Source organism: Lacerta agilis, chromosome 2 (assembly GCF_009819535.1).
Source record: "Lacerta agilis isolate rLacAgi1 chromosome 2, rLacAgi1.pri, whole genome shotgun sequence".
NCBI lineage: Eukaryota > Metazoa > Chordata > Lepidosauria > Squamata > Lacertidae > Lacerta > Lacerta agilis.
This window is the reverse complement of record NC_046313.1, coordinates 22,509,318-22,581,406: the sequence shown is the minus strand read 5'-3', so window position 1 is coordinate 22,581,406 and position 72,089 is coordinate 22,509,318. Positions and strand designations below refer to the sequence as shown.

The window sequence follows — 72,089 nt, the reverse complement described above, 5'->3', positions numbered from 1 at the left end:
TGAGTCTGACAAGCGCCGCCGTTGTGAATGACAAGCACCGCCACTAGTGTGGCGCGTCTTTGGTAAATGAGTGCACTAAGTCGAAAGTCCTTTAGTGAAACAGTAGGTATACATTTTGGTAATACCTAGGTATATATGTATTTTGTTTTTCTAGCTTGAACAAAATTATTATTTCATAATAGGTAGATAGTTAAGAGCTTAGGTGGCTTCAGCAGCGGGCGCCTGGTCCCCCCCCCCAGAATTTAGCACCCGGGTGCCCCCTTGCACCCTTGGGTAAAGACAGCCCTGTACCTATTTATCTACTTGCACTGGGATGCTTTCAAACTGCGAGGTTGGTGGAAGCTTTCACTAGGGACCAAGCCTTGAGTGTGGCAAGCCCTGCCCTGTGCAACTCCCCACCATATTGTTTTGACAGACCTATGCACTATGGATTTTCTCTTTTTCAACCAATCACTATTTATGGATGGTTTTATTGAATCCTTTGGGCTGATTTCATTCCTATATGTTGTACACCGCCGTGATATATTTTGTATGAAAGTGTGGATTATAAATACGTAAGCAAATAAATAAGCACCGTTTGTAGATGCTGGCAAATGAGAAATGGAGTGTTAGCAGTGGAACAGGATTTGGAAGGTCATAAATAAGCCTCTTCATTTGCCAGACATGCCCAAACAATGGGCCTTAAACTCTGTCAACCCTACAGCTGTCTTAATTAATCCCCTCCCATTAATGGAAATTGGATTAGAAAAAGAAAACAGCAAGAAAGGGAAAGAGAAACTGCCTTGGCATCGGAATCAGTGGTAGCCAGGTCAGTAAAAGGGCACAGGAGCCAGGGCAGTAAAAAGATGACAACCATAAGTGAAAGATGGCATCTACCTTCCAATAAAAGTCTTTGCTGAGATGGTTTGGAGGGACAGTGTGTCCTAATGGGTGTTAAATGCATTATCTTCAAAGACTGGGAAGCAAGGAGACTCTGTGAGCACTTATTCATCCAGACCTACTGAAAGTCAGTGGGTATAATACTTTTTATAGAAGGAAATGATTGATTTTGTTTCGTGTGTACCAAGGGAAACCAAGCGAATGGTTAATAAAAGTTGCTGGAGTGGTGGGAACGTACCCTTCCCCCTCTCCTGAGCTGACATAAGTGAGCTGACAATTCCTGGAAGGAATAGGGTTAAGAGCCAGCAATTTACACATGGCGCAGTGTGTGAATGTGCTTTCATCCTCTTCCTTAAAACCCCCAGATGCTAGTTCTACTACTCAAAGAGGTTTCGCGAAAATGAAGATGTAGAGTGGAGGTGAACACAACCGTAATTGTCTTTTCCTGGTTTGCAAGCTTTTCATTTATTTATTTATTTGTGTGCACTTTGTTTGAATTTGAATCACAGCAGAGTTCTCTGCCTATGGCAAACCCGCACGCTGATTGTTGAGGTTCTCAAAAGTTTGCTGAACAAAGCCACTTTCTCACAAAGAACCAGGAACTCGAACGATAAGCTTGTGTGGAGTATGAGGAACCTGTTGCAACAGGAGCTGATGCTCTCCTGCCAGGAAGGAACTTTACCTGTTTGATAATAAGGTCTTAGACGCTGGCTTAAATAGCACACAAGCTTAAAAGCAATAAGGTCTTGCCTGGTATTTAAGAAAGCGGTTCCCTCTCTTCGCATTCCTAACCAAAATATTCTGCAGAGCATCTCATATAATCAGTGGTGGAGCAAGCCGATCAGGCGCCTGGGACAGAACACACCGCATGGCCTCTGAGGTTTCTGCCTGTCTTCTCCCCACAGCTGTCAAGTTTCGGATTTGAAAATAAGGGATCAGCAGTCTCACCTATCCCGGGGACAGTCACATGTCAGTGGTGGGCGGAGCCAGAAGCAAAAGTGGGCGGAGCAGCAATGTAAACTCCAAGCGCGCTCGGACTCGGAGCAGAGCAAAGAGGAGGGCAGCCAGCAAAGAGGAGGGCAGCCATGTGCTCCGCGCAATGGAGCCCCATCGTCTTCTTGTCTGATCCCATCAAAACAGGACAGGAAGCAGCAGCTGCTCAAAGGCAGCCAGGCTCCGCCCGCCAGCTAACCCTATTGACCGGCTGAGGGGCTTGGCAGCAATGGATAGGGGCTGATGCAGGGGGAGGAATACACCCCCCTGTAAGCACGGGAAACGGCTCCCACTTGCTTTGAGGGCTGAGGCTTTTCTCTCCAAGTAGGCGAGGTCTTCCCACCCAGTCCCTGGCCAGCAGGGGAGGAGCTGCTTCCATTAAAAACGGGAAATTTAAGGGAAATAAAAAATAAGGGAGAGCAGCGGGAAACTGCTTGAAATAAGGGAGAATCCCGGGGGAAACGGGATACTTGACAGCACTGCTTCTCCCACTCAGCCGCCCTACAGCTGAGGGAGAGGTGGTGGGCAGACCATTTGGGGCCGCGCAGAGCCTGCGGGCACCCAAGCCATTGCGTCAACCCCCTCAAGTGGTGACATCCAGGGTGGCCCACCCCCACCGCACCCCACCTTCCTCCACCTCTGCATATAATCCCTGATGTATTCCCAAAAGTATAGGGTTTTTTTGTTTGTTTATTTGTTACTCAGCACACGCAAGAGTAATGCAAAACTTTTCTTGGCTGGTATACAAACTGCAGGGAGCCATAGCCAACCTTGGGTCCCTGCTGTGTACACAGTGGTCAAAATGCAACAAGATAAAGCACTGCAAGTAACAGACTACTCTAGTTGTTTTAGCTAACCTTTTAATCCATGAATAATAATAATAATAATAATAATAATAATAATAATAATAATAATAATAATAATAATATTTATACCCCGCCCTTCCCAGCCAAAAACCGGGCTCAGGGCGGCTAACACTAATTAAAATCACAGCAAAAACATAAAAACAATCAATTTAAAATACTGATTAAAATACAAATTTAAAATTCAAAATTAAAACTGCAGACCTACCTAGTCTATTTACAAGCAAATTAATAATAATCATATATCATATATACCCTGCCCATCTGGCTGGGCCTCCCAATAAAACGTCAAATATCAATAAAGCACAATAAAACGTCAAACATTAAAAACTTCCCTAAACAGGGCTGCTTTCAGATGTCTTGTAAAAGTCAGAGAGTTGTTTATCCAGTTGGCCATTGCACGGCAGTTCTGCATTTCAGAGAGTGATGGCACAAGGTCATAGAATCAAAGAATCATAGAACTGTCTGCAGGGATCCATGTGTCATCTATTCCAACCCCCAGCAATGCAGGAATATGCAGGTGGCCCATAGGTGGATCAAACCTGTGACCTTCATGTTATTGACACCACACTCTTGGAGAAAAAGGTGGGGTATAAACGTGACAGATAAATAAATTGCTATACCTGTACTGTACTGCAGCAGGGTCTAAGAAGCTCATGCTGAGAGTCCTATCATCCCCTAGAAGTTACAAGATTAACAAGATGAATGGATTTCCCTTATCTCTTGGGTTGGCATCACATTCCAGAGTATATTTGGCATACAAGTTCAGACCTCACTTCTGTGGATGTATTAACTATGGGGGACAAGTTGTGTTTCTCATGCTGATTCAGTAGCGGACTAACTCCTGCATACTATGGAATCCATTTTAGAGATTAACTTTTCCCATGTTACTGATCATCCTTCCTCCTGCTGCAGCCAGCAGGCATGAGCCAGACATTATTTTTATAATCACCTTTAATAGTTTAAAAGTTAGCTTTGATTGTCTTGCTTTAATTAGGGTAATGCCCAAATCCTATTAGCAACTTATGGGTTACAAAGGTTGAATGGGCAAAGGATAATGTCATATTCTTACCAAGTTTTCAAACAGGGAAAAGGATCAAGAACATTTTTTTTTATTCACTATTTTTCCTGTACTTAAGGGTCAAGAACATTCTTAGCAGAATGGTTTGCTGTGAAAGATACAAAGCATATCTCAACCTGCAGGCTCTGCAGCTATACTCATAAGCATGAAGTGGTGAGTTTTATTTTCGGATGCTACTATATGAAGGTAGCAGATTCAGAATCAAGAAGTAAAAAACAGGAAGAAATTGATTTTTAAAAGAACACTTCTTATTCATTCACTTTTCACTGAAAATAGCCTTCTAGAGTCTGTTTTTCCTTGCCCAATTGATTTTTGGAACCTGAAACATTTCCATTTTAAAGACTGCAAAATGCTAACATATTCATCTAGAAAGGTGAAGGCAATGCAGCAGAATTGCAACAACTTTTTGATCAGTTTGCCATTCACCTTTCACATAAGTGGCCATTTTAGATTGGCATAATGGTTCATTAGGAGTTCGTTTTCCAGATGAATGGAAATGTAAAACGTGCTATCTAAAATTCAAATGGTTTTCAGCTGATGAGTTCTCTGCAATTCTCCTCCTAAGCATCCTAGGGAGCAAATTCTGAATATGGCACAAAGCCTTGGGTCACGCCAGATTTAGAGCGTTGCGAACAGTTCCCACACACAGGGCACCAAGCCAAGTGGGGTGCGTAACAGTAATAGTAATAGTAATGATAAAAGGGACGCAGGTGGTGCTGTGGTATAAACCCCCGTGTCTCTTGGGCTTGCTGATCAGAAGGTCTGCGAATCCACGCACTGGGGTGAGCTCCCATTGCTCTGTCCCAGCTTCTGCCAACATAGCAGTTCGAAAGTACGGTATACCAGCGTGAGTAAATAAATAAGTATCGCTGTGGTGGGAAGGGAAACAGCGTTTCTGTGCTCTCTGGCTTCCGTCACAGTGTCCCATTGTACCAGAAGCTGTTTAGTCATGCTGGCCACATGAACAGAAAGCTGTCTGTGGACAAATGCCGGCTCCCTTGGACCTGAAAAACGAGATGAGTGCCACACCGCATAGTCACCTTTGACTGGACTTAACCATCCAGGGGTCCATTACCTTTTATTTGTACAGGTACCTACTTAGAAGATCCATTTAAAAAGCAACTGTACCAAAATGAATTAAAATAAATATTAAAGGAACGTGCCAAATTTAGTCCTTGCTTTGGTTGCCGTATTACCCAAGTTCACCCCTGCTGTTTGCATTTTCTTGTTAGATTAATTTCTTAACTGTCCCATCTCTGTGAATACAAATTTTATTTCTACATGGATAAAACTAAAAGTAATGAAACTTAAGTCTTAATGTTTAACTTTAGAAATGATATATTCAAATGGGGTTGTTTCTACCTTACTTTGTGAGTAGGGATCATATATTATTCTTATTCAAAATTTGTTAGATTCTGACTTTAGGTTTATATGCTGGAGGACATTTAAACCCAACTACAATGTGCTCCCTGGTGGGTACTTTTCTATTATTTATAGCTAAACACAGAGCATATAATGTATGGATTTTCAGCAAATGGGTCTGGTTACAATAGATTGTTGAGTCTTCTTCCAGCTCTTCTAACCAACTCAGGATAGTCATTTACACATCATCAAAACAGAGGGCAAAAGAGGACACAGGTTTGCCTAAAATCTGCATGGGCTGATTTATATGTCTAGGTGCAAATTTAGAACTGATTGCTATAATTTCAATAGAAATACATCTCAACAAAGCAGAGAAGAGTGTGATCAGGTGACCTGTGTGCCTTGCTCAGTCTGTTGCCCAGGTGTTTACCAGTTGATGAGCAACTTCAAGGCCTTCCCTGATCTCCCTTCTTAGGGTTCTTTATCTTTATCTTTAAACTGGGCTTGGAGTGCAGAACCCTTTGAATAGCAATCACATTTAGATCAAAGACTATCCTCTGCCTGGCAGATGATTATCGTCTGCAATATAGGACACAGGGCCACCCTACATCTCAGTATTCCTTGAAGAATCCCATTTCCTCCTCATAGACCACAAATAGGGCTCCTGCTCTGTCATTCCTGCTTCTGACTTCCCCACAGAAATCTCCTCTCTGCTGGCGATCCAGATTGATTAATGGAAGGACATCTCATGACGTGAGCTGCAGCATCCTGTACATGCTGGAGTTTCAGTACACTTTTCAGGGGAGTCATCCAGTCTGGATGTTGGGACTGGGAATACTTTCTAGGAAAAGATGGCACTTTTCACAGTGCCACCAGAATGTCCAGGAACAAAACCAATTCTAGGAGCACTGACATGGTTCAAAACTGGTCCAAAACAGACTGTGTACACTTAATCCCACATTAGCTTTCCTGTTGACCCAAAGCACCTCTGCTGTTCAATGTTTTAGCCCGTATCTAATCCTCCACCGATTGCAGACACTGGTTCAGAATCTTTACTGCCTCCCTGGATTCAGATTAAAAGAAGTAAGGCACTCACATATTGGTGACAACTCAGGCCAGTTTTCCAGGTGACCACTCTGTGTGTCTTTATGTCAATGTTAAATACCCTATCGGGGATAAAATTGACCTTGAGAGGCCCCATGGGCTACTGGTAAAGAGGCTAAAAAAATAATCCCTCAGCACCACGGCTGGGATGTGCTCCCCCAGACAGACTTCTTTCAGTGTGGATTATTCAGTTCAGAAGAGACCATGAGACCCTTTTTGGAGTATGTCTCAGAGGACCAGCTTGGACTGTGAGGAAATTCCATGCGTCAGAAGACCAAGGTGGAAGAGGGCATTCTACTGACTTTGGTTTTTCCTCATATTCTATTTCATCTTGTCTTGTAAAATAGTGGTGATTTAACACCTGGTAAGTAGGAGTTGAGTGTATGGACACCCTCTATTCCCATGATTGTGATTTCAGCGGTCTTGAGGAAGCTTAACTCTGTGTTTTGTCTGTGGGCAATGCACAGACATGTGTGCATATGACCGTATAGTTCACAGCTGTGTATCAAGCATGCTCAGAACCATTATTATTTTTCCATGGCTTGTGGCTTGAATACGCAATAGGAGCTCAGCGTGCATGCTATTGAGCTGGAAATCATTGTAAACAACCTCATTTGGCTTTGTTAAAAGGTTTGATTAAAAGTACTGAAACACCATTCCTCTTTTATCGCAGTGTGCAAGTATTGAGTAGACTGGCAGCATTTAGTTTCTTGTAATGGATACTCCCTTGGTGTCACTATGTTGTGCCACAAATAGATTGTTGCTGTCTTTGAGATGTTCCTTGTAGAGTGCAACCGGTATTAACTTGCTTATACATTGAGCCTGGCCAAACAAACAACCCCTGACAACCTTCTGCTTCTATATATGTATAATAGGAATGGAAATGATATGCCGTCAGTCAGGGAATTCAAGACTTGGTATTCATGGCATCACCTACTTAGCTAAGTTTAATGTGCTGTGTGTTGACAGCGAGCAATTGAAGCAAACTGATTATCAGATTTTTCATCAAGTTCTATTTCTCAGGTTGAAGAACACGGCACAATTGGTTACTGGCTCAATAGCAAGGGACTGAATTTATGCAATAAACGCTTCCTACATACAGTTTGTATACAAAGCCAGTGACCACTTGCCGTATACAGCCATGATTAATATTAATTAATCTATAAATAATATAACTACTATTCATAGTGACTACCTTTAATACAAGCCATTTGCACCAGTACCGGTAGTTTGATATATAGCAGCAATACTGAACCCACAGCCCTCCAGATGTCATTGGACTCCAGTTCCCATCAGTCTTCAGGGCTAATTCTCAGGGATCATGGGAGTTGTAGTCTAACAACATGTGGAGGGCCACAGGCTCTACGCCCTGGCTACAGAGAGTGTATTAAACTACTGTGGGAATCAATGGGTTTGTATAGATCAGATGCCAAAATTATCTCCTAGTCCATTTCCTTGACTGCAGCTCCTCAGATACCAAGGAACCAAACGGGCTCCAATGCGCTTGAGAGGGTACTCAGCGGCGATGGAGTCGATGGTCCGATGAGTCCCACCATTCCATAGTGAAAAGGAGGCCTCAACAGGACCGTCTGTTTTATCCACTGGAAAATCCATTTCCTTCCAAGGGGATGAAGCCTGCCAAATTCCAGAAAGAGAAGTGCAGCAGCAGTTCTATTGCAAGGGCAGATTTCACACTTGGGGGGCGGGGAATGGAAACCACATTTTCTTCCCCCAGTTTCCCCACCCACAGAGGTCAGTTTCAAAACGGGGGGCATGGCAGACGTGTCCCTGGTTAAGAAACCTGCCAGAGTGCAAACAAATAGGTCCAGAGGCTGTCATGCTAGGTTCTTTTTTACCTTTGTTGCAAAAAAACAACAACAACAACTACCACGAAATGTCATTTCCCCCCTCCTGAAAGGATCCTCCATGAAGGGGAGAGGGGAAGGGAGGGGGAAAGAAGTGGACCACCACAACAGTCAAAGTTTGCGACTCATCTTCTGTTCTCACAGCCAAACTCAGAGGACCCACAAGATGAATAACTTTACTTCACCATCCCTCCCCCAAATCACGGTGATGGGAGTGTCCTCGGAAAACAATGTAATTGTGATTAAAAACTAGGCCCATCCATCAAAACGAAAGACCCTCATTTCTCCACCACACCTCCCTGCTCTCCCCTGGCTCCTCTCATGAGCTCTGAGAGTTTCCTCAGGTAACTTGGATATGTTTCTCAGAAAAGAAAAGAAAATGTCCTTGTTTCGGGCGGAGGTTGGAAGAACTGATGCCACAGAGTTACTTGGAAAGTAGGAGAGTCCCCAATCTGCCTCGACACACCTTGTTCGTAGCGAGACCTGAGTCTGTCTTGAATCACCCTGATTCGCCTCATAGTTCAGCGCGCATAGAGAGCACAACCTTACTATATGTCCCTTTGAGGTCAGCCCATAAGGGTTAAGTGTGCTTAAACCTCTTGGTTTCCATGAGATTCCGCACGCTTAAGTCCTGCACTGGACAATGCAATGACACATTTGAAGAACTCCCTGGAGGAGGAGAAGGCTTCGAACGTGCGTTTGGGTGACAGGCCAGTCTGCACCTTTGTTCTATCTTCAGTATGTACAGTACTCGGATAATGAGGCCATTGGGACCCTAAGGAGCAAAAACTTTCCCTGGGGTGTGAAGCAAGAATCAGAGTGAGCCATTTTTTCCACTAGTAAGTGCTTCCCAGCAATGTTTCTCTGAATGCCTCATCCCGAAGCATAAATCAAACACGCTGAACCATTCTGTGCGTGTTGAATCCCATTTTTTTTTTTAATGTCCACAAGGTGGCGGACTGATATCCCACCATTAAGTGGCTGCAAGAGAGCCCAGGTTAGGAGAACGGGCCTTTTGCATGTTTGTTTCTGTCCCTGCTCTTTAGACATGGTGGGGCACAACGGTATGAAAAAGAAGAATTGGGATTCATGTAAAAGTATTTACCTTTAAGAAAAATCAAGCAGAGCAACAAAACCAACCAACCACAACCTCCATGGAACTGTATAAAACTCAGAGGTCCCCTGCTTCTTTGCCTAGAAAAGTGAAGCTAACACTAGGAAAAAAATTAAGTATGACAAGTCAGATTGGCTTGTTCCTTGCTTCATCTTCCTTATGAGGATTTAGGGCTTTCAAGAATCCCAGAATTCCATTGCACAAGAGTTTTGAGCAAACTTGAATGTCAGCAACGGTTAGATGCAAAGCAAGGAACAGGTTGACGATTCTGACTCTTCAGGTTTCAAAGCGTGGATCTAAACATTATTGCGTCGAATGTTAGGGATGTATGAAGCTCCCACTCCTTCCTCCTCAAAAGTATCTGTGCTCCTCAAGCATTCTGTTCAAAGGCTCCAAAGCCCTTGAGGACAGAACTGGCTTGCTGTGTGGAGCAGAGTCACAACATTATCTTCCCAGCAGTGGCGGACTGCAGCTTACTGGGACAGAGAAAGGAAGACTGGGGCTGTGCAGAATAGGGTTGCCATACGTCTGGGAAAACCCGGACATATCCTCTGGGGGGGGGGGCAACATGCCCATCTGGGCAGATGTTTACATTTTAAAGGAAATGTCCGGGTTTTTCGGGCTCGGGCTCGAACTGGGGAAAGATGCGCGCAGGCACAGTGGTGGCAGCCCCGCTCACCTGTGCACCTCTTTTGCCAGCTTGGGCTTGGGATGTCCTCTTTTTTGCTCTTCAAGATATGGCAACCCAGGAGCACTGGCAGAGCCAATCCAGTGTTCCTGCCAGTAAGCCCATTCAGCTTTAGAGAATGGCTACACACCGTTGTCCCCCACACCTTCCGTTGTGTCCTAGATGGAAGCTTCCTGTCTGCCCTTGGTTCAATGTAGGTTTTACCACTTGCCAATATCGTTTGGAAGCTATGTAGGATCCCAATGCCCATTCAGATCCTGATTGGCATTGGACTCTTGGTCTCCCCACACCCACCGACATCACACTGACCTTGGCAGAGTGGTCAGGGCTCCAGGGCTTTTCACCCCCTTTTTTGGTAGATAGCTGAAAATGGGAATGAACACAATGAGGTATCTTCTGGGAAATGAAGGGGTACTTCCTCAATGCCATGGAGCTCTAGGGTGGGACTGACAAACTCTCTCCTTGTCTGGAGAATATGAGACAGGCAGAATTCCCTTAGAACAGTTAATGTGCTGGTGAGAAAGGTCCTTGTTACTTTCCACATCATTTAGATTCTATTATTGCCCATTCACATTTAAAAGCATCCATCAAAAGAGACAGATTTTTCTTTCTCTCTCTCTCTCTTTCTCCCTGTCGCTGCCACTAGTTACTTGTAGAAATAGCTTGAACAGACTCTGGCACAGCATCCTTTAAACCAGGGGTGGCCAACTCCCAAGAGACTGCGATCTACTCACAGAGTTAAAAACTGGCAATGATCTACCCCCTTTTTGGGGGTTCAGGTCAAAGTTGCTGAGCTTTTTTTTTTTTTAGGAAGGAGGAAGGCCCATTTTGGGGAGGGGGGTTCGGGGTCAAAGTTTTTGAGTTTTTTTTCAGGGAGGAGGTAAAAGGTTGAGCTTTTTTTTAGGGGAGCCACAGTTGTTCATCTTCTTTGGGAGGAGCCAATGATCTACCTATGATCTACCGCCAGTGTCCAGTGATGTACCGGTAGATCAAGATCTACCTGTTAGACATGCCTGCTTTAAAACAACAACAACAACAACTTTTTTTGCCTATTTGTTATGTATTGTAAAGATGTGATGTTAATTTGAAGTCAGTCATAAACATACTACCTTACCCTTGTATTTCTAAACAAAATAGAAAATTCTTTCCAGTAGCACCTTAGAGACCAACTGAGTTTGTTCTTGGTATGAGCTTTCGTGTGCATGCACACTTCTTCACACATGCACACGAAAGCTCATACCAAGAACAAACTCAGTTGGTCTCTAAGGTGCTACTGGAAAGAATTTTCTATTTTGTTTCGACTATGGCAGACCAGCACGGCTACCCACCTGTAACCTTGTATTTCTGTATATCTCATTTTTTTGTAAGATTCTTTTAGTTCTTTTCATAGGGGGGGATGGGATATGCATTTTAAAAATAAATAAAAACTGAGAGCTATCATCTCACGCTTCTGCTTTTGAGAAGACAGTTTTCTGTTTTGTCTTTCACCCATAATATGGTAACTAGTGAATGTAGTAAGCAGTTAACTATCCATCTTTTCTCTGAAGGTTTACATATTAACGTACCCCGTAAGTTTCAATGGAACAGAAGGATATTGTACCATAGCCTGCAAAGCACAAATGAGTTTACCCACACACCTTCATACCCCAGCTAGCACAATGGAACCCTTCAGTTAAATTAAAAATAATCCCACACTTCTGCAAAGTGCACCAATACTCATTTTCATCCTTCTTCCCACAGTTCAACAGAGACTTCTTTTAGGTGGGAGGATGACCAGCATCATCACAGATTTGCAAGTATTTTATTCCATAAACCTCTAGCAAGCAGCACCCATGTGCCCCAAGGATTATAGTTTATGGCAGCTATAGTTCCATTCCATTCCATTTTTAAAAACCCAACTCTGTGTATATTTGAACTAGCAACTTTCCAAATGTGTTTGCGCCTGCTTTGCAGCCTGTGCCCAAGAGTTTCTTTCTTGCTGCTACTACCTGGTTGTATTGTGGAAGTAAATTGTTTTGCAGCTGTGGGGTTTATAAGCCAGAATTGCAAGGTATAGTTGCAAAACTGTAGGGGGCCAAAAGTATGACAGTGCTTCAAATATGCCTGGGAAATAACAGAGCATAAGAACTGGAATTCAGAATGAAAATCCACAGGCATTGTTTTCTCCCTGCAGTGTGCACTCTCTGAACCTATGTGGGATCCATGCTATGGTGAAGAGCCCTGAAGTGAAAACATATTTTGGAAATGTACAGGAACTGTACATGGTATGCTCATGCAGTCTGGCAAGATTCTTCGGGGAAACTGTGGGACTTTCTCTCCACTCCGTATAAGAGTCAATGCTTAAGAGTCAATGCCATTTGACCTCTTGTGAATTGTAGAATTGTAGATTTGGAAGTGACTCAAAGGGTCATCTAGTCCAACCCCACAATTTTTTTAAGGGGTGCTTCAAAATTGAGGGAGAATTGGTCTTAACAGCAGAAATCCTGACCAGTGTTTCAGGACTTATCGAGTAGGGGCAATACTTTGAATTCATTCTTCTGATTTCAGTGTGGTACGTGATACTGGAATCCATCAAGATATGAAGCAAATTTCTTCCAAGGATTTAAGCTCACATGGGAAAAGGGGGTGCAACATGTTCAGAGCTTCCTGGAGGACATCCAATGGTTTAACGATTTCTGGGCTGGTCTTGGGTGGATGCCGTGTGGACCCAGCAATTTTTCAGTTTTTGTTTTAGGTCTAGGATTTCATCTCTCATCACTGCTATCTACCTCAGTTCCTGAGACTCCAATCCTGCAAAAGTTAGTTCAGGTACCACTTGCCCTATATAGTCTACTGTAAAAACAGATGCAAAGAATTAATTTAACTTCTCTGCAATCTCCTTGTGCTCCTTTAGCACACATTTCACTCCCTTGTCATCCAAAGGTTCAGCTGCTTCTTTAGATGGTCTCCTGCCTCCAATGTATTTAAAGAACTTCCTGTTGCTGGTCTTAATGTTTTTAGCAATGTGCTTCTCAAATTAGTTTTCTAGCATCCCTTACTGTCTGCGTTTACTTTTTTTTGTTTTGGGAGTATTATTATTTTTTGTACCCAGGATGTAGAGATTCGGCAAGAAAGTAGAGGCTGTTGGGACCAGAAGGCAATAAGGTTAGTTAATATTCCCAAGTTAGTCACACCCTTAAGCCACTGCTCTAGATCTGTCCCCTAGACTCCTGGCTGCCATAATAATATTTTATTATTATACTGTACTGACTTTACACAAGGCTTGCATGAAAAGAGGTCTTGGGTTTAATTCTGGCATGTCCTGTTAAAAGGAACTTGTAGCGTTGATGGAAAAGATCTCTGTCCGAAGTCTTGGAGAGCTTCCTTCAGAGCAAACAATGACCCCACAGCCTGTTTCAGTGCAAGACATCTCTACATATATTCCTCTGTATGTGGTTCTCGTTATAAAGCAGGTATGTGTCAAGGTTCAGGGAATCCTATCCCTCTCCCGGTGGCAGCCAGAAAAGCAGATAAACACCAAGAGTCCTTACAACATAATTTATTCAGTACTCACGGAAAGAGAAAATGGAATGTAGACCCTATTCAATAATGTTGTTGCTCTGAGTAAAGCCCAACCCCCTCTCAGGGGCAGAGGAAGGGGGTGCAGTGGGGGCATGTCGCCCCAGGTGTCAACACTGAGGGGGGTGACAAAATGCCGGGTGGCACTCACCGCGGGGCCTGCAGTGTGCCCGAGCCACGCGTATCCTGGGAGAGACGCGGTGGCTTGGACGTCCGCAGGCTTCGTGCTGCCCAAATGGTCCACCCACTGCCCCCCCAGCTGTAGGATGGCTGAGTGGGAGGAGGCAGGCAGACTCCAGAGGCCCTGCAGTGTTGCCCTGACCCTAAGGGTGGCTCTGCCTGGCCCTGGGCATGCTGCCCCCGGCGCCTGAGCGGCTTCCTCCGCCACTCCCCCTCTGTCTCTTTTATCCTACATTATCCCTGCGCTGGCTGATCTGGGCTTTCTGCCTCCGAGTTTTCTGTTCTACTAGTCTTGTCAGCTGTCCCTCCCCCGGTGATTCTTCTTCCTCCAGTTCTTCTCCCAGCTTTCCCCCTCTGCAGTCTCTGAAATATGTCCTTCTGCAAACCACTGTTCCATATTGATACTGTCCTCCTGTTCTTGGGGAGGTTCAGGAGGGGGGGCGGCCCCCACCTTGCCTCCTCAGTCCAGCCCCATACAGTATGACATGGTCCATGGGCTGTCAGTTGCAGAATGGAAGGCTACAACCAAAGGAAGAATACAACAGACCATGGAACCAAGGGAGACTCAGAAATCTGTTTAGGCAACAAGGTCCAGTTACGACAACAGGGGTCTTCTGAACCTAGGATGAGGATGCACTGAGTGAAAACTGAGATCCATCAACTTAAAAGTTCAAGGATGCAATTTTCAGACAAAAAAATTAGAAAATTGGTCTGATCTATCTGTGTGCTTAAGAATGAAGAACGAAGTGAGATAGGATGCAAAATAGTTGGAAGAAATATATTTATATATTATTTTCTTTTTTAAAAAATACGCTAGCTATCACATCGTTATCTCTAAGTTACAAATCCTCTTTCCAGATATGCAGAACAATTTTTAAACATATTTTCAACATGAAATGATTAGTTGAAAAGAACTGAAAGTAACTAAACGAAAACAAGCCATAAATTTGAGTGTGATAGGCCTTACATCTTTGTAATCTCTAGTAGCAAATAAATCATTGATCAACAGAAAGTGAAAGCAAATAAAGTGCCTTGCATAATGGCTTTGGCAAAGCTAGCTACTTTTTTCAAACTCTGTTCTGTGTAAGAATTATTCTTTACATATTTTATGGGGAAACCAAAATATTTTATTAGAAATTGCAAAAGAAAATTCTGAGAAAGCCTACATCCCCACAAATAAACAAAAATGTGAAGTGGTTTTATTAACTTCTCTTTGTACAATCAAAAGAGCTACTTGAATGAGATGTGGGCCTAGGGTACACTTGGCAAATAGACTACCCAGCTATGCTGCTGCACACAAATAAATTATTTTGCAATTCTTTAATTTACTGAATTGTACATTAATCCAAAAGACAGTCACCTTGAACAATTCGAAATTAATGTGCCCAAATCATAGGACTACAAGGTCCTGAAGCAGTTTTAACTCAAATAATCTGACTCCGTGGCTTCCGTGATAAAGCAACTTTGAAATTCTTATCAACAGGTATCCTCCACTTTCAGTATTGATGCCGAATATTGTTAAGCATTCTTTTTTAAAAATACAAGGGCACAAACTTCTATTGTTTGCAAAAAAAGAATTTTTTAAAGGAGATGAATAATATCAGCATTATCTACTAAAACAAGAATACGAGCTAGACTGAAGTCTCGATGAAGTATCAACGAGTCTGTTCTTCCGTTTTATGATTTGAGGATACCAGGTCCGTAACTTGTGCGCCTTGAAAACTGCTGCAAAGTCAAGAGCAGCCATTGCAACAGATTGTTAGATCTGGGATTCCATTGAGATTCTACTTAAAGTCACCAGCGCTCTCTCATACGGCACCTCGATAACATTGACTTGGTTAGAGGTTTTGGCCGACTCTTCAGAAATTTCAGAGTGGATGATTAAAGCTTCAGCACTAAAGGAGCGGGCTCTTAGTCCTAATCTTGGTGCTGGTGCTGGTGCTGATGAAGAGGAAGAAGATGATGACGTTCCAGGTTCTCCATCCACCGCTTTTTCCAAAGTGGTGTATTCTTGCTCCTTCCTGTCTAGGTGCTTGGCACTACAATAAGGAGCATAAACCTCGGTGGTTTCTTCAAATTGGAGGCAGTTGACTTTGTAGTACTTCTTCTTCATTTGCAGGACGTCATTGAACCGGTGCCCCCAAAGGATTTCTCGAGGCACATATGAACTCCTTGACTGATGGGATGTCCCCGTTGAATCTCCAGTGTAAACAAACGTAACCAGGATCTCAAAGTTGTCTTTAGCAAGAGCCTTCCTGTCCAGATCATACAATGGGCTGTCCTGGTTAATTTCGTGGATAATGGTCACTGGGGTTGCAACAATGATCTGGTCATTTAACAGTTTTAAGTCCTTGTATTCCATTGTCATCCTTCCAACTCTGTCTTCCACGTACCGCAAGAGCTGGGCTCTCACTGTGCCTTCTACCATATGATTAGGGCGGAAATCACCTATCCGCCACATCAAACAGAGTTTGCCATCTCTTAAGCCTACCGTGGCATGATAGCTGAAGCGGATGGTCTGAGCTCGCTTCCGGGCAGTGGCCATTTTGGCTAAGGCAGCACCGATGATGAATGTGTCAATGATGCAGCCTAACACTGACTGTATGATAACTATCACGATTGCAACAGAGCACTCTTCAGTGACACAACGGGATCCATAGCCTATGGTCGTTTGGGTTTCAAGAGAGAATAAGAATGCCCCCGTGAAACTATGGACGCTGACAACACAAGGGGTCGTTCCTTCATCGAGTGATAAATCACCGTGATGGAGTGCAATCAACCAAAAGACCAAGCCAAAGAACAACCAGGAAAGGATGTAGGACAATGAGAAGATCACAAACATATGGCGCCATTGAATGTCCACTAATGTGGTGAAAATGTCGGCCACATAGCTCTCCCACTCCCCAAAGATGTGCTTGAAGTACACATTGCAGCTTCCGTCTTTCTGGAGAAATCGCTTTTGCATTCTTTTAATCCCAATCGAAGTTGTGTCTTGGTAGCTGTGTGCATGTCTGAGTTTATTCGTTTCCACACTTAAAAGCTTCTCGCCAGGCTCAGCCATGCTTCTTTAATCTGTGCTGTGTGATTAATTCAGAAGGTGCAATTAAAGATGCCAATCACCAGCTGGTCTCGCTCTTGTTCTCTTCATTTATAACCTGCAGATGAAACCAAAGAGAAGAGATTTCATATTTTTGCCTCTTAAGTAAATACAAAAGCATATATAACACTGTCAGTGTGCGTGGTTAGCATGGATGAGGAGTGTGCACTGCTGCAGATTGGGAAATTCTACGCTTACTGCTGAATGAGAAGGCAAAATGTACAGCATGACCACAGGTTACAGGCAAGACGTTGAGTTTCTTAGTGCTCCCCTATGTTTTTTTCTACCTATGAATTGAAAAGCAACACAGCAGACAAAGGCGTGGGCTAGAAACCTTTCTCCATTGTGTGCTAGATTTCCATCTGCAGAAGTCTTTGGTTGGGGGGTTGGATGGGAGGGTGTTGCAAATGGAGATGTTCAGAAGTGGCACCCCCCTCCCTACATGTAATTTGAAGCGGTACACTCCATGTACCACCTCATTCACTCAGCTCCATTCAGCATATCCAGCCCATATGGGGAACCTTTCAGGGGCCCAGGGTGGAGCAAACAGCCACAAGAGGCTATGCTTTCTTGTCTGGCAGCTCTGTCTGCTCCTTGTAGCTCCCATCACCCTCGGGAGCATGGCCCAAAAGCCATTGATGGTGGCAGTTCACAACAGATTGATTTATTAAATATGTATACCACCCTTCATCCAAGGAGCACAGGACAGTTTATGAGATAAAAACACAAAAATACCTGACATAGTAACAAGCGAAAACAATAACTCCACACACAGTTTAAAAGGCCATAGGTTGTTTAATGACCCCCAGGCCTGTTCTATTACATCAGCCACAGATTAGCTGCCCTAAGTGTCACCCATGAAAATCACAAGTGAGCTATCATTTTTTCTACCCAAGCAGCAAATTGGAAAGGCTCCGTCCTATGAGGCATATAGTACATCTCATTTAGGATGTGCTAAAAAACAAAGAATCCCTCAGCCACGCAAATAATGACAGCCGTGCAAAGACAGTTTTCCAAAACACTTTAAAGCCTAGCATACTTTCCTTTTACTTTTTTGGTCGAAGAATGGTTGTGACATATGGTGTCGTATCCTCAGAATATGGCCTTCATTAAAAAACACAACATTCATGCTTCCAAAAATACTTCTTGGAACGCAGTTATTGGAAATATTCATATGACTTGCTGTAACTGCAGCTTTAAAACACCCCTCGCCATTTCCCCCCCCCTCGTGTTTTTTTTCATCCATTGCTCTCTCATGAACCGACATTTTAATACGCTGTCTTTGAAAAACAAACAGCAATTGTAAAGCGCCGTGGTGATTTAAGGAGCTGCACATTAAGAGGTGTGAAAAGGAAGTGCGCTGCAACCGAAGGCCAGAAATCTCCCGTTTAAAAACATGCTTGGGGTTATAATTTGTCCCCCCCCCCTGTATTGATTAGGTCAGACAACAACTCATGTGAGAACTGCAAACAAATGTAATGCTGGCTTGAACCACAGCTAAAAGGAGTAATTGTCTTGGAAGGGAATCCAGGACAAGGCAGGCAATAATATGGAAAGAAAATCTCAAAATAAGTATTTATGATGGGCTTTTCAAGAATGAAAGAGACTGAGGGCCTCTCCAGACTGCTGCCTTTTTTGTGGCTCTATTCTGCAACATGTTCTTGGCACAGTAATATTGCATCAGTAGTGGATTTATTCTGCCTTAGTCTGCTATGCTATGTTGCTTCAACGCTACCACATTCTTGTTCTCCAGAGCAGCTAAAGAAGGACCAAAATAAACCAAAACATTTTGTTTTGGTTTTGTTTAAAAAGTTATGTGATTTCAGCAGGGTATCAACTGGTTGGAAATGAAACAGTGTGGCCACCCCATAATTTTGCAGGGGCGAACAGTACTGAGAGCAGGATCATGTGTCACAACCCCAATGGAATCAAGAGCACAGAGCGTCTTGAATGCGCAACAAGGAGAACATCTCGAGGAGCCCTTAAGTACATGAGTGTCAACTCAGACCCTCCAAGTGTCCCTAATTTCCAGGGACAGTCCTGGATCACAGTTTCTGATTTGATCCTAGATTTTCCCTATTTTCATTGGAGAAATGTTGGAGGGTATGTTTGGCGTTAAGAGAACCCTGAGTCAAGAAGATAAGTAACTTTACACCCTTTAGAAGATACCTGGATATGGGAGGTTTTTTTTTTAAAAAAAATGTTGAATGTTTTATTATGTTTTTATATAAGTTGAAAGCTGCCCAAAGTGGCTGGAGCAAGCCAGTCAAATGGGTGAGGTATCTATCTATCTATCTATCTATCTATCTATCTATCTATCTAAATGTTCAAGGTGGGTGCACGGACACGAAGGCCTTGCTCCGTAACTGCTTGACCGGTTGCCTTCAAACACAACATTCCTTGGCCATATGGGAAGGTTCTTAGGTACCTAGATTGCAAAAATATCACACCTTTCCCAGGTAGATCCGTGAATTTGTGCAAAAAAAAACCCCACCGCCCTTCGGTGGACGTCAAAGCAACACACGCTTTTCAACAACAGTCTTCAGAATAGGGTGGGAGGGGGAGCAGAACTTGAGGTCGCCTCAGCCAATAGGCTGTTGGTGGGGGAGGGGCCGAATCAACCTTTAGCTACCACCGCCATAACAACTCCTTGCCTCAGGCTCGGACAATTCCCATTTTGAAATGGGAGCAACAGACACGAGAGTGTGGAGGTGACGGAACAAATCACAGCACAGGAGTTCAACAGAACAAGCGGAGACCCAGGTGAAACTCGGGGGGGGGGGGACCAGAGAGAAGGGAGGTAGGAGATCAACACAGTTTCAGAGTGACCACGGAGAGTGCAGGGGAGGGGAACAAATCACGCTGCGTGAGTGGGAGGAAGACGAAAACGGGGGGGAGGGGAACTGAGAGGAGGCACGCAGAAGTTCATCAGGATAAGCTGTGGGAAACCAGGCGAAAACGGGAGAGAAAGACTGAGAGGAGGCAGGCTTAAGTTCATTGGGATAACGTGTAGGAAACCAGGCGAAAACGGGGGGGGGGGAGACTGAAATGGGGCACACGGAAGTTCATGGGGATAAGCTGTGGGAAACCAGGCAAGAATGGTGTGGGGGGGGGAGCCACAGCAAGGCGTGGCCGGGCCAGCTAGTAAATAATAAAATTGTTGTTGTTTTTTTGTTATAGAATAGAGTGTCTCTATTTTCATCGGACAAATCTTGTATGCCAACTGCCTTGGGTGTTGGGGTCCAATGAGCACTCGTCAAATCATACAACATCTGAAATAAATAATATTACCAGTTCATATTTACAGTATTTTTTAAATCTGACAGCACTTATGACTGTTGGGGTTCATTTACAACATGGTGCACAGTCAACAAACTGATCAGATCCATGCTTGCAGATTTGGCCTAAGTATATGATGGGGAAATCTTGCATCAGTGTCATGAAATGCAATATTGAGGTGACTCAGCAACTAAAGGGGGGCATCAAAGCTTCTCCTTGCCTGACACGCCATTTTGCATAAGGCTTGCTCTGCCTAAACTGATGTCTGAGTAGTGGTCTCTTGAGGATAAACCCTCTCAAGAGTGGACAGCACAGTGGGGTGATAACCCAGAGCTGCTCTCTTAATACCAGTGTCACTGCAGCTTACCTAGATGGTGTGGAGACAGGCTGGTGGCAAGTTTGGACTGTGCAGCTGCACTAATAGCAATGAAAAATTGGCTCTGCTGGTTCGCCCAAATAGCCCTGACCCTGCAGTGTCCAGATAAATAACTGTAATGCCAGTGTTGAAATGGCAGCTCTGTGATGCCTCACCAGCAGCTCCTGCACCGCTTGCTCACAATAACTCTGGTATTATGGGATATATAGGGTAGGCATCTATGCATCATGAAAATGGAGGAAATGTATCACAAAAAAGGAGAAAGGAGGGCACATATCTCCCTTGGGAGGTTGTGGACTCTCCTTCCTTGGAGGTTTTTAAGTGCATGTTGGATGGCCATCTGTCATGGATTCTTTAGCTGAGATTCCTGCATTGCAGGGGGTTGGACTAGATGACCCTCGGGGTCCATTCCAACTCTAAGATTCTATGATTGATTCTATGGCATTTGCAAAACATATGCATATGCTGATTGATATGTATAGATCAGGGCCAGAATTAGGTTTGATGAGGCCCTAAGCTACTGAAGGTAATGGGGCCCTTTATATGTCCAGCTGTCCTTTGTCAACAACAAATTGTCACTGTTTTTTGTGTGGAATAGATGCTATATGGTAATTTATGGACCTAATAGGTATCTAAAGCCATTTGCCACTGTTGCTGTATGTAGATTTCATTTTATTTGTTTATCTTATATTTTGGAAATGTATGTCCAGGTTTTTTTTTCCCCTTTCATTTTTTTGGGGGCCCCCAAGAGAGTGGAGCCCTAAGCTATAGCTTGTTTAGCTTATATGTAAATCCAGCACTGGTATAGATAGAATCATAGAGTTGGAAGAGACCACAAGGGCCATCCAGTCCAACCCCCTGCCAAGCAGGAAACACCATCAAAGCATTCCTGACAGATGGCTGTCAAGCCTCTGCTTAAAGACCTCCAAAGAAGGAGCCAGTTTAGAAACAATTGTAAGGATTTACTTATTTTTGTTGTTGGTGTTGTTTGCATACTGCCCTTCACCCAGAGATCACGGGGCAGTCTGCAACATAAAATTACAAAATAAAACACAAAAGAGAAAATAGAAATTCAGTACATCCCACTGTAGGGAGGACTGTGAACAGGCAGCCTGTGTACCTGCATATGACTGATGGATCACACCGTGATCCCTGCCCTCCCTTCTTACAGTTCTTTAAACTGGATTTGGACCAGATAGCCCCTTCAAACAAGAGAGCTGTCTACTGAAATTGAGTCCTCTGTTCCTCTGTTCTGTTCTGAAAGGAGAAAGACTACATGAAGGGAAGGCTCATGAAGATTTGTTGTTTGTGGCATGTACATGAAATGAAATGACTGGTCTGGGTGCACTGGGAGTTGTTTGCCACTCTCTTCCAGTGTGGTGTGGTGGTTAAGAGCAGTAGACTCGTAATCTAGTGAACCGGGTTCGCGTCTCCGCTCCTCCACATGCAGCTGCTGGGTGACCTTGGGCTGGTCACACTTCTTTGAAGTCTCTCAGCCCCACTCACCTCACAGAGTGTTTGTTGTGGGGGAGGAAGGGAAAGGAGAATGTTAGCCGCTTTGAGACTCCTTAGGGTAGTGATAAAGCGGGATATCAAAGCCAAACTCTTCTTCAAACCCTTCTTCCGCTCTGATCTTGACCTGGGTGCTGCTGTAGGGTCTGCGGCAGCACTATGATGTTGCCCTCAAATCACCAGTTTAGAACTGGGAGAGTCTGTGTAAAACCAAGCTGCTGTGCTGTCTTGAAAACAGAAACATGTCTTGGTCATGGAAGCATTGTCATTGGAAAAGGCCTTGACACAGACCTGCAGTTCCTGTAAAGAGCCATTGTGATGCCATTGTCTAGTCACCGCAGAATTTTTCAAGAATCTGGGCATAGGGGGAAATTGAAGAAAGCAGCACACAACCTATGTTCCAAAGTATTTCTGTTCTGAGAATCTGATTAAATAAATTGAAAAAAAGAAAACAGCCTGGGACTTTGCTTGAAATGGGGGGCTTTCCCTCTGTAATCTCCAAAGCATGCAATGAATTCAACTCAAGCTTTGGTTTAGTAGTCGCATCACACTTTTGCACTACTCATCAGTGAGGGTTTGGAATGAGCTTTAGTGCTTTTTGTTTATTGTTTTATCCTTTCCGAGTGAAGTTGTGTAACCTTGCGAGACTTTCTGTTCTGAGACTAAGAAATGTGCAGAGCTGGAACATTTTGACCTGTTTTGAAATTGGACCATCCACTAGTTACTCATTTTCAAGAAAAATAAATTTGTTTCAGCAGGCAGCATCTCAAATGAAACCCTTTCTCTGATTGGCTATATGTGAATGTGAATTTAGTTTTCACTTCCCCAGGTCTCTATGGAACCAGCAACTGTGCTCCAAAGACTTCAGGTATGTATACACAGATACACACTCTGTTCTGTGTGTGAGGAGATAAACTTTTGCTTTCATGGGGCCTGCTGACATTCCATTGAGATCAGTGGACCTAGGAGCTCAGTGCCCTTTGACTCCATTGACTTAAATGGGCTCCTCCCTCTTCTGAAGGTGCCCAATGAACTTAGAAGTCTCAAGCTTTGCACCCATTTGGTCAATGTTTACTTCCAGTGGGATTCATATTAGCTGTAAAAGGTAAAGAAAAGTCTACACTAGAATGACAATGTTCAAATTGTGGAATTCCTCCTGGCCTTTGGGAAATGCATCTCTTTAAAATGGCATCTGGTAGCATGGGTTTTTATGAGGGATGGTGAACTGGGGCTTAGCATCTGATCCGAAAAGACTGGATCTATTGCTTTGTCCCTTTTGGTCATTGCATTTGGTTTTAATAAATGACACCATGAATTTATGGAGAGGTGAAATGTGCAGACTTGAATTCAGAGATGTCTTCTACTGAAGTCCTCTATCCCCATCACATGCTATTCCGGAGACTCCACCAACCCTCTGAGATGGATTTTCGGGAGGTCTCAGGGCTGTACTGGGAAAACCCCTGTTGCTTGAGCAAAGTTCCGCTCATCTATCTCTGAATTCATCCAACAGTTTACATGCCTAAGATGAACAGAGATAATAAATTGCATAAGAAGTTGTCAAGTTCCCTGTCCTTGCATGGGGAAAATAAAAATTACAGAGCTAGAAAAGCCACTAAACATGAACTCCTGCACTGAGGCAGGCATCTCTACTCAATGCAGAACACAATTTTGTAGCCTATGTGTTACATAGATTGATTATCTAAGATAGGTTTAGGGAAACTTTTCCAGTCAAAGGACCACTTTCCCTTGTAGGGACCACATGCCAATGTGGGGTGAGGCCAGAGGCAAAAGTGGGGAGAACAATGAATATAAATTTTCCTTTTGTACTGTAGACTAGTTTCGACACACATGGCGACTCCCCTGTCTATCCTCCAGCAATCAAGCAAGATGCATTATCAGAATTCAATGACACATTCGAGCCAGGCAAACACTCAAGAAAGTGTGAGGCAAAGGCTGTGGCCTTGAAAGAGAGAGTGTGGTCTGGGAGGGGGCATAGCCTGGAGAAAGTCCCAAGGGCCAGAGAGACCTAGAGATTCCCCACCCCTGATGTAAAGCATCCTTGACAGATGCTTATCTCCTGTGTTTCCATCTTCACTTGCTGCTCTCTCTAGACACTCCTCTTGACAAAGCCTGTTATCTCCATGCATGATCTTAATTTTCATTTTTAGATGCATATTGTTTGCCACTGCAGCCCCAGATGACCACCTTGGTATGCAAGATTCACTGACGCATTCCGGTTATTGGAAATCCAATGACTATGGAACCAACAGTTCATATCTAACAAAAATATAGATGCTAATGAATGGAAATATAGATGATGGCAGATACAGATACCATAGATGCTCATGTATGAAATACCTGCCACTTGCACCACCCACCATTTACCCTGTACAGATTCTGGTTGAAAACAATCTTGACAGCTTTGGCCTTGTCACCATGTAAAGATATGGTGGCTTTACATGGAGAGCTACAATAACATGGGAAATGAATTATTGCAACACACACACACGTTTTTCCCTCCCTGCCTTCCTTTGCAGTAGGACTTTGCTTAGGACCCTACATACAGTGTGGCATATGTATGGTGTGTACACAGCTTTAAATAACCATAGCACTTTTTTCCATTGGAAGCTGGGAGTGCAATCATGCTATTCTTGCATTGGGAATATAGATAAATTATAAAAATTAAGATTAGGAAAGAAGCCCACACAAGAATGCTAGATTTTGTAGAAAACAAGACAAGCGAGATAATAATAATAATAATAATAATAATAATAATAATAATAATAAATTTATACCCCACCCAGGTTAGTGGAATGTAAAATGTAATGTAAAATGTTAGTGGAATGTAAAAATGGTTTGCACCCTATATCCTTCTATAGTGAGTTTTTGTTGCTCTCTTCTCCATACATGTATGGACCAGTTGTGTAATTTCTTCCATTGAAGGAGGTCCTTATATTGCATGTATAAAGGGTGGCAACAACTTCAAGAACCAGTGGGGAGATTTGGGGAAAGGAAACAGAGAACTCAGTTGCCCCTTTATTTTGAAATTTTGCCTTATTCTTATGTGCTTTGAAAATAGATCAAAGCAAAGTACAATAGTTTGAACATGGGAATATAAATATGCTTGAAATGAGTTGGAATCTATGTTTAGTAGGAGCAAAATACTACTTGGATTGGTCTCAATAGAGACGCCTTAATATGTCAATATAAAAGTGTTTATTAAACATTTGAAAGACAGACATAAATAGCACAGAGCAGGAGGCTGTTATGCAGACTTGAATGTCATGCAACGGTGCTGTCATCCACACTAGAACAGCCTACAGTAACATTTAATTCATCTAACTGAACCAGATCCTGTAAAAAAAGGAGGAGGTGGTACTTGGCCAATGATGATTGACAGAAGGATGGGGGAGTCCACAGAAGATGACTGCAGCTGGTTCCTTTGGCAGTCAGATCCATGGCCTCCAAAGGCAGAAGGGACCATTGCTCTCAACTGATTTGACCTCCTAAATTAGATGGGACGTGAAGATGTAGCTACCAATTTCTGCATTAAGGTCAGAAGTGGAGACTGACAGCTTATGATCCTAAGCATCTTTACTTGCAGAATCTTACTGAATTAACGGGTGCTTGCTCTCTTGTAGATATGTTTAGGATTCCAGCCCAAATTTGATTTGATTAAGATCACTTGTGCTATCTCAGATCTGCACCCATAAAAAAGTTTATGATATCTCCCAGTATTAAAAGATACACTAAATCCAGAAATGTGTGTTTATGTGTGCATTTGTTTTTGTTTTTTTTAAAAAGCATTATTTGTGTCATCCAAGAAGTGTGCATGCACACGAAAGCTCATACCAAGAACAAACTTAGTTGGTCTCTAAGGTGCTACTGGAAGGAATTTTTTATTTTATTTTGTTTATTCTCTAAGGAGTTCGAGATATTTTATTGTTGATGCTAAACTCAGTATTTTAATGTTGTTTTCAGCACTCTATTATTTATTCCTGGAGCCATTATGTGGCCTACTTTTAAAACCTTTTAAGGGACATGGGGCTTTGTTTACAGGTAAAAGACTCCTAGTTGCCCTGATCCCCTGGAACAAAACAACAGAGCAGGGTATAAATAAAAATGCTTAAATGTGCAATCCATGTTATCTTTGAAACCACCCTGTGAGGTAAGCTACCTTGAGAGAAAGTTATTGGCCCATGATCCCCTAAGGAGCTTCATGGCTAAAGTTCCTCTCCACCACATCTAGATATCTATTAGGTAGATATTCTGATCATCTTTATATTTTCAGGATTTTGTCAATACCAAGAGTCGGAAACTCTGTTTCCTAAGAGTTTATCCTGCCATATCTGTGTGAGTGACTCTTATGCCACACTGTGAGGTTTGGAGCTTTCAGGGTTAAAGAAGCTCAACAGTTTGCCCCTCCCACAGGGAAGAGGATGTGTCACAACATCCGGGGTATCTGCTGTATGCGATGTCTTTGTGATTTATGTGACACACCGTTTATTTCCTGGTCAGACTTACTTTCACTTTTGACAGAACCGGAGCGGAGATGTTGTCCGAGTCTCCGGGAGAGTGTCCGTGATTTATATGCTTGTAATTAAAGCTTGCTTACTTTGAAACAACCCAGACATTGTGGGAGTTTAATTGCTGGCACGAAAGGCACACATACCATTGCGCAAGAAGAAGTAAGAGGTTTGAAGTTTGAACAACTCTGCAAAAGCACTGGAGAAGCAGGAGAATGCACCAGAAGCGTAGCTGGACACCACTCCAAGTGCTAAACTGGTTTTGAGGCTTTTCCAGTTAAAACCAAAAGCCCAACACACACCAACTGTAGGCCTCATCAACCCTTAACCAAATCATGAGTTCATACAACCAAATATATGATTGTATTCAGCATAAGGTATCTCCATATGTTCTTGCTCATAGTGAGGTTAAGGGCACATTTACACCACAAACTTGAACCCGTGTAGGTTTCAAGGTTTCATCCATGAAATCTATTGGGAACGTTTTCTGAGGGTATCTGCTAGAGGCTCCTTGTTCACCACCTAGCTACCATTTCCAGATTACTTGCAAGGAAGCTTGCTGGATCATAATAATGTAAATCTTATGCAAACTTTTAATGCATGGCTGACTGGCAAAGATTTCGTTCATATGTTCGTTTAAATGAAAGCATAGTGCAGAGTCCCCAACAGCAGTCTGGGTCAGAACATGGCTTCTGGTTGGGGTGGAAGCATTTCTAGAGCAGACTCAAGACTTGCTACTTTCCAGCAGGTTCAAGACAGGTGGACACAACTACATCTCACCTACCCGCCATTCCTGAATGTCAAGTCTACACCAAAGATCTGGCAATATTTATTTATTAATTCACTTACTGCATTTATATCCCACTTTTTTCTCAAGGGATATAAAGGTGGCACACCTGGTTTCCCCACTCATTATTTAATCCCCACAATGACCCCGTGAAGTAGGTTAGGCTAAGAGTCAGTAACTGGCCCAAGGTCACCCAGTGAGCTTCATGGCCAGGTAGGGATTTGAACCCTGATCTCCCATGTCCTAGTCTGACACTCCAACCACAACACCACACTGGCTCTCTCTTAGTATGCCAGAGGCTTTGGAGCAGATGGGAGGGTTGCCCAAGGGACTTTGTTTCAGAACTTTGTTTCAGGATGAGAACAGAAATCGGGCAGTGGCTGTGCGGCGGCAGCGGGAGGCCCCATTAGCTAAAGTGGTACCTCAGGTTAAGAACAGTTTCAGGTTAAGGACGGACCTCCAGAACGAATTAAGTTCTTAACCCGAGGTACCACTATATGTACATTTTCACCCCTTTGCCAGAAGTAGAGAACTTGACTGTTTCCCTCCAGATTTCATTCTCCAAGGAACCTCATGGGTTACATGCAGCTTTTGGAACACAGAAAACTCCAATCCTCACTTCCAGCTCCTGCTGGCAGAGAAGAGTAAATGAGTTTCTTGCGGTTCTAAGCAAGACATGATGTAATATAACAGCACATTGAATAACAGGTAAAAGGCATCTCACCAACAATCAGAGGATCAGGTTTGACCGCTTTCTGTTAATGTAGCCCATTTTCTGTTAATGTGGCCCGAACTCTCAAGTAGTTTAAAATACTATAATTAATAGGCTGTTTGGTTGCCATTTCAACCAGCAGTGCTTAGCTGATTCAAAAGTGAATGGGCATAGCAGCTGAAAGGCATTTGTTTCGTGGTGTATTTGTATAACCGAAACTGCAAATTGGTCATTTCAAGACTTGCATTGCTATAATGACTCCTAAGAGGATTGCTCCTTTTCAGGGTCCTGGCTAATCTTGAACAGCATAACCTGCAACATTTCTCCAATGAAAATAGCAACATCCTATTCCATCATCATCATCATCATCATCATCACAACAGCAACAAAAACAAGGTTTAGGCTTTTTTTGAAGAAGAAAAACCTAATAAAATATGTAAGATTTTTTTTAGAACATATTCTAAATTGTTTAGAATTTCATTCAGTTTTTAAAAATTCTGCCCATTTTGTACAACATTTATTTCCAGTGCTAGCAGAGGCATGGATGTGATTTCAGGATGTTGTTTTTGGAAAGAAATATAACTTAGAGGAGGCTATAATTTCCATTATGTAATGAAAGATTCATAAGATTATGGAATGAGACCAACAGGGATGTGTCTAACGGACATCTGATTTTTGTCTTCTTCTTGTTAACTTTTTAAATATAAAACCCAACAAACCTTCATATCCAATTTGTGGGGTTGACTGCTGAATCAAGACCACACACACACTGTCACTGAACAAGCAACTGCCACTCTGTGTACTGACAATGCAACTTCAGAGGTCATCCTCTCCATCAACCCACAAGCAAGTGATGTTAAAACTGGCAGCCCCCAATCAGGTAGGGGCAATTCTTTCACAAAGCACCAAGTAGATCAGGGATTGTTCGTTCTGTAGAAATGATTCATTCTGGCATATTTATTAATCTCAGAAACTGTATACGGCTTTTCGGGGTATATATTTCCCCAAGGCAGCTCACATTAAAAACAATGGGATGCATTCTATATGTACGCAGCATCTGCCAAACTGAGAACCATCACAGAACAATGGTGTAGAAGCCTGTAGATAATCTAAGATAACCTTTACCCCAAAGTGGGGTCTTAATGCGCTAGCATTGTCATAATGGCAATGCAAAATGACCTCTCTCCTACAGATGAACGCCTATCATCCCAGTGGAAGTGTGTTTCATAGGCATGAGTAGAAGCAACGAAGGTACCATATAGGAGCTGCTGGAAACTTATCATTTAATAGAACAACTCAGAGCAAATGAGGAGGCTGCAGGAGGAGGCAAAACAAAGCTAGTACAAAAGGAAAGTTCTTTGCTGGTGAACAGATTCATATAAAATATAAAATAATCAATGGTGGTGTTTCAGAAATGTCAATGTTCCCGTATGGCAGTAAGTTATTCTATATAAAGGATATATGCAGTGCTTTTTTCTGGGGGGACGCAGGTACCCCTAAACATTTTGTGCACCTTTGTACTTTTGTCCATTTACTGTATTCGTTTTTCCTGATTTGAACCATAAAATGGTGGTTTTCTTGAGTCGAAATGAGAGTACTCCTAAATATTTTGTTGTTGTTGTTGGAAAAAAAAGCACTGGATATATGTGACACACTCTACGCAGATTATTCCATTGATGCTAGAAAATTTTTCCTTTGAAATGCCACAAGCCACTGAAGTTTCTTCTCTCCTCCTCTTCCCTTTTTTATATATATAAAAAAGCATATGAGCATGTTGTAGTGATGTTTGGATCAGGTTAGAGACGAGGGAAATTTAATAGATGTTCTCTAAAATGCTGAGGAGTGTGAGCTGGAATTAATGTGGATCCTATTTTCATGTTCTTATTACTAAAATGTCAGTAGGCACCAGTTACATGTTTGGGAAATTCCACTGTAATTAGTTCTTCCTAGAACTTACATCCGAACTCTTTTGTCCCCCTTCCAACTGTCTGCCCTACACTCTCAAGATTATGCACACAGTGCCCTGATTCAGAGGTCTAAGAGCGGGCTGTAAGCATGTGAAAGTTTGTAAGTCCTCACAGTGGAAGGAACAAAGCAAAACAAGTTTATTCAGACAATAACAGACAGTGCTAAGGGGCATCACTGCAGATGTAAAAGCTGTTTTGTGACATAGGAAGACTAACGTAGTACAAAAGCACTAACAGCATGCTATAAATAATGGTGCAAGCAGTATACTGGAAAGACCAGTCGCCCAAAAATTAGCCAATAGAGGCACACTGTGAGCCTATGACTTAACATGTTCATCAGACCAAGAGATGCAATGTCATGTAATTGGGGATTGGGGCAGTGTGGGGAGGACAGTTGAGCTTTCTGGATGGGGGGGGGGAACGAAAATCAGAGGTCAAATGGTAGGCTGAGGACAGAATCCAGTGAAACAAAATAGAAAATTCTTTCCGGTAGCACCTTAGAGACCAACTGAGTTTGTTCTTGGTATGAGCTTTCGTGTGCATGCACACTTCTTCAGATACACTGAAACAGGAATCCAGTGAAGGCAGGAATGGGCAGGCCATGGAAGCTGGTGAGAGGTTCAGGGACCAAAGTGTGGAGAAAGAGCTCAAGAAGATTAAGGCAGGGGCTCTACTCTGACTTGTTGAGGCAATCAAGGGTGATATCAGGAAAAGGGAAGAGCAGTAACCGGGTGGGGCAGAGCACAGAGAAGAAGAACCAATAATAAAAGTTGGGCACAAGGGGATTTCTAAGCCCAGCAGAAGAGCACTGGTACAAGGGACCACTCTCAGAAGGTCCAAGATTCTGATCTGAATCTCCTTGCTACCACAACACATCCCTTGTCACCAGGTACTTGTCCACAAATAGCTCAGTTGCTTGGAGTGTGGTGCTGATAATGCCATAGTTGCAAGTTCAATCCCCTTACGGGACAGCTGCATATTCCTATATTGTAGGGGGTTGGACTAGATGATCCACAGGGTCCCTTCCAGCTCTACAATTCCACAAGCCTGTGAAATGTCACGCTTCTTCTCCATCCTTCCACAATGGTACCTCTGCACCACTGCGGCTCTTCTCCAAGATTTCCAGTCCCCATTTCCTCTTCCTTCTCCCAGTCTACCAGCCTATGATCCCTAAAAACCTTGTCATGTTGTGCTTCTATGGACCAAGTTGTTACCAATGCAATTTTCTCCTCTTTGGAGCACCTACAGTTGGAGTCTAGTGAGAGCAGTCCTGACTTGACATTGAAAGCTTTCTCTCCACTCAGGAGCAATCCTTTGAATAGCTCAGGAGCAGCATGTGATTCCAAGCCCCACTTTATCTGTCCCCTCACCCCCTTATCACGTGCAAAACAAACATATTATCATCTGCACGCATGTCAGGTCTCTTGCCATTACGAAGCTCGGGTGCTGCAAGAGTTACAAACCTGAACAAAATGGCATCACATAAAACAGAAGAATTAATCCATATGGGTAGTTTTTTCCAATCTCATCAGTGCAAAATCCACAAAGGCGTCTAAAACCTTGATTCAGCCCAGCTATGAAGCCTGCCGTTTCGATGCAGCCTCTCGTGTCTCAGTTCTGGGGGTCCCCAATACACTCACCAGTTTGTTGGCCAAGAGGGCAGCTGCATCCACCAAGTACCAGCTAGAGCTTGCTAGCTAAAGAGCCACGGCAATAACTGAAGTGGAACAAAACTGCGCTCTCCTTAATTTTCTTATTTATGTCCACACACCACACCCCAGAAAGCTACAGCTCAAGCTAGCCTTTTTATCTTTGAGGTCTTGATTCTATGGGGTGCTAAGCAACCTTGGCTCCCACAGCTCATTGAGTATTTAGGACAAACGGGCTCTTCACAATAACCCTGGCAGCCATTCAGACTTGTGCTTCCGTCCGCATTAAAGTGTTAGATACTTCCAAGAAAGCAAAACAAAACCCAGAAAGACAGAGAGACAGAGAAAGTTGCATGTAAAAAGGTCAGTTCAACTCTGAATCATTGTTGTGGCTTTGCTAAATCCTCCTAAACGTTGGTTTTTTCCCCTGAAAATGGGATCTTCTCCCTAAATTTGGTTCTGATGTTCTGGTTGATTTCGTATGTTTTAATTTTGCTGGTATTTTTTTGCTTCAGGTTTTGTTTTGTTGCTGCTGCTGCTGCTGCTGTTGTTGTTGTTGTTGTTGTTGTTTATTTTTTTAAAAAATGTGTATGCTTCATGCATCCCCCCCCTCAAAACAAAATGAAACATGGATTGAGTTTTAATTGATTTTGTAGTTATGTATTTTGGGCAACACTTCAAGCATCAGTACAACCGAGGATGAGACAGACAAGTGTTTGAAATAAATAAATAAATTTGGCTCTCTAAAAATATACAACTTGCCAGCCTTCTAGGAGGCAGACAATTAAAATAATCTGTGTTTGTTTTGTGTCAGGCTCTGCTTGAACACGTGACCCTCCCAAAAGAAAGTTTCAATGTTTCTACTGCTTCTGATTAAAGCTGCCCTAGAACGAGTCTACAAGACTCTTCTTACACCACAAAAGATGAAATAGGACTGGACCAGGGCCGAGCTGAATCCAGAATGCATCCCTCTCCCGCCCTCCCTCCCTCCCTCTGGAATTTTCCCAGTGCAAAAACTCAACAAATATACAGTATGTGTCACATTTCAGTGATCATTTGAAAACGGGTGGAGGGATTGAAACTGATAAAAAGAAATGTATTCCCATTCAGAGCGAAGGCAGGAAGCAGTACTTCCCCTCTGATTTGTCTCTGTGATGCCTTAGTCAAATCTGAGCAGCCATGTGCACTGTGACATCATAATTCTGATGCCATGATCCCTGATTGGTTGGCTCACATAGCAAGAAGATTTCAGGGAAGAGTTGAGCCAAAGTGGCATTGAACACCAATGAATAGGAGAATGCCAAGTTTGTTGATTTAAAAAGGAGGCTTTCAGAGAACATATGGGGAGGCAGACTCCCCTTCCCCCACCAAAAACTGCCATAAAAATTTGACACAGCCCCAGACTCTGCAACCATCTGGTCTCAATGCAAACCCAGTTGTATTTTTTTGCTACACTAACACTTCCCCTCTTCCCTTGCCAGGCACAGCTGTCCTACCCAATGAGACTTATTACAAATAGATCATGGGTCTGGTCCAATGACACCCCCATAGCCCAGTGGTTTTCAACCAATGTGCTGTGGCACCCTGGGGTGCCTTGAATGATGGTCAGAGGTGCTATGGGCAACACTGGCCTCTGCCCCTCTTCCATCCCCTCCCTTCCTCTCAGGTCTCTGCCTCCCAAAGGCCTGCACAGCTGTTCGTTGCAGGAGCCCTGGCTACACGCTCCCCAGGTGAATGGTGCCTCTGGGGCTGGCCAGTGGGGTGCTTCCCAGGCCCCTGCGGGGCAGTGAGGAGACGGGGGCAGCTCAGAGACGCAGAGACCAGCGACAACAGCTGCAGCTGCCCAGAGGACTCCCAAGGAGAGGGGATTGGAGAGGAGACCGAGAGAACACTCAACAAGGGAGGGTGTTTGAAAAGGGGTGAGGGGCTGCCGGCTCTGCAGGCAAGGGGTGACATAACTGGGTTCCTGAGCCCCACAGGGGTGCCGCAGAAAGAATGCAGTTGGTTAAGGGAACCATGCACCCAAATAGGTTGAAAACCTTTGCCATAGCCTATTGAAGCTCAATCAGACTAAACACTCAGAGCAGAGGTGCACTGCACACATTCACCGATGCCTTACTCTCTGTCCTACAAGCCAAGCAGAGGATGCAGGTTTTGTTTTCATGGTGCAAGCTTGCAACCAGCTTTTGGAGCAGTCACACTGCAGCCACACTGCTTCCTGACCCAGGGAAGAGAGGTGCAAGCAAATGTCAAAGCAGTGCCCAAGATATTACTTCTTATGCAGCCCGTGGCCACCCCACTGCCAGAGACCTTTGTAATGATGCACTGGTTTCTGCGCTGATCTCCAATATCACAACTATCTGTCTGGAGAGAAATCCTTTTATCTTCCTTTCAAATTGCCAAGCATCCTCTCCCAAGGAAAATCACAGAGGAGGAGGCAGGGTTGCCTGCACCAAAAGCAGCTCCTGGGGTGCCACTTTTCACCTGGCAGGTGCGTGTCACCCTCACAACTCATGAAAGAATGACATTGGAGGTCCCCTCAAGAGGTCACCCTGGAAGAGAGAGAAGACACTGCAAGAGAGAAATGGCACCTTACAGGTCCTTCCCGTCAGGGATTGGGCAAAGGGGGCTGAAGAAAGGGAATGTGTCACATGGAGTGCCCAGGAAGAAAGGAAAGTACTGAATATCTCTGAAGAAGTGCACATGCACACGAAAGCTCATACCAAGAACAAACTTAGTTGGTCTCTAAGGTGCTACTGGAAGGAATTTTTTATTTTATTTTGTTTTGACTATGGCAGACCAACACGGCTACCTACCTGTAATCAGACACAGCAGTTTTGTTTGGGAGGAGGGCTAATGAAAATTGAAAGTTTTAAGGAAAAGCATAAACTATAGAAACAGTATGCATAGCACACTGCTCATGGTAAATTGCTTGCATAATATGCTTGCAGTATATTTATCTATTGAAAGCATTTGTTCAATCAAAAATTTCCTGGGCAGTTTTACAGTTGCTCAGAAAAACAAAAAAACAAAACCCACAAGGATTATTTTACTATACTACTCATGGTGTTAGAACTACATTTTACTTATCTGTATTTGAGTAATACAATGGCATGGGTATTTGTATATTCCTCTTGTACAGTTTCCAGTTGGGTCATCCCATTCAGACAAATTGCTGGAACATCTCAGCATGAATGTGTTTCCATCCCATCCCATTTGTATTCCAATGACTTACAGCTTCCCATCCCATCCATTCTGTCCCTCTGACATCTCTTCCTGAATGTCTTGCTGCTGCAGTCCTCTCCCAAAGCTGTCTCAATGGACGCAGTGTTCCACTTCGCTCTTTTCAGGGCAGCACAGGCAATGCACTTTCTTCTAAGCCATAGAGCTCAGCTTTCCCAGGCAGGAAAGAAGTGCAAAATTTAAGGAGAAGCATTCACAATGGATAAAATCTCAATTACTTGTCCTGAAGTGATGCTGAATTTGCTTGTCCTTATCTGACTCTTCATCCATCTGTCAATTTAATATTTCTGAACACATTCTCAATGAGGTCTGATTAATATATTTCTGCCAAAAAAAAAAGTTCCTCCATTTCCTGGCAACAACAATGTTCAGAGAAAGTCTAACAAGCAGTGTTCTCATAGGTTTTAACTAGGTTCTATTACAGTAGGTTGGTTTCTGCTGCAAAATATACATAGGTCTGTCCACATATTCCGTTGTCAGATGCTCGGATCCAGCTACTTAGCAGTTCACTCAGCCTCAGAGATAAGAGAAGGAAAGAATAGCAAGTCTTTTTCTCAATGGTACTGGTAGGATTGGTCAAACGATATTGTATCATGTCCACAGTCGCTGAACCAAGATCTTTTATATTACTTAAGCAATTGTTCTGCATGATATTAAAACTAAGAATTTGCTGCAAAGTTTCATCTCTTAACCCCCAATGGCAAAATAAATCATTTTACATTAATTCGCATATCGGAGCCTGGAGCCTTAGGTATACACACTCATTTCACAGTCTGAAAGGTCATAAAACTTTTATTTATTTCTTTTACCATCAAACACTGTGCAGCCGAAGGTTTGTTCAAAATCCTAAACTGTTTTCATTCTTCGTTTGCAAATGTGCAAGCCAAATGCTCTCTAAGGTCCATGGTTAAAGATCAGGTTCTGTTCGCTTTGATTCTTGTTTAATGTGCTGAGTATTCGTAACATTTTCCATAGAGAGTGATGTCAGCCTTGTTATGTCTATACTTAGCAGTTCTGTGTGGAACTACAGGTGATATGTTGGAGTTTTGTAGGTAACATTTCTTGAATACATGACGGTGTTCGGTACAGTTGTACCTTGGGTTCTCAAATGCCTTGGTACTCAAAACAACTTGGAACCCAAACGCTGCAAACCCGGAAGCAAGTGTCCTGGTTTGCAAACTTTTTTCGGAAGTCAAATGTGCTCCGTTTTGAGGTTACGCTTCTGATTTGAGTGTCACACTTCTGTTTCAAGTGCCACACTTCTGTTTTGAGTGTTACGCTTCCGATTTGAGTGCCACGCTTCCGTTTGGAGTGTTACGCTGCGGTCTGTCTGTTTTTGCTATTTATTTTGCGTTTTTGTTTTTGTGGCTCTCTTTTTTGTGTGACTCTTTGGAACCCAGCTACTGATTGATTGATTGATTGTGTGGCTGCAGTACATTGTTTATTGCTTTCATTTTATGGATCAATGGTCTCATTAGATAGTAAAACTCATGTTTAATTGCTGTTTTAGGGGTCTACATTGATCTACATTGGCTCCCAGTACATTTCCGAGCACAATTCAATATGTTGGTGCTGACCTTTGAAGCCCCAAACGGCCTCAGTCCAGTATACCCGAAGGATCGTCTCCACCCCCATCATTCTACCCTGACACTGGGGGCCTTCTGGCGGTTCCCTCCCTGCAAGAAGCCAAGTAACAGGGAACCAGGCAGAGGGCCTTCTCAGTAGCAGCACCCGCCCTGTTTTAGGGGTTGTTTTTAAAAGTCTGGAATGGATTAATCTATGGGAAAGCGCGCCTTGGTTTTGGAACGCTTTGGTTTTGGAATGGAATTCTGGAACGGATTAAGTTTGAGAACCATGGTACCTCTGTAATAACTACCTTCACTTTCCATTCTAAAAACATTTCTCTGCTTTTTCTGCAGAGGCATGTGAGCGGCAATGTAGTTTCTAAAGCCTGCCGATATTACCTTTACAATATCATGCTCTATATGTTTACAAATATATAGAGAGGGCAGCATTGGATTGAAACTATGATTCGTTTCATGGGGATGGTCATACTTTGAGTGCAATCCTATTCATGTTTACATATCTCTTGCTTGGACTACTGCAACGCGCTCTACGAGGGGCTACCTTTGAAGGTGACCTGGAAACTACAACTAATACAGAATTCAGCAGCTAGACTGGTGACTGGGAGCAGCCGCCAAGACCACATAACACCGGTCTTGAAAGATCTACATTGGCTCCCAGTACGTTTCCGAGCACAATTCAATATGTTGGTGCTGACCTTTGAAGCCCCAAACGGCCTCAGTCCAGTATACCTGAAGGAGCGTCTCCACCCCCATCATTCTACCCTGACACTGAGGTCCAGCTCTGAAGGCCTTCTGGCGGTTCCCTCCCTGCAAGAAGCCAAGTAACAGGGAACCAGGCAGAGGGCCTTCTCAGTAGCAGCACCCACCCTGTGGAACACCCTCCCACCAGATGTCAAAGAGAAAAACAACTACCAGACCTTTAGAAGACATCTGAAGGCAGCCCTGTTTAGGGAAGCTTTTAATATTTAACAGACTATTGTATTTTAATATTTTGTTGGAAGCCACCCAGAGTGACTAGGGAAACCCAGCCAGATGGTTGGGGTATAAATAAATTATTATTATTATTATTATTATTATTATTATTATTATTATTATTATTATTACATTGCAGTTTAATGGGACTTAATCCTGAACAAACAGGCACCCATAGGATTGTGCTCCATCAATATTATGGAATTCTTGCGTGGCACCACAGCCAGTGAGATGTGGCAATTGGTTCTTGGCAGGAAGACTTGGATTCAGATCCCTGCACTGAATGACTTTGATCCTTTCAATATCTCTCTCAGCCTAACCTACCTCAAGCAAAGGTTATTGTGAGGGCATGTGGAAATGTAATAATTGTATATATGCACAGCCTTGAGCTGCTTGGAGAGAGAGAGAGAGAGAGACGCAAGATACCCATGTAATAATTAATAATGCCAAATTATTTCTTTAAAAAGACAACAATCTCTTTGCTGAGCTTTGCGGTGTATAATTGTTGGCTTTGTAGTGAGCAAATAGGAGGTGACCAAGTCAGCGGCTCCACCCCTAATTAGTTTTGGATTGGAATAGGTTTGCTTTATAGTGTTCTTATGTCAGCCAGAGACTCTCTTTATTCCTCCAAGGCAAACATGATGAAATGAGTGAGCAGATCTTATCGCAAAGGACTTTAACTGGGATATCTAAATAACGCATTAGAAATAACAGGCACAAGAAAAAAATCAGTCTAAACCGGCCTTGAAGTGGTTTTATTGCCATTAAGCAACTGCTGAAGAATGTTTTGGGAAACAAAAAGTTTCTTGGCCTTCCTTATAGATACAGTTCACCTCCGAGAAGTTAATGTGTTACACTCTAATGTTTTACAGTCTATACAATTTATTACAGATTAACAGTTTTGAAATGCTTTGCTGGAACACAGTCCCACCAAAGTGAGATGAATTTATGCCAGGAGTACACCTTTAAGATTTTTTCTTTAACTCTTATGTGCTGTATGTGAATTGAAGAATCTCTAGCCTGTCTTGAAATGGTGCTTCCTGTTTTGTTTTTTGTTTTTTTAAGGAAGGCTGGGCCTACAACAATCCAACACATCCAATGTCCTATCAAGATTATCATGTCATTCACCCAGTTTGAATGGACTAGACGCTGAGTCATAAAATGGTCATTCCACACGTAGTCTCAGGTGTCCAGTTCAGCAGCCTAACTCAGGTATTCAACAGCCAGGTCACAAAAAAATATTGAGGCTTTTCATACATGCAACCAGCTTCCACGGGATCATCTCCTCGCTGTCCCTGAGTGCAACAGTTATCTTTTGCTCCAAACCTTGTCTTCCCTGGGCTATGATGCTCCTGGTAGCAGAGATTAAGAATTTGCTGGGACCCCAAAACCAGCAAATGGCCTACTCCTCCAAGGACCCACCACTGCTCTTACTCGGAATGGAGAACCCAAGGAGTTTCAGGAAGAACTTTCTGACAGGGAGAGCTGTTCAACAGTGGAACGGCCTCCCCCGGGAGGTTGTGGGCTCTCCTGCCTTGGAGGTTTCTAAGCAGAGGTTGCCTGGGCATCTGTCATGAATGCTTGAGTTGAGATTCCTGCATTGCAGGGGGTTGGATTAGATGACCCTTCCAACTCTACAATTCTATGATAGGTCACAATAGTGTGGTGAAAAATCTCTCTTATTTTAAGTTAACAGGGCACACTGGGATTACTTTGAAGGGCCCCTAAATCCTGGCAACAGAACTCCTTGATGTTCCCAGCCTCATTTCTACTACAATTGATCACATTTAGGCAATAAACAGAAGGTATCTGTGGATCAGTTCATGAAGGTAATTAGAGCCACTTAGTCTCTTTGCTGCTTCTGCCTCATGCTTAAATTTGCAGTCCTAGGTAGTGCTGATGCAAAGACTTCACCAGAAACTTTCGGGAGTCTTACCTACATATATACTTATATCATTAATTAAGATCTCACTAGGTAGGAGAAAGGGACGTGGGTGGCACTGTGGGTTAAACCACAGAACCTAGGGCTTGCCGATCGGAAGGTCGGCGGTTCGAATACCTGCGACGGGGTGAGCTCCCGTTGCTCGGTCACAGCTCCTGTCAACCTAGCAGTTTGAAAGCACGTCAAAGTGCAAGTAGATAAATGGGTACCGCTCTGGTGGGAAGGTAAACAGCGTTTCCGTGCGCTGTTCTGGTTCGCCAGAAAGTGGCTTAGTCATGCTGGCCACATGACCCAGAAGCTGTACGCTGGCTCCCTCGGCCAGTAAAGCAAGATGAGCGCCGCATCTCCAGAGTTGTCTGCGACTGGACCTAACAATCAGGCGTCCCTTTACCTTTAGGTAGGAGAAATTGACTGCTGAATTCACATAATAACAATGAGAAGGCATAGTTCCCCTTTCTATGTCCTTGAAGTGAAGGATCACCTCTAGAAAGACTGAATATTTTAATTAGTTTTAAAGAAACCATATTCAAATATGGCTTGTGGGGTTTGTTTGGCAAGCTGGATCAGATACCACCGGCAGATTTGAAAAGGCTACGTTCTTCAGAAACGGAGTGTGTCGAGAGTATCAAGTGGTCTATCGCCATGGAAGGACTAAGTAGAAAACACAAGGAGCGCTTGTGGCACTTGAATCTCTCTGCTTCAGAGGACAACTATCGTGTTTATTGGAGTTTGCACTCTGTGCAGGAAGCACAGATAAGAGAAAACAATTTGGAAAAGGGCCAGTAATGTTATAAGAAGTGAAAAACAAGCTGGAGGCGGTGACGTCACAAAGCATCCTGAGGAAAGTAGAAGGGGGGGGGGTCTTTGCTTCCAACAAATACTAAATGGATGAAGTTATCTTGCAACTCATTGTTAGCAAACATTCCTTAAGGGCACAGAAATCTCTATGTTTCTTTGCAAGCCAACCTGCACAGTGCACCAGCACAAGTGTCAACAAGTGAGCAACAGGTTGACGTTATTATGACCCATTATGTCCCAATGACAGCCACTGAAACTTTGGGTGTTTTTCAAACCAGGAACTCGGATCTCTTTGTTCTTACCCATCAAAATCTATTATGAGGGCATTCTTCCTACCACACACCCTGAACTGTTTATGAATTCTTCACTAACTTCCAAGTACACTTCCCATTCAATAATAAAGAGAAAAAAATGGCCATTGTCTAGCTCACTGGTACTTTTTCTTAATGCCAGAATGAGTCAAAGGAAAGAGCAAAGATTCCTGGGCAAGGATGAAGCTGCATTGCCCACAAAAGGGGTGGGCAGGGGGTGCTTGCTCTAGAGACATGGAAAAACCAATAAGCCAGCTGCAAAATAAGGCGAAAAGGCTTAATTGTCTCAATGAGACTTGTTACAAGTTGAAAGTATCTTTCTTTGATGATTAGACCAATGGTTTATTCAGACCTAATAAAATGTTAGTTAATTTAACTTTATTGTTTGTCCTTTGCTTTGATAAAGACCTGACCTGGATGTACTGAAAAACTAAGGTTTGGTGTACAACCTTGGCCAGCATAAGTTGTAGTAGGGAGTTGTAGCTGAGCAAAATATGAAGAGCCACAGGTTCCTCCCCCTCTCATGTAAAGGTTAATCATCTCTGAATGCGAAGAGATTAGGCCATGGCACATGATGTGCCCTAGCGATATGCTATGGTCTGCTATTGATGTTTGAGGAGGTCTTGAATGGCAGACAGGTCTGACTATATCCCATCCAGTGCCAGATATATGTATAAGCTAAACAAGCTATAATTTAAGGCCCTACTCTCTTGGGGGGGGATTAAATGGAAAAACTGGATGTACATTTTCAAAATATAAGATAAAAAACAAATAAAATGAAACATGTTATAGCAAGTTTCTAGAGACTAGATTATAAGTCTTTGTAAATTGTGTTTCTAAAGGAACTTTTATTATTGCCAAATGCCAATGTGTTTGCATTATTAAGTTTGTTATGAATAAAAAAATCATTTTAAGTTAGAGCTTAATAATTATTTCACTATTAATATACTTCTTCTTAATTGTATTTCACTATTAATATACTTCTTCTTAATTGTATTTCAGTTCAACAATTACTTTGATAAAATAGATATTTTGTTATGTGCAAATGGCTTTAGATACCTATTAGGTCCATAAATTACCATATAGCATCTATTCAACACAAAAAAACAGCGACATTTTGTTGTTGACAAAACACAGCTGGACATATACAAAGCCCCATTACCTGCAGTAGCTTACAGCCTTACCAAACCTAAATCCAGCCTTGATCCCACCCCCCAATTGGCTATAATGTAGAGGCTCAATCCCCAAAGTCCCCGTTTCAGGGTAAGCTATGGGGCTGATTTTTGACACTTTGTAGGATTGGACCCTACAATTCAGTTTTCATAAACATTGGTTGGAGTCCATTGTCCTCATCCATAACTCTAGCTATTAGGTATTCTGGCTTGATTTAAAACCAAGACCAAAAGCAGTCATTCATTATAAATTATTTTACCAAACACTTTACGTCCCATTAAGAATTGCCACCCTTACAGAAATAGCATTGTCCCATCAGGAGAGACTCTATAAATCACCGGCAGCTGCTCTGGCACTGCTATTTTTCATAGTAATTAAAATACTTAGAGCTGTCGCAACACCTGTACAACTGCATTCCACAAGTTGCTCAAAAGGTTCCAATTCCATTTTGGATTATTGCTATGGAAACTGCGCCGCCCTCCTGCTCCCACATAAATAAACCGAGAGACAGTCCAAATATTGCATTGAAAAGAACATTTATTCATGAGCTGTCTGGAGGGGAGGAATGAATAGAGAACAGCTGCCTCGTACCCTTTCTTCTAACACACACACAAAATATGGAGGACCCTCTCACATTAACCTAAAATCAAAAACAAACAGGCAAAATACTGTTTTCATACTTTGATCTGTATGAAACTTACCATGAACTTATCATGGAATAAATGGATGGCCAATCAGAAAGCTTGGCTTTGAAAAGAACTAGTCAAGAGTCATGAAACTGCAGAAAAATCAGTCTGGTTTTCATTGAGAACAAAAAGCAGCAGAATGAAGCTGAAGCGTTGCCCAGGTGTGAATGGAAGTGAATAGTTTCTCCATTATAGGCACCATGAAAGTCAATATGATTTAATGCATGGTGCCTTGTAGCAGCTAGAGAAACCATTGGATGTTTGAAATATAATCAAACAACCAGTACAAGGCAGCCTAGTAGAGGTCCTAGTGCTGATTTTCTGATGTCAAAATTCACAGTGGGACAAAATAAGAGCACTGTAAAATTTAATGTGTGTTTATTTCTATCATGTAGGCCTGATGCAATTGCTAAACACCACAATCAATTTGCCACAGGACCATTTTTGTTCGTCTGTTCTTGTTTTTTTTCATTTGGGTAACTGGCAAGCCGCTCCAGTATCCCTGCCAAGAAAACTCCATGGACAAAGACAACAGGCATATAAAAGATATGACGCTGGAAGATGAGCCCCTCAGGTCGGAAGGCGTCCAACTTGCTACTGGGGAAGAGCGGAGGACAAGTACAAGTAGAACCAGAGCTGATGAAGCGGCTGGGCCAAAGCCGAAAGGACGCTCAGTTGCGGATATGCCTGGAAGCGAAAGGAAAGTCCAATGCTGTAAAGAAAAGTATTGCATAGGAACCTGGAATGTAAGAACCATGAACCTTGGTAAGCTGGATGTGGTAAAAAATGAGATGGCAAGAATAAACATTGACATCCTAGGCATCAGTGAACTAAAATGGACAGGAATGGGCGAATTCAGTTCGGATGACTATCATATCTACTACTGTGGGCAGGAATCCCGTAAAAGAAATGGAGTGGCCCTCATAGTCAACAAAAGAGTGGCGAAAGCTGTACTGGGATGCAACTTCAAAAATGATAGAATGATTCTATGAAGACTTACAACACCTTATAGAAATGACACCAAAGAAGGATGTTCTTCTCATTATAGGGGATTGGAATGCTAAAGTAGGAAGTCAAGAGATAAAAGGAACAACTGGCAAGTTTGGCCTTGGAGATCAAAATGAAGCAGGGCAAAGGCTAATAGAGTTCTGTCAAGAGAACAAGCTGGTCATCACAAACACTCTTTTCCAACAACACAAGAGACGACTCTACACATGGACATCACCAGATGGGCAACATCGAAATCAGATTGATTATATTCTCTGCAGCCAAAGATGGAGAAGCTCTATACACTCAGCAAAAACAAGACCTGGAGCTGACTGTGGCTCAGATCATCAGCTTCTTATAGCAAAATTCCAGCTTAAACTGAAGAAACTAGGAAAAACCACTGGGCCAGTAAGATTCAATCTAAATCAAATTCCTTATGAATACACAGTTGAAGTGAAGAACAGGTTCAAGGATTTAGATTTGGTGGATAGAGTACCTGAAGAACTGTGGATGGAGGCTCGTAACATTATACAGGAGACAGCAACGAAAACCATCCCAATGAAAAAGAAATGCAAGAAAGCAAAGTGGCTGACTAATGAGGCCTTACAAATAGCGGGGGAGAGAAGACAAGCAAAATGCGAAGGAGATCGTGAAAGATGCAGGAAATTGAATGCAGATTTCCAAAGAATAGCAAGGAGAGACAAGAGGGCCTTTCTAAACGAGCAATGCAAAGAAATAGAGGAAAACAACAGAATGGGAAAAACCAGAGATTTATTCAAGAAAATTGGAGATATGAAAGGAACATTTCGTACAAAGATTACCACAATTAAGGACAAAAGTGGAAAGGACCTAACAGAAGCAGAAGACATCAAGAAGAGGTGGCAAGAATACACAGAGGAATTATACCAGAAAGATATGGAGGTCTCATACACCCCAGGAAATGTGGTTGCTGACCTTGAGCCAGACATCCTGGAGAGTGAAGTCAAATGGGCCTTAGAAAGCCTTGCTAACAACAAGGCCAGTGGAAGTGATGATATTCCAGCTGAACTATTTAAAATTTTAAAAGAGGATGCTGTTAAGGTGCTGCACTCAATATGCCAGCAAGTTTGGAAAACTCAGCAGTGGCCAGAGGATTGGAGAAGATCAGTCTACATCCCAATCCCAAAGAAGGGCAGTGCCAAAGAATGCTTCAACTACCGCACAATTGCACTCATTTCACACGCTAGCAAGGTTATGCTTAAAATTCTACAAGGCAGGCTTAAGCAGTATGTGGACCGAGAACTCCCAGAAGTGCAAGCTGGATTTCGAAGGGGTAGAGGAACCAGAGACCAAATTGCAAACATGCGCTGGATTATGGAGAAAGCCAGAGAGTTCCAGAAAAACATCTACTTCTGCTTCATTGATTATGCAAAAGCATTTGACTGTGTCGACCACAGCAAACTATGGCAAGTTCTTAAAGAAATGGGAGTGCCGGATCACCTCATTTGCCTCCTGAGAAATCTCTATGTGGGACAAGAAGCTACAGTTAGAACTGGATATGGAACAACTGATTGGTTCAAAATTGGGAAAGGAGTACGACAAGGCTGTATATTGTCTCCCTGCTTATTTAACTTATATGCAGAATACATCATGCGAAAGGCTGGACTGGATGAATCCCCAACCGGAATTAAGATTGCCGGAAAAAATATCAACAACCTCAGATATGCTGATGATACTACCTTGATGGCAGAAAGTGAGGAAGAATTGAAGAACCTTTTAATGAGGGTGAAAGAAGAGAGCGCAAAATATGGTCTGAAGCTCAACATCAAAAAAACTAAGATCATGGCCACTGGTCCCATCACCTCCTGGCAAATAGAAGGGGAAGAAATGGAGGCAGTGAGAGATTTCACTTTCTTGGGTTCCATGATCACTGCAGATGGTGACAGCAGTCACGAAATCAGAAGACGCCTGATTCTTGCGAGAAAAGCAATGACAAACCTAGACAGCATCTTAAAAAGCAAAGACATCACCTTGCCGACAAAAGTCCGTATAGTTAAAGCTATGGTTTTCCCAGTAGTAATGTACGGAAGTGAGAGCTGGACCATAAAGAAGGCTGATCGCCGTAGAATTGATGCTTTTGAATTATGGTGCTGGAGGAGACTCTTGAGAGTCCCGTGGACTGCAAGAAGATCAAACCTATCCATTCTCAAAGAAATCAGCCCTGAGTACTCACTAGAAGGACAGATCCTGAAGTTGAGGCTCCAGTACTTTGGCCACCTCATGAGAAGAGAGGAATCCCTAGAAAAGACCCTGATGTTGGGAAAGATGGAGGGCACAAGGAGAAGGGGACGACAGAGGATGAGATGGTTGGACAGTGTTCTTGAAGCTAGTGGCATGAGTTTGGCCAAACTGCGAGAGGCAGTGAAGGATAGGCGTGCCTGGCGTGCTCTGGTCCATGGGGTCACGAAGAGTCGGACACGACTGAACGACTGAACAACAACAACAAAAAGAGCTACCTTTTCTAAAATTTACAACTAATAAATGCCTCTCTTTCTCTTGACTTGTATACACTTTATGAAAATTCACAAGAAATTGCTGTGTTGGTCACCAGACAAACAAGGGCATTTAGAGTATGACATGAGAAAAGTCAAGAAGAGAGGAAGATGGTGAATGAAGAGAGTTTAAACCCATGCACGGCATTGTGCAAAACAGGTGGAAATAATCTCCACAATTTCCCACAACACCAGTAGATACAGCAGCAGGCAGGTTTTTGGTGCCCGATAGTTCACAACTATATCTAAAACCTGTAAGCATTCAAAATATACTTTATGAGAGGTGTGTATATGTTATACTTCTGCTCAACAGCTGAGACAAAATCGAAAATTCTTTCTAGTAGCACCTTAGAGACCAACTGAGTTTGTTCCTGGTATGAGCTTTCGTGTGCATGCACACTTCTTCAGATACACTGAAACAGAAGTCACCAGATCCTTAAAAGAGCTGAGAAAAGTTAAACAGCTGAGAAAAGTTAAACAGCACTGGATACAAACTAAGCACTCAGTGATTTATTTATTTTTACTAATCTAATTTAAACTGTTTGTTCACACAACAGCTAGTTCTTCCTACAACCTGAAAAGGAAAACTCAATTTCTCAACAATATAAGGTGCATATGTTTCTGTAGCATAGGTCTGATGCAATAACTAAATGCCACAATAAATGTGTTCATCTTTAAAGTGCCACGTTAACTTTTTTATAATGGCTGCCTCTCCTGCATTTGCCATTCATGAATGCCTCTCCTATTTATCTATTTGCAGATTACATGGATTCATTTTGCAAAAATCATAGCGTAGGCAATTTACATCTTTTGAGCTTCCTCTTTCTAATGGCACACTGGGTAAATGTCTTCAGGAAATATAGACAAAGTACAGCCTTTCCAGATTCCCGAGAAACATTTCATTTGTAAAGGGTACGTATTTAACACTGTGACACAAATTCAAACAGCTTTAATGCCACATCTGCTGTATTTACACAAACAATAAAACAATTACTTGTAAGAAGAGAAACTGAACGTTACCTGCTGCAGCACGCATATGGGAATTCATAACTCTGTTCTCTGGCGTGACAAACAAGCTGATTCCCCCCCCCCTTGTATTTTGCTAGTAGGTACAATCCCTCCCTCTTTCATATTGTTAAACAAACATGACATGCCTGGAAACACTCTGAAAGTATTCATGTAAAAATGATCTGTTCAAGGAGCAGACTTGAAGAGCACCAGTGTGGTCAGCAGGTGAACCCTACAGCTGGGTTCAGATACCTGATGAATAATAGCCTTGAAGCAGTTTGCCTAATTTTCCCTTCCGCATAATGGAAATAATACCAAATAACCTCCGGAGCAAGGAAAATGATAAAGAGACCTAAATGTAAAGGGTAAAGGGACCCCTGACCATTCAGTCCAGTAACTCTGGGGTTACGGCGCTCATCTCACTTTCTTGGCCGAGGGAACCGTACAGTCATGTGGCCAGCATGACTAAGCCACATCTGGAAAACCAGAGCAGCACACCAAAACACTGTTTACCTTCCCACCAGAGCAGTACCTATTTATCAACTTGCACTGCGTGCTTTCGAACTGCTAGGTTGGCAGGAGCAATGGGAGCTCAACCCGTCAAAGGGATTCGAACCGCCGACCTTCTGATCGGCAAGCCCCAGGCTCTGTGGTTTAACCCACATCTCCACCCGCGTCCCTTGAAAGAGACCTAGGCCACCTTAAAAACGTGCAACTTCATTGGAGTACAGACTCAGTTTTATTCATTGCTGCAGTTCAGGTAGCTGAATGGAAGAAGATACATCACCCACTTGCTTAATTGAAATGCTGCTACATAAAAACCAGCTCAGAAGGAAATCTGGTGACGTAAGTTTCAGAACAAGGAAACTATATCATGAAAAAGGTCAGATTACTGTTTAGAGGCACTTAGGAAGCTGTCTGGAGGCTCATCCTACCATACCCTCCAACGTTTCACCGATGAAAATAGGGATGTCTTAAGGAAAAGTGGGACAGTCCAGGATCAAATCAGAAACCACGATGGCTTCTGTAAATCTGAGACAGTCCCCAGAAAATGGGGGCACTTGGAGGGTCTCCCATCTGTAGTGGAAATGCATCACCTTCCCATAGAGCCTCTAGCCATGTCAAGCAGCAGCCATTTGACATTGTTATAACCAAAGGTTAGGGGTGCAAAATGGAGGGAGGTCTGGCATGTGCTCTAGGGTGAGCACTGACCTGGTGGGGTCGCGTGGCAAGGAGGAAGAATTCTTTCCAGTCCTTTGTTGCAGGGCAACAGGATGAGCCTGTAAATGTGTCCAGAAGTTGGGAGGGAGCTGATCCCTCCTGCCTTAGGGAACTTCTCTGCCTCGGTTAATTGGGCCAATCTATTGCTTGCAACTTTCCTGTTCTATAATATTTTGAATAAATAGAAGCTATTCACCACAGTATGGTTCTCTATGGGTGTGCTGGCAAGACAACCACAAATCTGAACTATTTGTCTGTCACGGTTCAGATCCGCCCACAGTTTTTTATCCTTCCTTCTTCCTCAGTCCTCCTCGTGAAACCAGAGTAAACTGTTTGCACAGCATTTCATGAACGCCGTAAACCCACCAAAGGGAACATTTTGTCCCTATAATCTCAGGTAATGCAGGATTCTTAAGGTATGCAAGAGAGGTGCATTGAGTGACAGCGACTGGACTAGATTCTGAAAATGTTGGAGCAAACTCAAACTGCAGGGAGAAAGGGGGGTGGGGAGATGCTTCTGCAGAAGGATAGAAGATGGGAAGGAAGAGGAGATGAGTCTCTGAAGTTTGTATTCCCCCTCAGTGGCCAGAAAACAGCTGCTTGCCATCTCATCTTTTTTCATATGTTGCATCCAGGCATGAGCCTCAAGGCAGCTTTCTCCCTTTCTTCCCTTAGCCAACTTCACTGCAGGCTCACATTAAAAAACCGTGTCAGAGACATGTGTCATGTAAACCCATGTAATAAACTTTTTCACACATTTTGCTTACTCACTTGAAAAAAAAGTCCTGCCTACTTTGGCACTTCACCTTTGCAATGTTTGCAACCTTCCAATAGTTGGAGGGCAAAATTATGAAATGTATATATTGGAAATGTGAACAAGTGTGCGTACACATTTTCCTGAGGACTTCTTTAAGAAAGAAAGAAATCCATCCCTTGTCACCTCTCTGCTTGCAGACCCACAGTGGAACTAAAATATCTTCACACACACACACACACACACACGTACTCTGGTTACCAACTTAATTCATTCCGGAGGTTCGTTCTTAACCTGAAACCATTCTTAACCTGAAGAACCACTTTAGCTAATGGAGCCTCCTGCTGCTGCCAGCACACGATTTCTGTTCTCATCCTGAGGTAAAGTTCCTAACCCGAGGTACTACTTCCGGGTTAGCGGAGTCTGTAACCCGAAGTGTTTGTAACCCGAGGTACCACTGTATAGCATATAAAACTTAACAAGCAGGAGCAATGCAAATATATCACACAACAGTACTTCAGAAAATAAAAGTTAATTCAATTTTTAAAGTAAACAACCAAACCCCCAAAACATATTAAAAAATGTTTATGAAAAATGCATTGAAACTGTGTGCAGCCTCGCTGAGTTAACGTAAGTAATAAAATTCACAGTAAAAGGTCTGTAAAACAGCAGGCATAACAATGTAACAGTGAATAATATAACCGTCTTAACAGAAACAAGACCATGTCAAGTAACAACTTCAGCACCACTGACTACACATTCTCAGGCATAACGTCTTCAAGGATTCGAACCCGGTTCTCTACAGTTCCAACTGGTTCGTACTTATTAGGTTTTTTTGTAGGCTTCCGCCCACAAGGAATGTGTAGGCAAGTCCACTCAATTGCACAATACTTGAAGGCTTGTCTGGTGCCCCCTTTTGGTGCCAGCAAATCCTTGTTTTTAATTTACTTGCCTTAGGGGGGAAAACACCAAGACTGTGGAACACCTTGTCCTCTGCTGTTCACCATTTTTTGTCAGCTGGTGGAGACTTTCCTACACCAGCAGACTTTTGCTGAACTGCTTTAGGTAAGGGTCTGCATTGATGACTATTTCGATCTGTCCTGCCTGCCTGTACTTCATTGATACATTTCATTGTGGTTTTAATTTTCGCAAGCTGCCTTGCACGGGGTGTACACCTCCGAAAGTGTCGGCGCCGGAAGATGGGGCTAATGTTTGAAAGACCTTTGGTTTGGACAAGCAGAAGAACTGAATACTATTAGCAGAAGTGATCTCTGCCAGCTTCAGCAGCAAGTGAATAAGGTTGTCAGAGATGGATTATTGAATGTCTAGGCTTCAGGCATGATCAGGTGAGAAAACCAGCCCTAAGGCAGGCAGGGACTATCAGGTTCATGTTCGCTCAGAACCTGTTGTTCAGATGTGAAAGGGGATAACATTTTCAGTTGATTATAGGTTTGGATCAGTGGCATTTGTTACCAAGTTGTTGTCACCGGTCATTTCAAATTTATTGTTTCAACGTTTAAATGAATGGGGGTGTGCTGGCCCCAAGGGTTTGTCCGTGAAGTGAGGTCCAAGTCCAGTCCTGGGTCTAGGGGTCCAAAGGAGGTCAGTCCGGCGGGGAGCGAGGCAGGGAGCAGGTCAAGGTCCAAGGCAGGTGCAGGCACAAGGTTGCAGGTTGAACATACGCTTGCAACTAAGCTGCTCACGCAACTTGGGCTGGGTCTGGCTGGCTTTTATCTGGCCCTATGCTTAGGGCGGCCCCGATCCTCCGGAGACTCGCCTCTCCTCCGGGCCTGGAGGTGAGCACTCCTCCTGTAGGCACTTAGCTCTCTTCGCCTCTCTGTCCTGAGCCTCTGCAGCTCAGGAGAGGCTGGTGGGTTACTGGACCCAGGGGCTGCCTCAGCTTCCTCTGAAGAGGCTGGGAGTGGAGCACCTGCAGGCAATGGGTCCTCCCTCCCATCAGGAGCCAGAGCAGACTCTGCTGATGCCTGCACCTGGGGATCCAGCACAGGTGGGGATCCTTCAGGCTCAAGCCCTGGCCCCGGCTCAGCTGGTTCTGGAGGCGGGGAATCCTGTGCAGGCTGGGATCCCTCAGGTTCAGCATCAGAGTCTGACTCCCAGGCCATCACAGGGGGGGGGGAATCCCCTGTATTCGTCGTTGCTCTGAAAAATTTGGCTAACCCTTAAAATGTCTTCCAAAATAAGCAATTTTGCATGCCCATGTGTCCACTCCATACCTATGATGAGTCAGGCAGGCTTATTGATCCAAATAACTGTCTTCCTGTCATTTTCCTTCCAAAGGGAAGGCACTGCGCTGCCATTTATTTGTCTCCTACATTTCATTCAAACTGTGTTCCTTTTTCTCAAGGAGGGAAGAAAACCTTGATTGGTAAAAGAGCTATCAGTATAATTGGCCTCCTTTTGATACCAGAGGTTAATAATAATAATAATAATAATAATAATAATAATAATAATAATAATAAACTACTATCTAGGTGACCTTTAAATGATGAACAGATGGTGGTTATTACTGACACCCCCTGCCTTGTCTGTGATACCATATGCATCTGAGCTCATTCTCCAACCTTCTCAACAGCTATTTGCAGGCTCTAGAACTCCGTGCCCAAAGAAGGTCAATTTCTAATTATTTACTGTCTAACACTTTAAAAAAAAAGTGGCTTAAGGAGAGGTGGACAAAGGGACCCTTAAGCTTGTGTCATAATTGATTTTAGTTGGTTGTTTTGATTAATGTTTCACCAGTCTCCTTTTAACTATTTTATTCTTTTCTATATTGTCATTTTATGATATTTTGTGGGTTTTCTGTTGTTGTTTTCCACCTTGACTACTATTTTCAGGCAGGGTAGAATTCAAGTTCACCAGATAACTAATGTCCCATTTGTTGAATTGGTCCCTTTGTCCACCTCTCCTTAAGCTACAACAGGCATGAAAACTCACTGCTACTTTAGCTCAGGAGTCAAGTGCGCCATTCAAGGATGACAGCATCATGTGGTCCCACACGTCCCACTGCGTTTGGTTTTCTCTCCATGTCCAAGGACTCATTGATCACATTAAATAAAACTCCCAGCTCACATCTCCTATTCATCATTCTGTTGTAGCAGCCTTGTAAACAATGGGTTTGATTGCCTTTTCTATCTGTGCAATTTTATTATCAGTCAGTCGAAACTTCGTGTGTACACACTGTGGATTGTGAAGGGGTGAAATGTTATTGACATTTAACACCTAAAACCTAATGTCAATTTGCTTTATATTTGTGCCAAGTGTAGGCGTTGGCATTCATTTTGTACAAATCATTTATCAGTCTACAGCCTCTAGCAAAGATTAACACCTGGGAAAGGATAACTGTATTAATGCACAAATATTATCAATTCAGTTCTGTGGTCAAAGGCTTGGTCGATGCAGCCACAAAGGGATAAAGGTGTAGCATAGTCTCGGGTGAACAGCGTCAACAGCTAAAAAACCAAGAAGGAGTGAAGGCTGGAACATTTTACATGTTCAATGAGATGGAATGGCTTTCCATTGAGTTGCATAATAGGCTATTTCTGCTCAACAGCTTTGGAAAAAGATTAGCACAAACAACACCAATATATGTAGACACTACTGAGGTCTTTTATATAAATTAATTAGATCCTGACCTTTCATATTATTTGTATTCCTATTTTTACACGCATTATTTTTAAACTGTGTGTCAATTTGTGTTCTTTACAGACTTATTTGCATGACCACTTGTTGTTTACATTCTGTCGGCGGTGAGATCTTTTTAAGCTTAATTTTCCAGTAAAATATGAAGGCCCAATCCAGCCACCAATAAAGTCAACGGATCTTAGTAGTGCTGAACTTTGGGAAGGAACGGTACTTCAGTTCAGAAGCGGGAGACTTGTTGGACTCCATCACCAATCAGCCCCAGCCCTCATGGCCAATGGTCAGGGATACCACAACATCTGGAGGGCCACAGGTTCCCCACACTATACAACGGCAGTGCTAATCTGAATGATGGCACATAGGTTACAGAATTAATTCTGATATTACTGAAACTGCATGTTTAAATGCTGCATGTTAAAACAGTGAGCAAAAGCTTACCCATGAAAAGCTAGCGAAAAAGGTAGAAGGGTATTTTTGATTTGCAGGAGCAAATCCTTCTTCCTCATTCTAAAGTGGTGCAGGCCCAAGAAGTTTGCATTTCATTATTATTATTATTTTCTTAACAAATACATTGGTCTTTCGAATCAAAGCCCATGACGGGGAAAGCTCGTAGCAGATTTTGTTTCTGAAGCAACTGCACCTTTGTTTCATTGAATTTTAAAATAATGCATACATGCTTTACCAAGAAACTTCTGGGAACTTCTGTTCTCATATAGGTGAAGCAGAATTCGCTAACCAAATATTGCAACATGTTAGGCAAGGCTATGTCCTCAGATGCCCTCCAAAAAAAACACGTTGGCATAAGAATGTATATAGTAACATTAAGTCCTCTGGAGCTATAACACAGGCTCCATTTAGTTCTATCAACAAATAAGCAGGATGTTTAGCTACTCCCGAGTCTATACCCTGACAGATTTTAGGAGTAGGCGCTATCCTTTCAGCACCATAATAGCAAGCAAGCCACGATAAACACAACACCGACACATACATTATTATGTGCAGATCTCTTTAGAGCCTGGTAAAGAGAGGCCTTCACAGTTGGAGAATGAAAGCTTATCACATGCTGAGAAGCTGATGAGCAACAGTGAATCTCAAAACATTGTTTCATCCTCAGCAATCCTTTTCGCCTAAATAGCTAAAAGTCAAAAAGGGGAAAAGGAAACTCAAGAAACCCTGAGAAAATAAAAATGTTTTCACCTGATACCCAAAAGAAGAATTATGGACAGTGTCCTTACTGGGGAGGAGTTCCAAAGATGGTTGAACCTTGGAAGACTGAATAATAATAATAATAATAATAATAATAATAATAATAATAATATAAACTCTGGGTGGATTCCAACAGAATATTGAAAACACAATCAAACATCAAACATTCAAAACTTCCCTAAACAGGGCTGCCTTCAGATTTCTTCTAAAAGTCAGATAGTTGTTTATCTCCTTGACATCTGATGGGAGGGCGTTCCATAGGGCAGGTGCCACTACTGAGAAGGCCCTCTGCCTGGTTCCCTGTAATCTTACTTCTCATAGTGAGGGAACCGCCAGAAGGCCTTCGGAGCTGGACCTCAGTGTCCGGGCTGAACGATGGGGATGGAGACGCTTCTTCAGGGAGAGGGCCATAGGTGATCATAATACAATAAAAGTATTCTGGATCAAACCAAAGGCCCATATAGCCCAGCATCCTTTTTATCAGAATGGCCAATCAGATGCCTGTGTGAAGCCATAGCTCACGGGCAGAGAATCTGCCTTGCATGCAGGAGATCCTAGGAGAGACTCCATGTGTGGAATCCTGGCAATCCACTGCTAGTCACCGTAGACAATACTGAGCTCGATAGACCAAAGGCCTAAATTCCTATGAACCACAACTGAAAAGGTCCCCTCTCTGCCTTACTCCTAATGGAAGGACTGGTAGGGAGTAGGGATACCAGGTAGGGCCTCTGAGGTTGATCTCAGTAACTGAGCAGATTCACGTGGGAAGAAGCAGTCTTTAAGGTATCCTGGTTCCAACCTGCTTAGGTTAAAAAAAGTCCAATGTTCCAAAACTGGAGTGACATGCACCAAACACTTAGGCCCAGTTAATTATTGTGCTGCTATATTCTGACATTTCCAAACAGTCTTCAAAGACAGCTCTTTGAACACACTGAAATAATCTAAACAACACACACTGAAATAATCTAAACAACAATCTCCCAGGACACAGATAACAGTGGCCCTGCAATCTATGTCTTTGAAGGATTTCAACTGGCACACTAGTCGCAACTGATGAAAAATACTTCAAGCTATCAAAGCCACCAGGTATCTTGAAGCTAATATATCTTTCTTTTCAGTAGCGGCACCTCCATATAAATAAACTTCTGGTCCTTCTAGCCTTCAGATCTAATCCACATTCTATAAATGTTATTCATTAACATGAATGGGGAGCTGCTTTTCCATCGGTATATACTTAGCGATTTCTTACTTATTGAAATCAAACGCCATAGATAAGAAGAAATGAGAATAGCTAGGATGGAGTTTTCCAATGAAAAGCAAGGCCTAACAAAAAATATTAATATGAGCATCACCCGGCTCAAAATATAAATTATGTTCACATGAATGAACTTTATTAAACTGATGTGATTGTTATGGTAAGGTAAACATATGCAATCAAGGAGACTAAATTGCACAAAGCAGGTTGGTCTAATCTGTGTTTAATCTTCCTGTTTTCCATTGCCTTGTTTCAAGCTCTGAGTGAAATGTGTTTGACAAGCTTCACTGACAGATGTTGCAGGGGATCTGTTTTAACAATCGGTTGCCCTATTTGCAGTATCTGGTATCAAGAGGAAATTTTCCACTAACTAGCCATGTTCACTTATTTGCATTGCTCTGCAATCATGTGTGTGTGAGATGTATATCTACTTTCTATTTGTGGAAGCATAAGTAGGGAAAGAGGCTGCTAAGAAGATGGCCCTGCTTTTCAACAGAGGCTTTGCTGATAGGGTATTTTGTCCAGACTTTAGGGAACTTAATGAAATATCGACTACCCTGCGGCTGAGGGCCAAAGCAGGTGTGGCATTTGTAATCTCACAACAGCCCTGTGAGTTTGATTAGACAGAGAGATAATGATTGGCCTGAGATCACTCAGTGAACCTCACGACAGTGTAGAGATTTGAACCTCAGCCCCTACAGTCGTAGCCTGATACTATCCACAACACAACAGTAGCTTTACTGTGTGATTTGTGAGAAGGTTTGTTGTGAGCAAATTTGTGAATGACCTCAGAATTTCAGATCTAAAAGCCATTCCAAGTCTTCCATTAGATGGCATGCATACAATGTGCTATATGCTTCTATAACAAGCATTAGCATGGCAATACCTCATTCCCCCTCACCCACAACATGCATTATGCAGGCTCAATTGTTAGAGATCTGCAATTGGCTGTGGTTCTCCAGAGGTGCCCACTCAGTAGCCCATATTGACTTCACTGATAACAGATGGAGGTTGGCCCCAACTGTAGTGGGTGTAGTCATACCTGCCCAGTGTTGTTGTGGGTGGGGGGTGTACACCAAAACCACAACAACTACTTCTTTTATTGTGTTGGAGGGCATGGAGAAGGCATGGGAAACCTCGTCGTCGACAGGAGGATATCGAAACACATTTCAAATAACCACACCCACCCTTGTGGGCTGAAGATCTAGAATACATATCTGGATTAAAAGCAGCTCATTGAGGGTGACTGCAAAGAACTTTGCATTGTGCATGTCAAATAAACTACTGCTTTGTGCTCTAAATGGGTAAGTGCGTACACTGTCAGCGTTTGTTTCTTTTAATGAGCGCAAACGCTTTCAGCAGAAGCTTCTTTCGCTGCAAAATATTCCGATCAGCTCCGCCACAGCAACAGAACCGAAACTGGCACAGCTATGATAACGGCATTTTTGCCCGAGGGAAAGAGCAGCAGCAAGGAAGAGATCCCTCCTCTATTAGACTAAATGAGAAAGACAAGACAGTATGTGATTTCTATGTTAATGAGTAAATCCCTTAAAAATCCCCTTGACTGTCCACAGCACAGCCAGCTGTTGTATCTCAATCTCTCGACCCCTTAACAAGGCTGATTTGGATCATGCATTGTGGGTGCCTCTACAAATTATAAAGTATAAAAAAGCAAAGTAATAATAAAATCCTGTCAATAACCTTAACAATATTTTTTTTTTACCAGTTAAAGGAATGACCCCAACAAACGTTGCAGCTGCATAATCTCCATTGATTTTAAGTAACTTCAGTGCATGGATAGCTCAGTTGGTTGCAGCATGGTGTTAATAATGCCAAGGTCGTCGGTTCGATCCCTGGATGGGACAGCTGCATTGCAGGGGGTTGGACTAGAAGGTCTTCAGGGTCCCTTCCAACTTTACAATTCTATGATTCCATGTCAAGTCCTGCAGGAGCCCCATTTCCAGAACGTAAGCTGTGATTCAGGATTTCAAAGCCCCAAAGACCAAGTCTATCGACAAGAATTGCGACAATTCAGAACCATTTTTTGAGTTGACTTTAATTTTAATTTGCATAGCAAATCAACATCATCAGCACATGACAGCTACTGAACTATCATTATTGCACAATTACTTTGAAAGAAAGCAAGTAAGTACAATAGACTAATAGATTTCACGAAGAATATTTCATTTCATTTTTCTCCCTGCACCCACCCCCTCCCTTTTTTCTTTTGCTGGAATGATTGCATAAGAATTATCTTTTACTGGCAGCCAGTAATTTCACTAGAAGTTAGAATTCTCTGTTACTATCAAGTGTCAGATGATTCTGTTCATAAATTATGGTGATGGAGCCTTCTTCTCCCCCCCCCCCCCCTCAAAAAATGACATTTTTGATCAAGAATGATTGTTTCCTCTAGGGGAAAGATTGCTTGTGACTACACCAAGATGACTATTTTAAGTTGAGGATCTTGTCAGGAAAGCTTCATCTGAAGAGGGCAAAAAAAGAGTTTAAAACTTGAAAAATAATATCAAGATGATTTCGTTTTCTCATGTTCACCAGAGAATTGTTCTCCACCAGAGAATGAAGAGATGTGGTAGACTCCCACATCCAAGTCCAGAGAAGAGAATTCACCCCCCCCTAAAAGAGGCTTCTGTATACAGATGGCATCCCAGATCAGGTCTGATCCACTGGTAATCTCTTGCCCACATGCCAGATCCAGCCTACTTACCACAGTGTGATAAAAACATGGCAACAAGCTATTAAAAATAAAATGCCAGATCGGGACTGCATTGTTTCCAAAGCTGAGAAAGTTTTGGCACCTCGGCCATACAAGCACCATTTTCCAAACTCAGCATTCATGTCGGTGCTATTAAATGTGAGAAGGGACGTTTGGTGTTTGACCTTATATAGCCTTCCTAGAGATCATTTCGCAAGCCATCTGTTTCATGAGGCAGCAACTGTTCATCAAATCACGAGCATTCAAATTGCTAAATATACCCCCAGGCAGACGGGCAAGTGTGAAATCCCACTCTTTTGGCGTGGACTGTTCTGCCTACGGCTCATCTATTAAGAAGTGCTTCAGAGGCTACTTATTATTGACGACCATTGGTTTTTATGGACTTTGGGTTAACAGCCAGGTCAAGGCACTTTTGCCTAGATGCCTCTTGGAAGTGACATTGCTATGGATCTCAACAGCCCTAGAGACACTTCCTCAAAAGTAAGACCCACTGAATTCAATGGGCTCCACCTAACTGGGTTCAGAAATGTGGTCTATGGTGCATCTTGATGAAAAGGAGGGGACAGTTAAAACTGCTTTTAAACATTTCTGTTCGCATCCAAAGTGTGAACTTTCACCCAGCGGAGATCGCAAATGTGACACAATCTCTGCACAGATTTCTTGGGAGGTGATACCAGCCAAGTCTATGCAGACTCCTGAGATGATAGAGTGGACTGGAGTACAGATGGAGAAAGTTGTTTTTATTGCTTTCCCACTATTAGACTTGCTGCAAGATGGGAGAGGAAGAGGCCAACCAATCATGGAGAAATGTCCCATCCCAGTTTGTTCTTTGCTGTACTAGTTTCTTATTTTTTTCCCCTTTAAAAAAATGAAGAATGTTAAAATGTGATTCCCCCCTCCCAACACTACCTGAACTGATCCAGCCAATTATATCACCTCAGCACTCTTATTTCGCCACTCAATTAGCACCTCATTCTGCCCAATGTGAATCCCAGATCACGGATAGGGAAAAGAGGAAAGGTCAACAGCAGAAAATGTTAAGTTGGCCCAAACCCATTTTCTGGAAGTAAGCACTACTGAAACCAGTGCAATCTGCTTCTGAATAGATTTCTATAAGCTTGCTCTGTCTGCAGTGGAAAATGTGAATGAAGTGAGACTGTGGTAGCCCAGGAAAGAGATTGTCCATGAATAAACAAAATATCTTAGAAGGTTAAGCCTACCTATGAGTCTCTGGCTTCGAAGCATGGCTGCTCCAAGACATTTTGCAGCCTGAAGCACTGCAGAGAATGGTGTCTCCCCCCACCCCACCCCCAGGACAGAGTCACACTGTATAGTAGCCCTGAGCATGCGCAGAATTGGCTTAAAAGGAATTATTTTCTTTCAGAAAAGTAGGTGGAAGAGAAATGGTTTTCACTGCTGCCCTGAATCTTTTCATAGAAAGTGGAGTGCTAACAGGCATAAAAAGAGTAGAATAGGAACACATTTAAGACACTAATGAATGTTAGCAGTATTAGGAGTATGATGCCATCTTCATCTTAAGTCACGTTTAATTTATCCAACAACTCACCTAGAATACAGATTGATGGTTGAGCTATATTAATTGACATTTAAGAGTTCTAAAGAGCTGGAGAAAACCTCGCTGTTAACAGTTACTTTAATTTTGAAGGAGAAATTACTTTCAAAATTACCCCTGTGGGTTTTATTTGTGAATTCATAGCAGATTTATCCAAATCCATCCTTGACATAAAGCTTTAGCCGTCATTGTCACAGCAGGCAAGTTCTTATCAGTAGAACTCATCTTCTGTGTTGCTCACGCTAACAACAGAAAGAATGCATGAGGAGAAAGGCGTTTTTGCCCCACTTTGCCCAAAATCATGCTGATTACCATGTTAGCTTTGAGTTGTACTTGACCTCTTTAGCTGCCAAGTGATGACCTACAAAGAACTTTTCTTATTTTCCCACACCAACAGTAATTACCCAGGAGGGAACAAATGGGAGTGAAGATCCTGGAACCTAATGGGCTTTTCAAACTTAACAACTGTTGGAGACATTGCTTTAAATGGGCAGATAGCTTTTTGTTCAGTTTTTTTTCTCCTTCTGACCTACAGACTAATTTAAGTTAGAAATGCATGTTTAAGAAGAGAGGTGCTGAGGCTCAGGCCTGTCCAAAAACCCTTTCCTCCCCCCTAACCACCACACCACCACCGGCAGGGACAGTCCACCCATGAGGAAAGTGAGGAGACCCCCTCAGGCAGCAGGATCCACAGAGGAATCAGATTCCAGTGTAGAGCTTTACTCCCCCCCCCCCCCGCTTGTTCCTGAGGTAGATCTTCACTCACCCCTTCTTCCCTGGTGGAGAGAGAATGCGCCATTTTGTGGTTTGCCTCAGGTGCCAAAATATATTGAGCTGGCCCTGTGCCTGAGGCAAGATGTCCCACTAATGGTTCCCAACACAGATCCGGGTTGGAAGGAGACCAGTAGCAATGCATCTGCTTCGTGAGAACTCCCCCTTTTTCACTGAGAGCATATGTGAAAATTGGACGTTCCAGGAGGTTGTTACTGCTCTCCCTAGCTTTGGTTTTGGCTGTGTCTTTGGCTGACCCAAAGCCAAGTTGGAAGCCACTGGCGCTGAGACCAGACTGTGATCTCCTGCTCCCTGTGGCCACCCAAGATGGGTCACCTCAGGTCGCTTCACTGGTATACCAGCAATGCTATGGCAGCAAGCTAGCCTAGGGGCTGCAGGGCAGGCCACATGGCACACCTTTCTAGTCATTGTCCATCCCTCAGAAATTGCCGCCTGAGGAAGCTGCATCACTTTGCCTCATGGTAGGACTGGCCTTGCTCAGGTGCCAAAAGATCTCTGGCCAGCCATTCATAGAAGGCAGGAGAAGGCAGGCAAAACTAGAATTAGGCCTCATCTGCTCTATAGATTTAAAGTAGTATCATGCCACTTTAAACAGTCGTTGCTCCTCCCTGTCAAGTATCCTGGGAACTATAGTTTGTTAATGGTGCTGAGCATCATGAGGAGGCCCTTATTCCTCTCACAGAGTTACAATTCTCAGACTTCCCTGGGAAGAGGGATGGAGAATCAGGAATTGTAACTCTGAGGAATAGGGGTCTCCACTAACCCTCCACAAATATTTCTCGAGGAGAGTTTCTGCTCTGAGGCTTGCCTGCGTGGGTTTGTTAACTGTCCTGTCCACCCCTCAGCGAGAAAGAAAGAAAGAAAGAAAGAAAGAAAGAAAGAAAGAAAACATTAGGCGCCCATTGCAATGGAACATTTTCCCCCATGGAAAAATACCTACAGAGGAACACATATGGAAAATGTTAACATTGCCATTAGGATCTCACTCACATGAAGCCCTTGTTTTAGCATCACATCACATTATCTATGATTGCTTTCATTGCATTAGATTAGATTTCCTGCTTGCTCCTGATTATGGACCTTTCAAAAACCCATGTGGATTTCATATTCAAGCAGTTCTCAGCTGATTTACTCCGAGAGTATCTGCGCGTAGAGGAAACACATTCCTTCAGAATCAATCCTATGTAAGAGCTCAACTTCAGAGCTTTCAACCAGCTTGGTCCAAGAGACAAACCACTACAGATGCCAAGTAAATCAAATCAACAGCACCCTCCAAAACATTTTCATGTCAATCAAGGTGCTTGCCCTCTTCTCTTGCCTTCTTTTCCCTGGGAGAATATTGACACAGTTTTGATGGTCTGCTGTTTCTTTGTAGAGAATGCCGCTCAGGAAAACATCGGTATCGGCGTCAAATTTATAGATGTAATAGGAACAGCGGTATCAAATATGAAGCCACTTACCATTGTCCCTTTGCTACCTCCGCGCCTGCAATCATGAAACTGTAAAAGAAAACAAGGGTTGTGTTAAGGATCAGACGTCTCCAAAGCCACAGCCTCCAAAGTCTCCAGTTAAACATTTACCCCAATTTGCAGCTGTAATCTAGCTCCAGGAATCTGCTTAGGTCGCTCCTGGCATCTTGAGAATCAGGTGACAGGCAGCCCGTTTGCTTGCCGCCATGCCCACCCCATTTAAAAATGTGTGCTGAAACATTCACAAAAAGTCACTGGAGCACATTCAGGCTAGGATTTCAACAATCGTGGAAAAGAGAAAGATTTCCTGGGTCAAGAAAAAACAAAAATCCAACAACTCTTCATAATACAAATAACCTGGTTTGGTGTTACCTATTGAAAAGTCACTAAAGGGAAAAAGTCATCTCAAAAGAGCTCTCTTTTTGATTCTCTTTCTTTCATCTGTTTGCCCTAAGTTGGAGTGGAAATTTCCAGAGCAAGCAAAGGGAAGGGGTTAAGCTACTATTAAGGAGGTGGGTGGTGCATTAAATGGAACAGTTAATCAGTGCCAGGGGGAACACAATAACCTTCATATACTTCTTACATACCATCAGTGCTTTTTATCAGGGGGAGACACAGGGGTACGCATATCCCTAAACATTTTGTGAACCTTTGTACTTTTGTCCTTTAATTGTATTTATTTTTCCCAATTTGAACTATAAAATGGTGATTTCATTGAGTCAAAATGAGAGTACCCCTAAACATTTTTTTTAGGGGGGAAAGCACTGCATACCTGCTAAAAACAATACATTTTCCAACATGCTAAGAGCATTTTAAGCACGTTTTCTGCTGATGGCTCATTAAGCTATTAAGCTCATTAAGTTTTCTGCTTATGGCTCATTAAGCTATGGTGTGAAGTGATACATAAATCTTCAAAATACAGTCAAAGCTTGGTTGTCGAAAGTACTGTAATCCGTTCGGAAGCCCGTCCAGCTTCCAAAATGTTTGACAACCGAGGGGCAGCTTCCGATTGTGTTATGCACTGAGCTGAATCCTAGAACATTAGGATCCAGAATGCAGCAGTCTGATTGGTCCTAGAGCAATAGGACCCAGAATGCAGCAGTCTGATTGGTCCGCAGGAGCCACCCAATCCAGCTCCAGGTGGAAGTGAATCAGCGACCTGATTGGCCTGCAAGAGCAGCCAATCAGGCTCCTGGAGGAAGTGAATCCGCAACCTGATTGGCCTACAGGAGTAGCCCGGAATTAGCCAATCATGTGGGGCCCGTTGTGTAAATAATGTATATATAGCTGACGTTTTGGGGAAAGATTCATTCATTACTACTAGGAGCTGAATAAAGAGCATGAAATTCACACTTGTCTCCGAGTATATTTCAGATTGGCTGCAGGAGCTTCCTGCACTCAAGCGGAAGCCGTGTCGAATGTTCGACTTCCGAAAAATGTTCAAAAACCAGAACACTTACTTCCGGGTTTTCAGCGTTCAGGAGCCAAAACATTCCAAAACGGAGGCATTTGGGAACCAAGGTTTGACTGTAAATAAAAAAATAACATAATTAGAAACACATAAAAGTATTTACGGTATTTATTTTCACCAAACAGGTTTTAAAGCATATGCTTATAGAGAAGATGTTTTTATCCAGACAGACATTCCCAGACAGCTGATCCCAGCCATGCCTACTGATGGATTTATGGAACAGCAGAATAATAACTTAAATTGCTTTTCTAGGTTCTTGTTATTACTGTATATGTTTCCTGACGTGGCAAAAACTCTTGGTGTGCATCACATTTTTTCGAACCCTCTCTTGCCCTCCTAGTTACTTCTTTGCTCCAAATTGCACATAACACACAAGCACTTCACATTTTTGTTTATTTGTTTATATATATATACTAGATTTTTCTATGGGGGATTTAGGCTTTCTCAGAATTTTCTTTTGCAATTTCTAATAAAATATTTTGAATTTTCCCTAAAATACGTAAAGAATAATTCTTACACAGAGTTTGAAAAAAAGTAGCTAGCTTCGCCAAAGCCGTTATGCAAGGCACCTTATTTGCTTTCACTTTAATTAATGATAAAATATTTGAGGGGGCGAGGTGGACGTTGCCACTCAAATGTTGTGCATGCACCATGTCTTATGATTGATTACCTGGGCCCCCCACAATATTTCATTCAGTTGGCAGCCCTGGTTTGTGGTGCCCACCGTTGGCTGACTGGCATTATGTGAGAGAAAAATACAAAAGACGGGAACTGGAAAAGGTCTGTGTGTCTGCATTCTCCTTCTCGAGAATGAGAAGCATACAGACGATATTTCTTTTGGCAGCTGAAATCTAATCCTTCCTACCTTGGTCAGCATAACAAAAAAAAAAGAGCAGGAAGCATAGGCAGGGAATTTTCCATTCCTGGAACTTTATTATTATTATTATTATTATTATTATTATTATTATTAAGTAGACACATATTCCTTCTCTATCAGGTAATTGTCAGATTGAGATGTTTCCATCCTGTCTACACATCTTGTTTTGTCTAGGGCACTTCTGTGTTATATGACACCCCTTTCACTTACCAAAAAAAACCCCCAAACCTTCCCCAACCTCAACTGAGCTTAGAGCATTGCCATTGTGCAGGTCGAAACTTGAGAACTTTTTAGATCCCTGTGGGGAATCGAGCTGGAAGCTGGAGGCTATGTTAGTGGAAAGCTAGCCTCTGCTTGTCCCTTAATAAAGACAAGGTGCGCTCATATTCTGTACAAAACAGCGTGCGGGATTTCTCCCCCTCTTCTAGTGTCGCCGCTGCTTTTTGCCACTCTTAGTGCTTTGGTTCAACTTCCCAACATATGGGAGGCTATTCTCTCCGCACACCCATTACACAGCTTGATTTATACATGCTTAGAAACAGACAAGGCTCAAAACGAGCAAATGTCTGTTTAATATTTGGGGCTCTTGAGGAATGTGTTGGCCGTCACTGCCGGCCCTCATGGAATGTGTGGCTGTGTCTCATGTGGGCAGCTTGAGTCAATACTTTCAACATTAAAACAAGTCATAATTAAAATATGCATGATCTACAAAGGCTTTAATTACCACGCAGTGCCTCTCCCTGGCAACGTCGCGCCTGTAGGAAAGACGAGCCTGTACCACTACAAAGGCAGCGCTAACGACGACGCACGCAAGATATAAAAAGAAAAGAAAATCGTATTGGAAAAGGGGAAATTGGGAGGGGGGGTATTACAGATGAGCATTCTCATTTTGTAAGCTGGAGTTGCACAGCATGTGCATAACACACTGACTGGAAATTAAAACAGCTACTTGTGCTATTGGCTATCAGTCTCATTTCTCTCCCCTCCCTGCTCTATCTTTCTCATTATGGTTCTGAACCAGCCCCTTTCCATATCTTTACACCTGGTTTCCATTCCCCTCATGGAACATATCTGAAACTGCCTCATACGGAGAGCCACCTAACCAGTCAAGGTGGAGCAGACTCACAATTAGGTGCTGCTAAAGTTTCTGTTTCACTAATTAGCAGCTTCATGGGTCTGCTTTACAAATCATAGAACTGTAGAGTTGGAAGGGGTTCTCAGGATCACCTCATCCCATGGTTCCCAACGTGGGGCACACAGCCCACAGGCGGGCGGGGGGCAATTTGATTTTTAAGGGGAGCAATTCGAGAATGAGTTGTTAACAGTTCTTGGCCTTTTAGGCTTCCTCCACGTGAATAGGAGTTCCCTTTTGGAATAATAAAAAATTGTAAGTCTTTAGGATTTTGGCATGGCCAAAAAAAAAAAAAAAAAGGCTGGGAACTACCTGTTCTAGTCTCAACACTCTGCAATGCAGGAATATGCAGCTGTCCAATACAGGGATCAAACCTGCAACCTTGGCATTATCAGCACCATGCTCTAACCAACTGAGCCATCCAGGCACATAATGGTTAGTCCATTCTTCATATGCCCCTTTCCCAAGATAAATTGCTTGGGGTTGGGTAGACGTAGAGTTGAGAGGTCCCTTAGAACATCTAGTCCAACTTATGTTCAATTCGGATTTAACCAACATTTTCCAGACGGATCAATGTGGAAGCAGGATGGAACAGACTTTTGAAAGAACGCATGAAAAACGCATGAAAATTTGAGTGAACTCTTCATCCCTACTTCAGAATTAATGTCATTGAAGAGGGGGAAATAATTATTCAATGAAAGCAACTAGAAGAGAAAGCGGAACTGCAAAGACCTTGTCCTGACCCTTGGGAAGTTCCATATCCCCAGGCCCCACACTTAGACGTAGCTTTGAGGCAACCATTGATTTCACTGTCCTCAGAAATGGATTTAGCTCTCAGTGTTCCACCTAATGAACCCACATAACATCTTAATTAATACCTAAGAGTGACTAGCTGGCGTTGGTTAGCTGTGCTCAGCAGCACCATTAGGAAAGTTCTTCTTACATGTTTAAAGAAAAATTGATTTTTTTTTTCTTCCAAGAAAACACCAAGCAGGCATCGGAACAACAGAAGAGCAGACAGATTGAGTGGCATTATGTTGTTTAACCGTACCACGTAATCACAGGTGAAACATGACCAAAGAGAAGCTAGTCAAGAGATAAGTTGTTTGGGAGCAGGGCTACCGCAAATGGGCTGCTTCTGAAGTAGAGTTCTCCCCTCTGTCTTCAAATGACTCCTGGGACAGAAAAGATTAATGCCAGGAATGAGTTTTGATCATCTCCATTTGTGAGGCAGAGCTAGTTCATATAATCCACTGAAGTGGAGGAGGGGATATGGCTTGCGTGGCACCTAGTAGACTTTGCCACTGGCAGGAGTTGTACAATGGCCTCATCATGAACCCAGCTCACACGACAACTCCCATTTACTGCATCGCCATACAGTCCATTTTCTGAAGCTTTATAGAGGCCTCATAACTTGGGGTTGAGCTTCAAGTTGAAGGGCACTTCAGAACAAGACAGGGAACAACAACAAAATGCCTAGCAATGGTAAGGAAAGAGTGACTCCTCACTTGTTTCTTCTTCATGTCCAGCACAGCCTCATCCCATAGGGAGAAATGGGGCACTGCCCCACCAACCACAGTCTGCCCTCAACCAGCCCCCACCTGTCTGCCTGCTATCTTCCAACCAGTCCGTGGGGTGCTGTTTGCATTACATGCAAGCTTCCTCCTCTCAGCATCGCCCTCAAAAGGGAGGGGGACAGGGACAAAACTAAAATTAGTTTCCTCCCTCTCTCATTGACTTCAGCTCCACCTATTCATGGCCTTCCTGCTTTCTGTACCAATGGGCACCAGCCTCCACTTGCGTCTTAGTCATAACTTCCTTCCTTCCATCTGTCCTTTGAGACAGGTTAAGAAAAGCAACTTCTGAGGTGGCTTCATTGCTGGATTCCTCCATAATTAGTCCCTGGCTAATCCACACAGAACATCACCGCTTGGTCAGCTTTGCAAAGGGCCCATTTATTATTATGGCCCTGTCCAAGTCATTCATTGGGCCTCACAAGATTACCTGCAGGGACACACAGGACCGCCAGTGTGGCACAGTGGTCCTAGTGTTGAACTATCATGTGGGAGATCAGATTCATATCATGAAGCTCAATGGATGAGCTTTGGCCAGCCTACCCTACCTCACGAGGTTCTTGTGAGGATAAAATGGGGAGACCACCATATGTACCACCTTGAGTTCACCGGACAAAAGGTCCCAGCTGGGTTGCAAGCCCTCTGTCTGTGAACATGCTGGGCATATGAACCAGCATCTCCACATAGTAGTGGAAGTGGATATGTGCAGGGCCCAACCATCACTCTTCTGGTAGACTGCACACACCCATGGCTTATCACAGGGAAACCATAGATGGGGATACATCTTTATCTGACTTTTTATGAATATAGAGGAAAAGACATTGAGGACCAGGTATCCTGTGCCAAGTTGGGAGTCCTAATAGTTCCTAATTCATTCTGTTTACATCATTAGCAGGTGCATTTAACATACCCAGTTGGTACCTGCTCCAGAATCACTTCAATAAGCTGTGTTTTGGAAGGGAATTAACTGTATAAAGAATTATAGCACATCATCAGGCTGTAGACAACAACCTTTTCACGGCTCCAATAAAAGTCTTGTGTTGATGTTGTAAAGACTGCATAGCTCTGGCTCATGAAATAAATGGCAGAAGTCCAAGATCCGCTGCATAAGTAACATTCTGAAGACGCGATGGAGTCCATTTATCTGAATATACTCTAGGCACTTTTTAATAAACAACTCGCATTATAATAATTAGACTACACTGAAAGTTATTGACGGGTCACATGCCTGTGGGAATAGAAGTAGGCTTGAATTAGCAAAGAGTATATTTTCAGAACACTCAAAAAATCTTTAAAAAAAACAACAGGAACAAACCTGAGCCATCTGGTCACTGAGACAGTCTCGTTAAATCTGCCTCAATTACCTTTATCTTTGAGCAAGCTTTGAACAATCCTATACACAGTGCTTTCCCCCCCCTTAAAAATATTTATGGGTGCTCTCATTTTCCTACTCATATTGAAATACTGCCCCTCAATGAGGCCAAACTTAGATTCACAAAATGTTTAGGGGTATGCGCACCCCTGCATACCCCCAGAAAAAAGCACTGCCTATTCAAGCCTCAGAGGCTTGGTGGGGCTTACTCCTACGTAAGTGGGTTTAGGATTTCAGGCTAAGCTTGAATAACTGAACTTTGATATTTAACAGGATTTTGCTCTGTGCTTCCTGGCTGAAAGGTTTCATAGAGTTTGAAAACATTAATACTTCAAGCAACTAAAAGCAATCTGACCAGAGATATCATTCACAACCCCTAGAAGTAACTAGGGGGTGCTAGTAAGGGAATGATACACAATGCTAGAGCTTGCTTTGTTTGTTGTTTTGAAGCAGCTCTTACTCCGAGGGATGTAGGACATTTTTTTTCCATACTAAAGAAACCCAGACACGCTGTTAATCCTCTAAGTACAGTGAGGCAGTTGGCTGTGGGACTGCTAACCAGGAGAGGAAGACTGAAGTAGGCATGCTACACTCTAGAGAGTCACAGCAGATCGCCAATGTAGGAGTGAAAGTTACTGCAGAGGACTCTTTGAAGAATGTTGGAACTGTTTCCCCATTTCCTGCATTTTCACATAGGAAACCTGTTTAGACTGTAGCCAGTGGATGTTTGTGCTCTAGCCCCCTCCTCAGAATTGTCATTCACTTTTCAGAGGTGATACTAACATTACTAATAAATAACATTTCCCCTTTGTATCTCTCTTTCGTGATCATAACAGAAAAAAGGGAGGGGAAGAATGAAAGGATAGCAGTAATTAAAGCCCCAACTGCTGCTGCGAACAGAAGGAGTGTAATTAAAAGACAATCAGCTATTCATCGGGGATATTGCCACTATTGCTGCAATCAAATGAGCAGAATCTGTAGAGGACTTGCTTGTGAGTAAACCCTATAGGGGGATTTGGGACAGGGGAAAGGAGCATGTGACGCTGATGGTTAGGCTTCAACTCCCATCAGCCCCTGTCAGCATAGCCAATGGTCAGGGATGATGGGAGTTGTAGTCCTGGAACATTTGCTTCACCCACCCACCCCTTTCTCTGTACGCACAAGGAAGTTCCATTCAACAAAATTCCTCTACAAATTCTGCCCATTAGATTGCATCCACCTAAGTCATGGGTGGAGCCACTGGTTTAATTCTAGCTGATTGGAAATGTACATCTGCAGCACTAAAGGATCTTTGCAATGAAGCAGCCTCTGCCTTAGCTTCTCAGCTGCATAGGTATAGATTCTTCCACCATTTAAAATATACACCCCAAGTCATGAAGTATAAATTCCGTCCCCAAAGATTTTGAACAGAACTCCACATTTTAAAATAGATTTTCATGAATTTTGTATAAGCACAAACATTTTCACATACATTGCTCATTCTTGTGCTCTTGGTAAGCATGAAAAGAATAGCTAAAAGGTAAATGACCCCTGACAGTTAAGTCCAGTCGCAGATGACTCTGGGGTTGCGGCGCTCATCTCGCTTTACAGGCTGAGGGAGCCGGCGTTTGTCCGCAGACAGTTTTTCCAGGTCATGTGGCCAGCATGACTAAGCCGTTTCTGGCGAAACCAGAGCAGCACACAAAAACGCCGTTTACCTTCCCGCTGGAGCGGTACCTATTTATCTACTTGCACTTTTTGGCGTGTTTTTGAACTGCTAGGTTGGCAGGAGCTGGGACCGAGCAATGGGAGCTCACCTCGTCGCGGGGATTCAAACTGCCGACTTTCTGATCGGCAAGCCCAAGAGGCTCAGTGGTTCAGACCACAGCGCCACCCGTGTCTGTTCCATGAAAAGAATATAAATGAATAATCCAAAATAGTTAAAAACATGGCTATACTGTAGCTGCTCACTAGCAACACTTCCAAACTTTTTAAAAATATCATTGTGGTTCCTGAGAAGCTAGCAGATCCCTGCTTCACAAAAATAATCAGTGCACTGTGTTTTTATGTAACAAGTAAATATCCCTTTTAGGTTCCCCCCCCATTCTTTTTCAAAAGAGCATACCAAAACAAGCAACGGGTGGGTGGGGTGGACTTGCATTCACTATTTTGGAGGTGTGGCATCTAATCAGAATGCAGCTTTCATAAGCTGTTGGCTCAAACCCCACAAATTTAAGTAATCTCGCATGTTCAATAAGTTATTTCCCCCCCCCAAGTCAATCTGATTGCTCAGCTTTGATTGAATCAACACTTCTGTGATAGTGCGACGAGTCTCTATGCGTTGGGACTTCTCACACAAAATGATGTATTACCCTTGGATAGGCATTTAGGAGCTCTGTACTGAACAGAGAAATATAAAAGCTGACATCTAATACGCAAACAAGAATGAAGACCAGTGGAAAATGTTTTAAGAATTCCGGGAAAGGTTCCTCATTGTTCACTTGGATATTTATGATGCCTTTTAACAATAAAATCGATGTTCCCAGCAAGTTAAGTTAGTTGTCCTTTCCACTTTAGAAACCTAGTTTTAGCAGAAATGATACCATGTGCTCACAAATAAGGGTTTACACCAGAGCATCATAGGAGCTAGAATCATGACTGATCACATTCGGCATTGGATGCTACATGCAAACTGGGGGGTAATCAAGGATCTGGAGGCAGGTGAACCTGGAGATAACCCATCAGTGCTCATTTACTTTTCTGCTACCAAGGAGATGATTGCACCAATACATTGCACAATTACACGTGCAAGGAGATTGCAACTCAACATCAGGAAGAACCTTCTGACAGTCAGAGCTGTTCAACATTAGAACAGTCTCCCTCTGGAGGTTGTGGACTCTCCTTCATTGGAGGCTTGTAAGCCCTCCCACCACATGCCAAGGAGATAAAGAGCTACACAACTTTTAGAAGTCATCTGAAGGCAGCCCTCTCTCAGGAGGTTTTTAATGTTTGATGTCTTGTTATGTTTCTATGTGTGCTGGAAGCTGCCTAGGGTGGCTGGGGGAACCCAGCCAGATTTGTGGGGTATAAACAATATTGTTGTTGTTGTTGTTGTTATTGTTAGATTAGAAGATGCATTTTATTTCTATCAAGCGACTATCGGAGATAGTGCGATCTAATAGTGTGGGAGGAAATCAGATGAAATGACCGAGCAGATTACAGTTTCATTAGTTCTGGATCCTACTGAAGCATTGTCTCTCATGGTCAATTATGTCAGGCCTGGGTTGATGATACATAGTAAATAATACACACGTTGGAACTGAATTACAGTCTCCATCCCATAACTGCCATACGGACACACCAGGCCTTGTATTCCAAGGGGGTTATAACCCTTTGCAGAATACATAAATTGCTCATGCTTTGGCCTCGGAATGCCGAAGCAGTGCTCTCAGTAATCCCCAGCGCGGCAGTGCCTGTTGTGTTTTACTTGCTTAAATAAAAAACACATTTTCCATTTAGACTAATCTCCATTAAAGATCATTGGAACCGTACAAACCCTTGTGCTAAGTCTAATAAAAAGAAACATGTTTAGAAGTATATTAGTCTTGTAGCTCTGGCACTTTAATATAATTCTGTGCAAACCACCACTGGGTAGCTGCGATTAGCTCCTTTTCCGAGTGCTTTCTTTTTGATGAAAGTGAAGACAGACTCGTTTTACTCAAGGATAGGAAACAAAATGAGCGTGTTGAGTGTCTGCTAATACTTGTGCATATTATTATTCTTATGTTTGGGGTTGTATAAAATGGTAGATTAGGGGGCGGGGCCACCGCCCAAAGTGTCACCCTCAGCAGAGTGTCTGTGCCTCCAGTTACACAAATGTATTTCTCTGTTGACCATGTCTATGGAACAGTTCTAGTGAGCTCGGATTTCATGAGTATCGTCTGTGGTCAAGTGGGTTACAACAGAAAGGAGCTAGAGACTTAGCAGCACTAAAGAGCATGGGAATCCCTAAAACCTGCACAATGTTTACAGATCACAGAATTCATTATTTTCATTGGTTGCATTTCCTCAGGATGTTAAAGCCCAGATTGTGCTAACAATTTTGCTTTTTATACACATCATTAGCTGAAGGTGGGTTTGCTCCATCCCTATGAAGAAGGAAGTCATGTCTGGCTATCTTCTGAGGGGAGGGGA

The 72,089-nt window shown here is 42.9% G+C and overlaps 1 protein-coding gene across 2 annotated transcripts; it reads right to left on the bottom strand.

The window, feature by feature from the left end:
• Positions 1-14,859: 14,859 nt before the first annotated feature.
• KCNJ16 (potassium inwardly rectifying channel subfamily J member 16) lies at positions 14,860-61,577 on the bottom strand. Of its 2 annotated transcripts, none has more exons than XM_033138920.1 (2): positions 61,482-61,577; positions 14,860-16,842 (listed from the first exon to the last, which is right to left on the bottom strand). In XM_033138920.1, exon 2 carries the CDS (start codon positions 16,746-16,748, stop codon positions 15,447-15,449), a length of 1,302 nt encoding a protein of 433 aa, XP_032994811.1. In that variant the 5' UTR covers positions 16,749-16,842; positions 61,482-61,577; the 3' UTR covers positions 14,860-15,446. The 2 variants fall into 2 exon arrangements, with proteins under 2 accessions (XP_032994811.1, XP_032994810.1); XM_033138919.1 differs by lacking the exon at positions 61,482-61,577 and adding an exon at positions 31,584-31,832.
• Between the last annotated feature and the right edge of the window lie 10,512 nt (positions 61,578-72,089).

Coding starts and splice junctions, on each gene's coding strand:
- KCNJ16 (XM_033138920.1), bottom strand. CDS start 16,748: ATGGCTGAGCCTGGCGAGAAGCTTTTAAGTGTGGAAACGAATAAACTC.